This window comes from Alosa sapidissima, chromosome 12, assembly GCF_018492685.1.
Source record: "Alosa sapidissima isolate fAloSap1 chromosome 12, fAloSap1.pri, whole genome shotgun sequence".
In the NCBI taxonomy this organism is placed as follows: domain Eukaryota; kingdom Metazoa; phylum Chordata; class Actinopteri; order Clupeiformes; family Clupeidae; genus Alosa; species Alosa sapidissima.
This window is the reverse complement of record NC_055968.1, coordinates 24842875-24912559: the sequence shown is the minus strand read 5'-3', so window position 1 is coordinate 24912559 and position 69685 is coordinate 24842875. Positions and strand designations below refer to the sequence as shown.

The following is a 69685-nucleotide window of genomic DNA, read 5'->3' as shown; positions in this document are numbered from 1 at the left end:
CGTCACCATACCTAGAGATTGCCATGGTTTTATTTCAGTTAGCCTAATAGCTGGTTTGATTTGCATTGATCTTATGGAAAATACCCCATGCCAATAGTATCCTGGATCCATGAAATAACTGGCCTTTAAAAATAAAAATCTGCCTGCCTCTATGGGAATTTAACAAAGGGGGGGTGTATACTTATGCACCCTGTATTTTAATGAAGAACATTTATTTATTTATTTAGGATACATTATTCATTCACAAAGAAAATAGGTGTCCTTAAAGGTTGGATTTTTCCTCATTTCTTCAATTAAGGTATTAAGATCAATTTACAAAAGGATTTTTTTTTTAGTCTTCTTTTTAGTCAACTTTAGCATGGGGGTGACTTATGCAACCCACTGTAGAATGACCTGGCTAAATTAATTAAAATGTTTATTCCATAATTTAATGAACTTTCAAGCAACATAAGCCAGGTTGTGGTTTCATGTGGTTTGAGTGATCAGACTCTTCAGATGAGCCGAGATCCCACAATGACAACAAAAGGCTGAACATTCAAATGAAATATTCCACAAGAACATTTTATTTGTGACCATGTGATGCTACACATTGGTTTAAAAAATATCTGCATAAGCTACTTAGAATGTTATCATGCAAAATACAATTGTCCAAAAGAAAAGCTGGTTGGCAACACATATAACTTGTTTAGTTGCACAAACTAAAATGCCTGATCAATGACAGACTGTCATAACAAAATAAATCCTGAGCCTCACTTTTCAGAGCCTGTTTTAAAGGAGAGAACAGCTAAGGAAATGTACAATGAATCAATCAATCATATAATGCTGCTAACAGAAAAGCTCACAAATCTTTTGACCTGCTGCATTTGGATGATTGATTACAAAAACAATGGAGTAGTTCAAATCAAATGACCAATCAAATCAAATGTTCAATCACCATTGTAAATAAATAAAGACCATTTTAATGAAATACACATTTTAAGAGGACAACTGAGCTCCACAGTCCATATCCAGGTACCAACTTGTTTATTTTGTCCAGCTGACTTTAGGAATGTCATAATGTTCAGTGAGAGTATCCAGGTGTCTGTTAAATTCCTGAAATTATAAATACACAGCATGTTTGTAATGAAGGACAAAGGAAATGGTAACACACACACACACACACACACACATCAAACACCTTTATCTTACACACAATTAAAGTTCTTAATTAATTAAACTGATTTACTGATTTCTTTATTAATCAACTCTGAGCGTTACTTACCTCAACTCTCCTTTTGTGTGTTTTAGATGCTTTATTCAGAATACGTTCCATTTGCTGTTGGGGGTACAGTACATAACATTAATTGAGAGAAACCGTTTATGTCTTGACCTTTTGACTGTGTAGCACTTGGTCAACTGGTGTTGTTTTTAAACTGATTTATAAACAAACCTGACTTGACTTGAGAACCCGTCAAGTCAAGGGATTGCAGATCAAAACTTGCTTGCTTGTACAATTCTGGTACATTTACATGGCTTATTTAAATTAACATTTTAGCTCTGTAGGCTACACTGACCCTATTAAATACATAAACATAAGGTTGTCACACAACTTCTTACCTAACACAAGGTTGTTTTATAAAAACAATATATAATCCCATAATAGCGGTCTTCACACGTGGTGATTGTTGCCTAAATTAACACCAATCATATGCCAAAGATATACTTACTCTTTTCTCTTGAATTTTATCGAAGGCCATTTGAGCTGGTGTCCTTTTGTCGACGTAAGTCTTCTTGTCTTCTTCCTCGGTGGTTTGAGATGTTCTTATTTGTTGTTCGTTGAGTTTCTTCTTTTCTTTGTCCTTCTTCTTTTTCCTACATAGAGACACACATGGCACTACTGTTAATATAACCGTTATATATAATTTTAGCCCCGAGAGACTAATGCAAATTGTATTTAACTAACCCCTCTAGCCTAACGCTGACGTGGAAAGATGTTTCTATGTTAATGTGTCAGAGGTCCAGTTTTAACAATCCAATATTCAGATTTTAACAAGTAGCCTAAAAAACGAATTATGTAGACCAGATATGGAGTTAATTTAAGAATACCCTACACTATATATTAGCAGTTACAGGGAAGTTGCTAACGCTAGCTATTCAAGGAATGCTATCATAGCTGATTTATGCCTCTATATTATCGAAGGGTCGACTAGAGAGACAACGATAACATCACCAATATCTTATATGTCTGTACATAGATAAATAACCTACTTTTTAGCAGACGACAGGTCCCCCAACCCTTTTAGTTTCAGAGCTCCTTTCTGAACTTCTCCGTATTCAGCCATGTTTGCTTGTGCGATGTTTACGAAGTTTCGCGTTTTCCTTTGTGTCCCCTCAACGTTTCCGCCTCATGGCGGAAGTACACTAAACATATTTCTATTGATGTGTGAATGTGTGTACTTTATATTATATATACTTTTAATTGTATAATGATTACTTGCAGGGTCATTGCCATAATTGAGTTATGATATATACGTATATCAGAGTGAGTGAAAAATAGTAGGAACTAATATCTTTCTGCAACCGGAAGGGTTTGTATGTCGGCTAAGTGACGACGTTGGACTATGTAATGCCGTTGAAATGGCTAGTAATGCATTGTGTTGTTTTGCAAAGAAATTGAATTTTCTAACTGTCGGGCTTCATGCAGAAAGGTGTGTGTGTAGTGTCTTGTCAGTTTCTCAAACACGTGGATATGCGAAAAAAGTTGGTAAGTATCGTGTGTCATGTTTATGCTTAGCGACCTTGATTACCTGACTGCTAACAAACGAATGATGGCTAACGTCACATTGCACACGCGTTCACGGAGACTGGCATCTTAATACTGTTAAAACTATATAACCCTTCGGAATATAAACTGGTAATTAATTTCATTGCTGTCAATTGTTTGAACCAGTCAGTGCTTGATAGTGGAATGTATGTCGTTTGCTGGTTACTCTTCAACATTTGTTTCAGCTGCAAAACTATTCTGTTTACTGTTTCTTTTAACGTTAGCTGCCAAAGGAAAGGGGAAAGGGATGGTTAAAGAAGTCCTGAAGGGTCCAGAGGTGTGCAAAGACCCAATTAAATTGACCACACATGCAGTGGGAGTGAATGTCTTTAAACAGGGCGAAGATCCTCCATTGAAGGCACGTGAAGAGTACCCAGAATGGTATGTGTCAGTTACATGTAACTCTTTAATGGATACTTATTGTTATATTGGTACATTGTTGCTACTGTGAACTGTTACCATATGATTGGCTGTAGATAGAAGGCAAACATTCTTATCATCTAGGGCAAGGTTCTCAACCTTTGTGGGTACACTAAAGGGCACACTAAAGATCAAACCAAAACGCTAAAGCACACGTGTACTGGCTTATAGGGGCAGCCGTGGCCCACTGGTTAGCGCTTCGGACTTGTTACCGGAGGGTTGCCGGTTCGAACCCTGACCAGTAGGCACGGCTGAAGTGTCCTTGAGCAAGGCACCTAACCCCTCACTGTTCCCCGAGCGCCGCTGTTGTTGCAGCCAGCTCACTGCGCCGGGATTAGTGTGTGCTTCACCTCACTGTGTGTTCACTGTGTCCTGAGTGTGTTTCACCAATTCACGGATTGGGATAAATGCAGAGACGGGATCAAAAGAGTATATATACTTCTACTTACTAATTGTGAAGTATGTTACACACATTATTATGTGTGTAACATACTCCAATAACAGGAGTGTTCATTCTCATACCCATATGTTTCTCTATACAGTGTGTTCATGAGCTGAGACCACAGGCATGCTCACATCGTCACATGATATTGATTGAGCTTTTTAATCAAGAAGCTGTGTCATTTATGAGTCTACAAATGTATTGGGTTCCTCAAAATTCCATGGCACACCTAATTATTTCTCACAGTACCGATTGAAAACCACTGATCTAGGGATATCCCTAGCGGGACTACAGAGGTGCAAGTATATCTTTATAGATGTTCATGTAACCTGCGTTGTGTTGAACCTGCGCGATTCAGCCCTGCACACGCGAACAGCAGCACCTCGGATCGGGAGGCGAGCACGCTAACAATTGAGCCAATAGCCCAGGCTACTGGCTTGCATGCCAGCAGCACTCTTGAGGCGTCGGGGAGTGAGGTTTACCAACGTTCCTCAAGCACAGCTAAGCTAGCTGGCATCCGTTACATTCATATAAGGCTGTTGAGATAAAATATGTGTATTTATACTTTGTCTGAAATTACCAACTTTATTCATGTTATGTGTCTGACAAACAATGCATCTAAAATGCAGGGATTCCACATGTGGTTCCGAATGTTCTTGTACTCAACTGCGGTTCGAATCCTGCATTGTAGGTTGTTCCAGCTCAACCTGGGCCCCCCGAAAAAGCTCCCAGAACTGGATCCAGACAGTCGTCAATACTGGAAGATATTGAGAAAAGAACACATGTGGCGCTTCAACAGATTACACAAAGGCAAAAAACTGTAGATTGTGGTCTTTTTGGCTAGAAATCAAAGAACTGATTTTGTTCTCCTTTTGATATCATCAAGTATGCTACTTCCAGATCTAAGGATCCACCCACACAAACTGCTTACTGTTGCGTTGTACTTTCACAGGATCCAACAGTAATTTAGCAATTTGTTGTTTAGCACACCTCTAAATCTACTTCTTTATGCATTAAATTTTCTGGATATTGCACAGATCAACAGTACCAATATTTTTATTCAGCATGTCTAGGCTAGGTCTGAGAAGAATGTACAGGATTTTTTTTTCAGAAATCTTTGCAGGGGTATTTTTAATTTTACTTGTTCTGTGTGGTAACTTGCATAGAAATACAAAAGGAGATGTATATATCTTGTGTGTTACTAATATATGAGTATGTAAAGCATTTTCTGTTTTTCATTCAAAATAAGAAATAAATGTGTTGTACACTAATAGTTGTTGAACCAGAAATTGTTGAATGATTACACATAGATATTTAACTGATTCTAATGTGTTATTATACATGCATTTGGTTTCACCTGTCGGGTTATTTGGTAGATGAAGCTTAATCAGTTGACAATGATATTCCATTTTCAACACCACAAAGACCTGGATTTTCCTCTTAGATGTTTTCAAGTTTGTTGCACCGCATCGACAGTGTTGCAAAAGTCATTTGTCAACGCTTGAGTCAACACTGCAATGTAAAATTTGGATTCAAGCATCTGTAAAATAACTTTAGCTGTCAGGTTGATGGGGATTTATAGTTGGATAGTGATGCATAGTTAATACAGAAGTTATTTGGTTACCGCTTTGAGTAAGTATAGAATAATCTCATTGTAGCCTTAACATGTTTTCCCTTTCGACGTCTTCTGAGGGTAGACGATGTAACGCATGTTTGACAATTAATTATAGGCTACTTTTGAGATAAGTAGGTCTACTTCAACAATGCGAGTGAGTAAGGGTGGTGACATGTCAGACGGAACGCCCTCATCTAGGTAGCTTGCGTGGTAGGAAGATGTATCGCTGTTGAGAGTGAAAGTAAACCAGTCATTTTTAAATGGGGAAATGGAGACGTGCATGCAAATGAAAGGGGTGAAGAGGAAACCACCACAAAAAGAACGACAGAATCATTTTTTTTTGACGCTCTGCTAGTTGTGGTAGCCTTTCTGAATTAGCCTACAATGAACAACTAATATAAATGCAAATCGGTTTGACTAATTGATGTTTTACTACATTGATGGACAGAATATTTTTCAAAAACTACAGTCTCACTGCTTTAAATGCCAGACAGGATTTGTGAGGGTGTTTGAACACTCGCGATTGTAAAGCAGTGGAGTAGGCTACATTTCCCGGAAGTTCGCCTGTGCGCAGGTAAGATTTCATGAGTTAGTGGAGCTCAATACTTTGATAATAGCCTAGTTGTCAGATTTTATAGGCCATGGAGAATTTGTCTTTTGTATCTGCTATAGATCATAATAGTAACTGCTGTTAATATTTGGGCATCTTAAAACAGTGAGGTTATATACGCTTTAATACATTTCCCAATCGAAACCAAGCAAACCATAGGTTGGGCTGCTACCCTAACTGGAAATGTTTTCTAAATTATTGTTTACTTAAGATATAGGACATAGGCTACCGGTAACAAGTTGACCAACATCTCTGCGGTGTCATAGAGGCATGCACAGAATGAATTCATAGCCTGTTTAAATGTAAATTTAATTAAAGATAGGTTTTTAGAAGAATTTAACATATGTAATAAGCTTTTGTAACAGGTATTCTTTTGTTATTGTCACAGTTTGAGATGGACTCATACCAGATGTTGTAATGCTTGATATTACATGGGCTATTGCAAAAACATCCACTCATAAAACCTGATCTTGGACTCAGATAAAGGTGGTTTATTGTAGGTCTTTAATCAATGCAATCACACAGAAGGTGTATTATAAAGCATTCTTAACTGAATAGGCTACTAAAAGGATGATTAATATGTAACGTAGTCATAGCCTACTGTGTAGCCTACCTTATATTAGGCTATTCATTTTACTTCCTTAATTTCAGGAATTTGACTATCTTGTATGCCTAATTTGATTAGACTATTTCATCTGTTAATTATTGCCACAATTCATGACATAAGTAAAACTTGAATGGTTTGTCCCTAGTTTACATTAGGCTATGTTTTGTAAATATTTGTAAATATTCACACAGTCTAGGAAAGACTGAAAAGTCAATGAGTGAGAGGCATGGCTGACTGGAACCGGGGTGTGGGGACACTGAATGAAACCGAACTCAATAGACTTGCTGTCCTGCTGGACAATGCCAAGTGTGGGTGGAAACAGCTGGCTAAAGCTGCCACGGATCAGCCACGCTTCCGCTGCAGGTACAGAAAGTTAAGATTGTGTTTGTATTAATTTCTACTGACTGTAGACTGCACTGACCACACATCATAATTACTGACCAGTGTATGTAGATTGTGTTTGTATTAATTTCTACTGACTGTAGACTGTACTGACCACACATCATAATTACTGACCAGTGTATGTAGATTGTGTTTGTATTAATTTCTACTGACTGTAGACTGCACTGACCACACATCATAATTACTGACCAGTGTATGTAGATTGTGTTTGTATTAATTTCTACTGACTGTAGACTGTACTAACCACACATCATTACTGACCAGTGTATGTAGATTGTGTTTGCATTAATTTCTACTGACTGTAGACTGTACTGACCACACATCATAATTACTGACCAGTGTATGTCACCATTTTCCATGAATATTGTCTTAAGCCTCTCTAAAGAACACAATTCCTACAACATGCATATATTTGTCAAATGTAGCCTTTGTCAAATGTAGCCTATGTATTATACCAGACCTCTTTCTATAAATGCATGTTTCTTTTGTCTGTCTGCTAACCCTTGTGCACACTATAATTAATGATATCTAATAAAACCTAAGGAGTAAAGAATGTTGATGATGACACAATGGCTTGCTTTCACTACAGCGAAAGTGAGCTGACCAATTGCTCGCTCCAGGTCTTGAACTGCACTGGCAGTTCAGGACGCTTTCTCCTTGGCATGCTGAAAGACCGTGGCTGCACCTTGGGCTTTCTCCTGCAGTGCCTCCGGAAGATGGAGCATCATGAGGCAGTGGAATATCTCACTGCTGCTGGTACTTCCACTACCACTCATTACTGTACGGTTAGATGATAAACATGAACTTCACTTTTATGGTTTAAGACAAACACGGATTTCCTGGCGTTTGCCATTCGCTGGTTTGTAGATGCCACCTCTATTTTGCTTGGGTAAGGTCATACTAAGTGTTGTGGTAGTGTAGCTCAGAGGAACTCCATGGCCTTTGAGAAGATCCAAAATAGTTCCCTGTTTCTATTGTGATTTGCTAGACAGCACATAGCACTTCCTGTAGAAGTTTGCACAGGAAGGTTCTGCTTTTTTCAGTTGTTGAAGCATCGTTTTTTTATCTCAGATGTCATCCTCAACTACTGGCTGATGATGCGATATAATCATGTGTCATTAGATAATAGTAATTTCCTGTAGCATAATATAAAGTGGGATTTAGTGAGTAAGTAATCTTAAGTGAGATTTAGGTTAAAGATAATTACCCTTATAGTAGTTTTGCTAGGCAACTCTGTTTGTGGTTGACAGTGGAGCAGATCCAGATTCAGATCACAGTGCAGCCCCAGACACAGCAGGCCCAAGAGGGGAGCAGTGTGGTGCTGAGCTGCAAGGCCTCCGGCCCACCTAGTCTTGGCTACCAGTGGTTCAGAGGCAAAGAGGAGGTGAGAAGCACATATAACAATCATATGAGCATCATTCTGTGTTCTGCTGCTCTGAAAAAAAAAACACTGTTAATGTTGTATAAAGAGGAAAGAGTTTGAGCTGAAGAAAACCAAAGGATAGCTGACTAAAATATTGCAGATGGAATCCTGAAATGACATTGAGGAATAGTTTTGTCTGTGTTCTACAGATCCCAGGCGGATGTGACCCTGATCTAGTTGTGCCTTTCCTCACGGTGACTCAGCAGGGCCACTATATCTGCCGTGTTAACCATGGGGAAAAGTTTATCTTCTCCAACTGGGCACATGTGCGTGTAGTCCGGTCAGGCAACTCCAGCTCAGGTAATTTGACAGAAAACCATTTAATTCAAATATGCCTCTTCAATGCCATTTACAAGTAAATATATATTAACATAAAAAGCTTCCATTTTTATTTCAGAGACTAGTAGTACAATGTTTCCTTCGACAAGTGGATTGCGAATCACTTGTCAGCCAAGGCAGCAGACACTATCTGAAGGAGATGGCCTCCTCCTTCAGTGTTTAGCCGAGGGAAATCCTCCTCCTCAATTCCAGTGGTACCGTAACAGAACAGCTCTAGAAAACGCAATGAAACCCAATCTGAAGGTGAGTTATGTTTTATCATCTTTGTTGATTAAATGTTGTGTATAACCATATTATCCAATTTTCTGTAGGAATTCTGTAGTATGTCAATTTATGTTACTACTTTCCACATTGAAATCTAATTGGTGTTAGCTAAAGTAACTGTTGACTTTCACAGATACCATGTGTAACAACAGCAGACAGAGGAAGGTACTATTGTCGAGTCTTCAACTTTTACCATGAAATCAAGAGTGAAGAGGTCAACATAAACATTGGTAATCGCCATGATAATTCATATTTTGGTTCTTATTAATTAAGGAAGTTACTCATGCAAAGTGCCTGAAAGTTGATTGTTTTAATGATTCATGTGATGTTTTTCAGGACCAAGTGATACCCACTGGAAGTCAGATGATGAAGGCATGTCATTTTATTTTGGTGCAATCATGTGTCAGGCTCCCTCTGACAATTGTGTTTGAATTTGCATTGATATGACTTCATATCCTAACTTCAAGGACTAACTGCATGGTAGCAGAAAGCAGACAATAATGATTTCAGTTTAACAATTATGTATTTTTGTTGAATGCTTCCACTTCAGCAACGAATAAACAGTTCTGTTGTCTGTTTTTGCCCAAGGAGGAAAATATATGTTGAGAAATGCTGCCATTTAATTTAATTTTACAGTTGTGTTATTATACTGCCAAACACATCTCATGATCAAATGACATAGATAGGTTAAATGTACTTTCAAGCAGTATTTTTCATGCAAGGAATTATTTGTTTGTCATTTTACAGATATCTCCATAGGGCCAACTAGGCAGTCTAGCTGCTTCTATGGTAAGGTCTTCCCAATCATATTCTTAAAAACCACAACATAAGTCTTGTCATGGCTAAGGACTGAGCTACACCAGGCACTTAACTGAAGCATTCCGTTCGCGTTGCGTCTGCTGAAACAATTAGCTTCCACTATAATCGATGGAAGTAGCTACACCAGACGTGATATCGGCGCATATGGTCGAAAAAATTAGACCATTCATCTAAAATGGATTTTATGCGTTGTGAACAGAACTTCAGTTACGCACCTGGTGTAGCCTCTCTGTAAGCCACTGAGCATGGCTTTCTTCTTCATATAATGATCTCCATCCTGCCCCTCAGCCACAGACAAGGTTGCTCTCCTAATGGGCAACATGAACTACCTTCACCACCGCCAGCTTCGTGCACCTATGGCTGATGTGCATGAACTAACAAACCTGCTCCGCCAACTGGACTTCAAGGTTGTATCCTTGCTGGATCTGGACTGGCAGGAGATGCACAGTGCTGTGACGGAATTCCTCCTGCTGCTTGGTCATGGTGTCTATGGTGGGAGTTCTTTTCTCTTGTGCTCATATATTTTATGTAAAGTCCATAATACTGAAGGTCATTTGTTGTTTTGACATGTCTGTTATGCCTTTGTTCTGTGTTTGAGAGGTTATGTTTGTTTTACATTAATAATTCAGATTCATCAAAGTATTGCCATTTGTAATACATTTAATCATTTATTCATTGCATCTTAAATGTTTTCCCTGCATACTAAACATTAGATGTTAAACAAAGGCAACTCTTGCTTCCCCATCTCCCAGGGCTTCTCTACTTTGCTGGCCATGGTTATGAGAACTATGGTAATAGTTTCATGGTGCCCATTGATGCTCCAGCCTCCTACACCTCAAAGCACTGTTTGTGGGTTCAAGAGGTGCTACAGCGAATGCAGGCGCGGGATACTGGTCTTAATGTCTTTCTGTTGGACATGTGTCGCAAAAGGTAGAGAGCTTCCATTACTTTTTAAAGTAATTTAAAAACAAAAAGCATTACGACTTTACATGGTTTCATAATGATTGTATGCATTTTGTAGCACAAAAAGTATTCTGTCCATGAAATAAGGCATGTTACACTTGGCACCTCATAAACATCTTATGTGAAAATGCATGTGGTCTGTGTGCTTCAAGGAACTTAAATGATGAAACCATACCCCAACCTGATCCTCGTAAGGTGACCGCAAATATAGTGTTTGGTTATGCTACGTAAGTCTCTCTATATTATTTACGACCATTCTGTTTGTACTCAGAATAGGATAGGTCTATATGTCTATTATTTTAATACTAGCTCAATTGCAGGTGTGTGGATGCTGAGGCATATGAGGTGAATAAAGATGATCTGTCCAATGGCATTTTCATAAGCTATCTGAAGAAAAGACTTATGGAGGATGAGAAGGTCACTGTAATGCTGGACAGAGTGGCCGAGGGTAAGATGTCCTGTCCTCAAGAGGACATAACTCTTATAGACCTCTTATAGACCTCTTCATTTTAAGAATTATAGTTCTGGGTGTTTATCCTAGTAGCCTACATTAGTCAGATTTTCAAGAAAGTAAGGATGCATGTCCTTGGCATATATTTTGCAGGTAAGCCTACAAAATGTCCCTTTAAAAATGTATTGTGCTGCCTATTGTATTGTTTTTTATATGCAGCTTTGGGGTGGGGGGGCAGATTAGTGTCAAACACCCAGATTTGCTAGTCAATAAAATCTATCTAACAAGGAGTGAAAGAACCAATTAGTGAAAACTAGGCTGAATTTGTTGGTACCCTTACAGATTATTGAAAAAATGCTTTTTTTACATGGACTTTCTAAAATGGCCCAGACATATTAGTACATTAAAAAATATGATACATTATTGGATTATAGTGACATTTAAAATGAACTATTTCACCTTGATTAGTGTTACATGTGTATTTGAGCTTTCATTCAGTCATATAGCCTATTTAAACTGAGAAAAGTAATCACTCTGCAATTTGGTATCATTGCACCTTAATGAAGACTAGAGTAATCAAAGGAAAGAGTTACCTGCTGGGATCTGAAAGATGGTAAAGATAAAGGCATCAGAACATCTTCAGGCAGCTTGATGATCCGGTGGCTGCAGTTGCCCGTGTTATTAACAAGTTTAAGGTGCATGGGACTGTAGCCAACCCTAGATGTGGCTGCCAGAAGGAAATTGACCCCAGACTGAACAGAAGGATAGTGCAAATTGGAAGACAAAGAGCCAAAGATAACTTCTAAGGTGAACTCCAAGGTCAAGGTACATAAAATTCATATAGTCAAGTCACAAGCCTTCTGGGAGAATGTGTGTCTAAGAAAAGAACACAATATCTATTTTAATATTTAATGTTTTGGTGCTGCTTTGCTCTGTCTGGCCCAGTCTGCCTTGAATCTGTGCATGGTACGATGAAATCTCAAAACCTATGGACATCCTGGAGCGAAACATACAGCCTAGTGTCAGAAAACTCAGTCGCAGGTCATGGCTTTCATTCTAGAGGCGCGTTTCCCAAAACCATATTTGCTAACTAAGTAAGCAACTTTGTTGGTTGCAATGCAATTTCCCATTGCCAACCAACTAAGTTGCTAACAGGTTAGCAACTATGGTTTTGGGAAACGCACCCCAGATCTACAGAAAGCCTTTGTTGGAAGTTATTGCTTCTAAAGGTTGTGCAACTCACTATTAGGTGAAGTGTATTTTTGTCAATTCCATTTTCATTCGATTTATTATTTAAAATATTTTGTTAAAAAAAGTTAAAATCTAAGCCTAATTTGCATTTAAACATGGAATAAACAATGATGAATGACGGTTTTAAATTTGTTTTGTGGGAGGGTACCAACACTTTCAGGCACAACTGTAAAAGAGCTGGTTCGAGGGCTAGAAAAGAGGAAATACTTGATATATATAATACTTGATGATATGCATTGTGATAAAAACTGTACAACATTTTCTGCGTTTGTCCGAGCAGACATGGGCCAGTGTAGAATCACACGTGGTCGGCAGGCCCTGGAGCTACGAAGTAATTTGTCAGAACGCCGAGCGCTGACAGACAAAATCCAGAGCACTGACTGCCCTGTTACTTCAGCGCGCAACCTGCAATGGGCTATCGCTCATGGTGAGGCCTCAAGACTACACAATTCATGGGAAATAATGTTGTTATAGAGAATGTGTTGTTATAGTCAAGTTTGTCTGTTGCTTTGAGACTTTGAGATCTATGATGAAAAGTGCATTATAAATAAAATGTATTATTATTATTATTATTATTATTGTTTCTGGTACTGGTACTGGTCCAGAACAACTGATGTCGATATTAGAAATCTTGGTCTTAATAGGAGATAAATAAGGCTGTAAATGCCAACGTGAAGAATGACAGGTGTTTGTTTTTTTAAATATAAAATGTGGGCGTGGTGGAGCCCACTGTTGTGAGTTTGGATAAAAGCTAAATATCAGTCAACTTTAACTTTTAACTTTAAAGGGACACCAGGCAAGCCTGATGCTTTTTCTCTACGAAACTCCCCCTCGCTCGGTCTGAAGCTCTTTTCCTTTTCTTTGCATCTTCCGTCAAGAGTTTTCGCTGCTTCTTCGCCGGCTCTGCCATTATACACACGTTTGCAACAATCGCTAGCGTTTCGTTAGCCTGCCTCTGTGCTGTGGATGCAGGATGTAAACTGATCCTGCTTCGGTCAGCGGGTACGATACACTGAACTTGCAAGCGGGATATTCTTCCTATAGGCAGTAGGGGCAGGCGAAAGAGTCTTCATTCGCCCTGTAATGAGTCATTTAACCATATACCGACTTACGAAGATGAGTAATTAACACGAAAACGTTGCCTGGTGTCCCTTTAACAACTGAGATGAATTCTGTTTGGTCTTTGAAGGAAGTTTGATGCACTTGTTATCTCTTTTGGTTTACAATTTTGAGTTCATCTGAAATGCCCGTTTTAGAAAGTGTTGTATAAATGAAGCTGAATGAGATTGATTGATTGCCATTCCCCCAACAGTTCTGCCAGAGAGCCGGACATTAGAGTTTAAGTGTGGCGTGAAGGTGCAGCTGGGGTTTGCAGCTGAGTTCTCCAACATAATGATCATCTATACCCGGATATTAGACAAGCCCAAGGATATAGAACACTGTTCTGCCCAACTGTCTGACTTCTCTGAGGTGACATTGATAATATTATTGATGTATTGCAGCTTTTTATTTAGAGTTTTAAATCCATGGATTTTACACCAACCCAATGGGTAAAGCCATGTTCACCGACATAATTGTCTTTTTTTGTATCAGGACCTTGAGATAGACCTCAAACACACAAATCAAGAGACTTTGCAGGAAGCTGGGAGTTTATTATTTACAATAGATTGTCTGCCACAACCCGAAGTCCCAAAGCTATATACCCGTCTCAAAGCACTCCAGAGACTAAAGGTCATAAGCTATATTTGAATTTAAGATCAATTATTTTCTATGGTTTCACCATGTTTTGGCTTAAATTTGACATATCTGTGACATTTTCTCATTACAGAAAGAGCTGACATTTACAGTTTGTCTTCACTACCAATACTCAAACCTGGAGGAGGAGGAGGTTCAAGAAATACAAACTGTCTCCATTGGCAAACCTCTGGTATCCAAACTGAATCTCCATGAGCCACGTTTGGCCCATTGTTCCTCATCGTCCTCTTTTGATTTTCAGTCAACAAGCCTATTGGAGTCAGCCACGTTCCCCCAAGGCCTATGTGATCCCTCTGAGACCTCCAGTCAATCAGCTTCCACAAGCTGGTCCTACTACTCTAATGCAGGGGAGCCTTCAGAAGGGTCATCCTCAACTAAAGTGAATTTGCCAGAAGAGAATCTTGACACTGATGACTGCCCACCTTACACTGCAACCAAAAGCCTTCCCTACGCTCGTGTGGAGGACGTCACATACAGTTTTAGCAATATGCAGAATTTTCATTCCTTGTAGTGCTGATGGATGAAGACGATCTTAGTTTTTCTACATATAGCTGTGTAGTCATATATCTTTGTAAAATTGTTATTATTTGAAGAGGATAGACATTGGTGACTGACGACATTTGTGTGCTGATAAACCTTACTAAGAGTATATTTTGCTTTAGTTCAGGAAAAAACCGTCGACTGAATAAAAATTACATAACAAATGTGTAAGTCTTCATTTCTGTTTCTTTCATCCTGATAGTCCATCGGCCAGACCAGATGTCGGTAACAGTCAAGGTGGCCAAACTTGACTGGTGCCATTTCATTTGTTAGACCAGTAGTACAGTAGTAAAATAATACACGATAACCTCTCCAAAAGAGCGGCTGTTTCATTCTCTAGCAAAGAAAATATATTTTTTAAAGCAGTGTTTCTCAAACTTTTTCAGACCAAGGACCACTTAATCAATAAAAAAAAGCCTCACGGACCACCTAGCTAAAAAAAATAGAATAAATTAGACCTACTTCAATAGTAAATTACACAATAGGCCTACTCACTAACCACTTTGATTGTATTATTGTGTCAGAGAATTAATATGATTTAAACTGGCATGGCTTACATAGGCAGTGTTGCAGAAATGTTTGGATTTACATACAAGTTGGTTCAATATTGCAAACAACTCATCTATATTAAATTTTACCACGTCTGCTCGCGGACCACTTGGGATAGCTTGCGGACCACCAGTGGTCCCCGGACCACACTTTGAGAAACACTGTTTTAAAGGCTACAGGTGAATAGGGTAACATGTATAATTAATATATATCACCATAAAACTTACCCACTTGTTTACTCACATTAGAAGAAATAATTTTTGTGTTACATCAGAACTAAATCAGAAATAAGAACATTGAATTTCAAAATGAATGCGGCATATACAAAAGTGTTTACAAATGTGTTGGATATATCTTTTCATCATTCCATACATCAGAATATAAGTCATTGTTTAAGGGATGTCGTTTAAGGGATAAAATGTTAAATCATGAAAATATAAATAAAGGCTATAAATGGTATATATAAATGTCCCTCTGCAAATACCTTTAGAATATACAGTAGGAAGAGATACAACTGGGAAGTTTGGTGCAAATAGTATCAAAGAATAGTATTAAATAGTGTGTAACAAAATAAAGTGGGGAAAAAAAGTGTACTATATTTAGATACAGATATCCTCCAGCAGATTAACATCACGTTTGGCTCATCTTCACTGACCCAACTGAAGCAGCACATAACTTGGGTATCACAATTGACGGCTACATTTCTCTGAGCATGTAGTCTCAATCGCATTATGTTGGTTTGTCCTTTACAACATTAGGAGGATCAGACCTTATCTGACAGAATATGGCACACAACTGTGCAAGCCATGGTTATTTCCGAACTGGACTACTGAAATTCATTGTTAGCTGGCCTGCCTGCTAGTGTAGACACACATATAACTCCTCTCTTAGTTACTCTCCATTGGCTTAGCAGTCAGAATTAAATTCAAATCACTCACTCTGGCCTACAGTATAGGACACTTACTGCATCTGCTACCTGTTATTTGAATTCCATGATCCAACTCTACATCCCCAATCGCCCATTGCGGTCCTTTGATGAGCATCCGCTGTGTCAACCGGCCAGTAACATAAGGTCGCATTCAAGACTCTTTTCTTCAGTAGTTCCTCGTTGGTAGAATGAGTTGTCTAATGCTCTGTATTCTTATAGTTTTGGGACTTCCAAGAAGGGTTTAAAGACTCTTCTGTTCACTTTACATTTAATTAATTAATTGGACAAAAGTGTCTGCATACCATACCAAATACCATAACCATCCTGTATACCAGTAACCTATCAAGACCAAGTTGCTTATTAAGGATTTACTAAGAATAAATGGCCTATTGATTAAGAATAAGAAATCGTCAATAAAGACCTAATAAACCTGCAAGGATACTTAATACAGACCTTGTTAAGTACTAATACATATGCATATTAGTGATGTATTCATTAAAATGTGTTCCTATATGAGAAAAGTGATACTATGAGAATTTGACAAGATTGTGTTTTATATTTCAGCCCGTTTAGAAATTTCTTTGTTGCCCCCCCCCCCTTACCAAGTAACCCAAATGGCCACCAAAAGACGACTTCCTGGTAATAACCTCTTCAATAACCTCACAACCCATCACTAACAGTTCCATGTATGTAGTGTACCATTGTCAATATTGATTACAGTAGGCTATATAATACTCACATATCTGTGCACAGGATTATGGAAAAAATGTCAGCCAGATGTTAAGTAAACTTTTGTGGAGAGGTGTAGGATGAGCCAAAGAGGAACACATTACATCTTTGAGCTGATTTGACTTAATGGCTGACGGAACAAAGCTGTTGCAGGATATTGCAGGCCTTTATGGAGGCCTGTGATCTCCGATAGCCCTTATACTGTAGCTGTCCTACACTGTGTATTTAACCAAATGTAAAAAGACCAGATTGTGATCTAACCAGCCTTGGTTTTGGGAGCTCCTGAATAATAATACCCATTTTACTGTTCCAAATGCCTGCAAGGGTGTTTGGCTGGAGGGAGATTTTGCACACACAGCATTTTAATTTTAAAAATGTCTGTCCCCTGACTCTTTTGCTAAGTGTAATCCCTGAAAGGTTATATAATGTACAATTCATTTATTTATTGTACTTGAAAACAAGATCAGTCTTTTACTCCACAGCATGGACGGATTCTACCTCAGAAAGTTAGTATATTTACGTTTATTCATTTAGCAGACACTTTGCATCCTTCTATTACAAGGGACTACATTGTCCCCAGAGCAACTTGGGGTTAAGTGCCTTGCTCAAGGGCACAACGGTGGAAACCGGGAATTGTTTCCACAACTTTTCAGGCTACAGCATGCTAGCCCAGCTCCTTAACCACTATGCTACCACCACCCAAACTCAGTAATGCCAGGGAAGTTCTGAGGCATGCAAGAAATGTTTTTAAAGAAAATAACCCCTTAAATGAAGACTTCTGGCGAGTTTTGTGGAAAGAAATGGATGATTGAGACTTACAAATATGAAAAAAGATTTAAGGCATCTTGCTGTGAAAAAAGATGCCGATTGCAAAGCATGATTATCACACATAGTGTGATCTGTGGGGCCCTACTCAGATAGGAGTGGAGAACATATGTGCCTTCACACAGTTTGAGCTTGAGGGCCTTTTCAATAATCCATCAACCTGCCCGCACTCAGGGAGGTTTTAGCAAAGGAGAATTTTTTTTTTTACCAGCCACTGGAAATACGGTATGCAAATTTGATATCATGACCAAAAATGATCATGATTATTGCGATATGATTAAAATGTGCTGACTTTTTTAATAAACCTACCACCAATGTTGGACAGAACTCATAATTGACCGGTCATGCCCAATAGCAGCAAAGGTCACAGAACTACTTTTGTCATAAAAGTGGTGTGGCTCCTTAAAGACAATCCATCGGTGTGAGCACTTTATATAACTCTATACTAGCCTACATCATCTAATTTTAATATTTACAGATATCTAGCCCAGTGTTTTTCAACCACTGTGCCAGGACACACTAGTGTACCGTGAGAGATCATCAGGTGTGCAGCAGAAAATTACCCAAATATCACTCACTGGTCCAGAAAAGCAACTGTTGCATCAAAGAATTTATAACCGCATGCTCTCATTGATTGTATGATTGCACTATTTGTGGTATGCAGGCATTGTACAACGGGGGCCCCATATCCAGTATTCACAGAATCATCACATATCCAGTTCATAACAACAATTAAATTAGAGTCACCTACAAATGAAACAGAGGGCGCTTGTTTTATTGAGCAGGTCTTGCATAGAAGCCATAATAAGGCCATATCTGTGTATTTAAAATTTTAGGCTATGGTATGTTTATTTTTTCTTCACACAGGATGTTAGTGTGCCGTGGGACATTTTAAGTGTCAAAAGTGTGCCGTGGCACAAAAAAGGTTGAAAAACACTGATCTAGGCTATATTTAACATTCAACATTTATTTTCTATAGGCCTGTTATGAAATCATGCATTGACCAATAAGCACAGCTCAGTTTTAAGACATAAAATACATGCATGCTTAGCATTTTGTGAAAATATTTGTGAAATCATTATGGCTACACTGATAAACTCTTAGCACATAGCTCTGATTTTAATATTGACAGAAATAGGCCTATATGCGATTTAAGCACAGCTCAGTTTTAAGAAACGTAAAGCCCAAAGTTGGAGACCATGAAATGTGCTACAATTTCAAAACCAGATTTGGCCTACTCTGGAACGGTTTATTGTAGGCTACAGGGGAATGCAGGCTTCACCATTGTGCTCGGTAAGGTCTGATATTCTGATATACGGTTGATCATGAGTGAAGAGTCGGCTAGCCTAGTATGCAGAGTAGGCTAATAGGATTATTTCTTGAAAAGTAATTTTTCTCGCAAACCGTTTATCACAGCAAATAGCGTCGTTTACTTTAACAGATGAGAAAAAAGCTCTTTCGTGTGTTGTTTGTGTAATGATTAGGCTAGAATTCTTCGGAAGTAGAAGTCTCCCAAATAAAAAAAAAACATACAGGCTAAAGAAAAATATGTTGATGTTTCAATAGCCTATTCTGGTTTTATGTGTGCAGTGTTTTGCTGGAGAGACAAGAGACAGACAGCGCGTGTACGGCTTAACTAGATCTTGCGCAGCAATAATGAAAGTGTTTTAGCGGACAGAAGTATGTTGCAGTCTCCCAAATAAAAAAGCATGACTTAAAGAAAGTTTCATGATATAGGCCTACAGTAGCCTATATAAAAAAAAAACGATTGGAAGTGGGAGCGAGCATCATAATCAAAAACAGATACAGGTGGGTTAAAGAGTGATACTAGAGTGATAAGTAGACTATAATACAGTAAATAAACAAATAAATAATTAGGCTAAGTGAAATTTTCGGCGCGCGCTATGCGCGCATTATAACTCTATATCTACCACCAAGAAATAAAAACTACTTTCACCCCTGGATATAGTGCAACTGCTTTCCCAAAACAATTCCTCCATAACTGTGTATTTAATCGTTTGATATGTGGATAACTTTCAGTGGACTAAACAAAAGGTAAAGATTTTGTTATCACAAGCCTAGCTGGGTCGTTATATGGCGAAGCATATAGCCAACTTTGTTTGCAGCAGTGAAGCTGAGTTTGTTAACATTGTTGGTAACTGTCAGGGAATTTAACCCCAACATATAGATACAAGAACCACAACAAGTATGGCTTTGCCCACAAACTCTGGTACCAAGAGGAGAGCCTGCTAATGTAAGGAAGAATTCCTCACACCATCAGTTTCTGACTCTGCAGCCCAAAAGCTGTCTTTTATTGTACAGATACAGAAAATAGGAAGCAAGACATAGCGACTTCATTGTGACATACTCTTATCTCACCCCCACACACACACAGACAGGGTGCAGTTCCTGTCTGTCTGGGTGCACACTTAACTTGTTGGCTACTCTCTGTTCTTAGAACTCAGCACAACAACATTTAACTTGAACTCTCTGTTCTTAGAACTCAGCACAACAATATTTCTGCTTACACGAATGGTTACAATGATAATTTAAAACAGGGTTCTTAAGTCTCACGCAATGGGCGTGCACGCAATTCAACAAGTCCACACGCTCACACGCCACCTTTCTCACGCAGAAATATTACTAGGGATGCCAAGGTATCTGCATAATTAGTAGCCTAGAGGAGACGCATACAAAAGAATTTCTCGCAGGGTTCAGAACTAGCGCACCACTCACCAGACAAATCCAAAAATAAATAGCCACCGACATCCAATCAAAACATCGGCTATATTCGTTGTATCCGGGTAAAATTCCCGTCTCCCGTCTCGTCTCCCTACAACCACGTTATGCTTGTGTGGGGTTACACGTTTAAGATTTCAAAACTGTAGGCCCTACCAACATTCTTTTTATTCAGAAATTCAAATGTCTGTCATTTGGTAAACCATTATGGCACTTTACAGGGTGTGTAAATCAAGCATTTTCACGAGCGTTTGGCTGTCCTACTTTAAGGCAAAATTATTTCTTATCTATAAACTAAACTGTCGGTCATTAAGAAAACATAATGATTGTGTCATTATAGTTTTGTGTAACCCACACATCAGCAACGTTCATTTTACACGACCAATCACTCTCGTGGCTGCAACTCGCACTCGTTTGTGCTTTTTAGCGCCGTGTTCATCAGGTCCCGGAACACCCGTCTGAGCCTCCATGGACCATGTCAACAATGAATGAAAATTGGCTTATTATTAACGAGTGTTATCAATTTGAGCGAGTATGCTACACATACATTTTTTTCTAAAGCTACAGGACTGCTGCAGACAATGACCTGCCAACCACCATAGGCCTAATGTAGGCCTAATATTAGCAACCCAAGATAATGAACTTGCTGTCCTTATAAAAAAAAAATGGGCTCGGCATGCACATGCTTAGTCCAATGGTATTGTGACAATATAGGCTATTTAAGTGAATAAAGCAATTAGCCTAATAAATAAAATATTTTTCTCACTCAGTGCATATACATCTGGTAAATTGGTAAGCCACAGAATATCCCAGCGTCACGATTATTATATTTCAAGATTCCAATCTATCCCACATAAATATGAAACGTTATTTCTACTGACAGCTTCATGGTGACATAAAAACACAAATGGTTTCTCTTGATAAGGCTGACATAAGAGACATAGGCTATGCATTATACTTTGCCAGATGGGTAGGGCTACAAACCCCTGACCCTGATGTAGCCTATAGATTACAATGACAAATTCAAGGTCTCAAAGGGTTAATGCTTCTTTCCAATTTTTTTTTAAATTAGTGAGTGAGTGCCCCCCCCCCCCCCCCCAATCTCACTCCTCACTCCAAGCTGAGCTCAAAACTTGAGAACCCTGGATAATAATAATTTCCTTACAGTAACGTAGACGTTTCTTCAGTTAGGAGCAGTAGCCTACTGTTTTTTATTTTTATTTTTTATGTTGCATTCATTATCATTGGCAAAAGCTAGCCTAATATGCATGAGAACCTATAGATTTAAGGGAGCTGCAGCTGTTAGCATTAGCACCAGGCCCAGGGTGGGTAATCGGCAGAATCGGGAGAATTCCCGGTGGGCCGCTTCACTTTTGGGCCGGTCGAGGAAAAAAATTATTGACATTTGTCACATTAGTCTATCTTCTCTTAAAGTAGGCTATACACGTTCCGCATTCTGTGCATGACACCGTTGCCTCTGTATGGGTTGTAGCCTATGTGAGGGAGTTCTCCCCTCCCAAGAAGAGTTGGTTGGGTCCATATCGCCCGTCTTTTCCAAAAAGTTTTCTCAGATAGCCTACGGATAGCCGGGCCGGCCATTCATTCTGCACTTATTGGAACCAGAATTGGAACTGCAACCAGTTCAGAAACCGGAAGCTTCCCGAGAGTGGCGGTTCTCCCCTTATTAGACATTCCCTGATGCATTCTAATCCATTGTCAATCACTTCCGGGAACTTTTTGAAGTTTACATGAACCACGTGACCTTAACGAATTTTGAACACCCATTGTCGCAACTCTACCTTTATATGGTTCTGGTACTCCCAAAAGGTTTTATTTTAGATAGATTGTTGCAGGGCTGTATAGTACAGCCAAAGATGGTTGATTACGAAGATACTTCATGAGAGGCCATTTCCTGTCCCTGGAAATTTATGCAAATAGGGTAGCAGTACACGCCCCCGCACATTTATGCAGTGATCGGGCTCTCTTTTTAACATTGAGGTCTATGGCAGAATCCAAGAATTTCCCAGAATTTGTCGAAGTCTTATTTTTCTGAGCAATGGATGCACATTTCGGACACGGTATCATGATCTCCAAACCCTCCTCCCTATTTCAGTAGAATGTCGTGATAGTATGACCCTCCAGTCGAGAGAAAATCAACATTAATGAAGGTGTACACCAAGTTTATTTTGTACTCCGGCTTGTCTGGCGTGGAACCGAGGCGTTCAAACGTAAGTCATACGTCAGTGACACGCCCCTGTGCAGGCGGGAACTGAACCAGAGCCCGTCTCTGACTGAACTCCACTTTGCCCTCATAGACATGAACTAGGACGACACATCTTGCTACGCATTCATTATCTTTGGTACAGCGGCTAAATCGTTCAGTTTTTGCAGAAAGTGATGCAGAAGTTTGCGGAAACTTGGCACAGTTATACTACTACCCCTAGTGATCAAAAATTGAAATGGACCCCAACAGCGCCCCCTAGTGGCCGCCATCTTGAATTCAAATAAGCCTACCATTCTTAATAGAATTGTTGATACAACTTCAAAATTAAACAAGATAAAAAAGTCTTAAGTTCTAACACTCAATTTTTAGGGTCAAGGAAGCTATTGACATGATTTCCAAACAAACTTGATGTTGGCCATTTTGAAATCCAATATGGCGGATACCAAATGTGAAAATATAGACCAGGGATATTCAATTAATCTTCAGCGAGGTCCAGTTACGGAACATTTCCTCAAGAAAAGGTCCGGAGCATCATAATGTTTAACGTGCGTGTTTAGGCTATGTATGTGTGTGTGTGTGTGTGTGTGTGTGTGTGTGTGTATATATATATATATATATATATATATATATATATATAGATAGGATGGATGGATGGATAGAGCAGAGAGGGTTCTTCACGAAGTTTAGCGTTTGCAGCCATCTTGAATTTAGTCACGATAAGTCGAGCAAGGAGTAAGAATGAACAGGTATGATAAGGGATCAGATTCCAAAAATAATTCAGTGGAAATGCATGGATTCCAGTTGCTGCTACTGGAAGAATCAGACCCATAGTCAGCTAAACTTCGTGAAGATACTGTCTGTATAAATCGTCTTGTAAGTAAACTACCAGTGCTTTTTCAAAGTTCTCAATGTCTCATTTTAAATGTCAGGGCCCTCGGAAGTCTACCAATGAAGTGTGGAGATACATTGAGCCTCGTAAATGGGTGTAAAACAGTGATTTATTTGCATGGCTAGCCCGATGCCAAAGCACCACTATTGAAAAAGCTGTTGGTAGCATCTGCTAACTAGCGCCAGATTTTGGAGTGCAGGGGACAAGCCGAGATGGGCTGAGACATACGTTCACACTCGGTATCATGTTTCAATACACTTTAGGTCAATGTCACACCGGAATTCTCCTTTAATGTGAAATAAAATAAGTAGCCTAAAAGGCAACATTCGAAATGAGAAGAAATAAGGCAAGATAAGAGTAATTGGGGAGAAAAACTGAGGCTATTTTTAAGATCTTAACGTGAACTTAAAATAAAATTTGAGCTGAGACAAGGATGGATATTCCACAGCTGGTTCCTTGAACCCATTAATCAGCAAGTTTATTTATTTATTTTTTATTTAGGTTTTTTTTTTATGTTGACCCGAAATCCTGGAAACCCAGGAACATCACGTTCTTGGGCAGCAGTGCCCAAGAGTGTGGTGGATCAATCATATTGCCTTCTTAAATCGTCATGCGCGGATCTACGGGGTGGCAAAGGGTGGCAACTGCCACCCCTGGGACACAGTCTTGCCACCCCATTTATAAATCAGATAATATTTTTTTAAGTATATTTTATGTTCATACATGTTGGACTGTGAGAAGGTGTGAAACCCGCACCAAACTCCTCTCAAAAAGAAATCGCCGATTTAGAATCCCCCGCCCTCTCACAATGGTTTCACCCATCACCATCAGCGCAGTGACCCCCGCGAAATTTCACCATTGGCAGCAGATTGCACAGTGCATGCAACTATGTGTCAACTGTCTGTAGGCATACAACGAAGTGGTAAGTTTGACCACCAAGTCGAAAAAGTCCATAATCAGACCCATAGTCAGTCCATCAGTTAACCCGGCAACAACCTCACTGTTAGTATACGTCATTTACATCCGCAAGACTTTGTCTCATCGATTTTTTTGATGATGGTTAGGTCAGATAATAAGGGCATGATCATGCGTAGCTTAACGTTTAACGTTTAACGTTTAAAGTCTATTTGTGTGTGTCGCTAGTTTATAACATTTGATTGTAGCCTAAATACTGCTGTCAATGTCAACCCATACACGTGATAATTCAACACAGGTTCTCAAAATTGTCATGCATCCACTTTCCCAGCATCTATGACTATCCAAATTTGGTCGACATGTCAAATCAAACTAGAATATCTAATCGGTGTCAAACTGGTGCGGTTGCGTTTTTTACCATTTCTTTTCATATATAGTGTGAATCAATCTACACAAGTAAAAGTAGCCTACAGTTACATGACTGAAATTCTACTCAATCACAATAAGTAAAAGTAGCCTACTATTTTCAAACAAACCCTACTCAGAGTAGGCTACTAGACTAGAAAGCACATCACATATGAAGCGTTGTGCATGAGATGTAATTGCTTAGATTCCAGTTAAATCTTCCAGTTTCATTGGGTGATAGATTTCAATCATTTGCTGGTAGATGAACCAACAAGTTGAGGCCAGCACAGGAGTTTGTGTCCTCAAGAAATTAACATGTTGCTTGTTCACTCGTGTTTGAGGTCGTTTTAATAGGACATTTATAAAGGTATTTTAATACAGTATACATGTACTTCCTTATTCACCACTTTGTGAGTGAGTGAGTAGCCTAAATTGTGAATGGCAAAACGTAACATTTGGCACTAAAGATCAGGGACTGAGGGGGACTGATTTCCATTTAGGTTCGTTCTGAGCAAAAACATTATTTGATATCATAATATTATAATATCTATATAATATTAGGTCTTAAAAATAATAGCCTAACTTTACCCCTTCGCCACCCCAGGAAAAAATCTCCAGATCCACCCCTGGAAAGGGCCTATAGATATATCCATGAATGAAAGAGAGAGCAATGCAAGTTCACTGCAAACATGTTTGAGGCTAGAATAACAAAATCCCGGACGACTTTGAAATTCCGCACGATTCAATCGTCCCGACACGTCAGTATCTATTGCTTTCCATGTAAACAAGCATGCGATATGAATGTCTGGGATTGTGGAGAACACTAAATGGTCTACTGAATAAGCATTAAGTCAAACCTTTAAATGAACACTCATTGATAATCGAAAAAAATGTAAACGCTAATGAAGTTTACTTTTGCGCATCAAAACTCGTTTATCGCTAGTAACTCCGTGATAAAAATGACATGGCAAGATATTTGGCTGATAGAAGAGGTTAACATGCTCTATGTTTTGACCGAAGGACGTCGGTCTATCATTACATCGGAGAAAACTGGATTGTTTCATTCGTCCCGTGTTTCAATCGTCCCGTCCCCTATACTGTAAAAGTCATGATAGGCCTACAACTTAACTTCCACTATGCAGAGGTTAGCATATCAGTTCCCTCACACATGGAGAATTATAAAAATCACAACTAGACCTTGACTGTTGCCGTCACTAACAGTCACCAACAGTGTTTTTTTTTCCTTTTTGGTCAGGGCCCATGGATTTTACTGTGGTAGGTCAAGTGACCTGAGGATGGCGGTGTTGAGCATTTGTCATGCCTGAAGTTTGAAGTCTGCGCCGATTCTTAGTTAACGCATGCGTATTTAGCACAGTCTGCGTATTTGCAAGTGTGTTCGAACGCCATTTTAGAGCTCACCGTCTGGTTTCGTGTTCTAGTTTGACTAGAAGTGGCGTGAATAGTAGTCTACACTTTGCTGTCAGAGTAATTTTCAATCATGTCTGAAAATTCTGCGACAGTGGAGTCAGCGGTCGGCGAGATTCAGGAGGGCACCGGCATTCGCAAGCTCTCCGAGCTCAGAGTTATTGACTTGAAGGCAGAGCTGAAAAGGCGAAACCTGGACGTTAGCGGCAACAAGAGCGTGCTATCTGAACGACTGAAAAAGGTAATGTCTGAACTGATTTAAGCGAACAGAAACTGTGAAGACGAAATCACCATCTTACTCATGTGGCTGTAGACAAATTGAAGTGTGGAGGCGAGTAAATGCTGCTTGTAAGCTATCTTACAAAGTCAACAAGTCGTCTCGTTAGCAAACCAGCTAGCACATGTTGGGTTTATAGGGTAACGCTAGCTGGCTAGCTAGCGAGAATCGATGTTTAATTTATGCAGTGCTGCATACCGTTAAGGTGGTAATTTTCAGAAATCGACGTGGTGTATAATGATAAGCTTTACAGCGTGCCCATGGAAGATGCATTTTAGCACTTCAGGAGTCAAAACAGTATTCCATAACATTATGTAACAACAGCGTGCAGCCATTTCCCTAACGTTAACGGTATAGCGCTAGCTAGTGTCGAAACACAGATTACAGTGTGTTCTCAATCTCAGCCAATATTGAATATGAGGGCGGGAATATGGATTATTGTCAGCCCATTAGGAAATGTCCACATTGTCAGTTAAAATTTGTTTGTCAAGGTATTCAAGCTCAAAACACACTTTACATTATATTATCGCTACATTCTCTCTGCACATGCATTAGGCTATTGAAGAGGAGGGTGGAAATCCGGATGAGTTTGTCGTCCCACTTGAAGGGACGCAAAAGAAAACGCCAAAAAGGACGCCAAAAGGTAACGTTGGAGGAAAACAAAACTGGTTGGTGTAAATAGATGATGGTGATGGTGAATTGACGTCTTGCATTGGGGTTTTCTGCAGGTAAAACACAGGAGAACGATGAACCGGAAGAATGTGGTTTAGAAGAGGATTCAGGAGATGGGCAGGTGTGACTTCGATAAAATGTTGATAGAAGCTGATGCTATGATTATAACTAAGGATGTATCTTATTTGTAAGAGAAGGACTTTTATTCTTTTCAGGATGACACTGATGGGAATATGGACAGTCTACAGGAAATGGACCTTAGGGACATGAATGTACTGGATGAGGCAGACATAGACAATGGCATTACAGCAGGCGACCAGGATTGTGACATGAATGAAGAAAATGGCAATGAAGAGGAAGACCATGAAGACGATGAAATCCTTGCACCAACAAACGAAAATGACGAGGTGTGTTGAAGTATTGACCGTCAGTTGTTTTAGCCTCAGCCATTTCGTGTCTCCTGTTTTGAGTCATCATAATACAACTGTGCACTTTATGCCCTCAAAGGAGATGGAGCTCAAGGAGGAGGATATTGCTGAAGATGATGATGTTAAGTCTTTCAAACAGGCAAGTATTTATTTCTCCAACTCCTGAATTTAGTTATGGTGTTGTATTGCGAGAAGTATCATTAGTGCTTGTCGTCCCCCATTCATCTGTCATTCTTTTTCATAGGAGCAAGACGAGGAGCAGGAAGGCATTCAAGAAGAGATAGGTACTGTTTTCAAGGTTTTGGATATGTTTCATTGCAGGCTTTTCCTGCTTGCCATAAGTTCTAAGTTCAGCAGCTCCCTGAACATAGTATTATCATCTAGGACTTCTAAAGAAAGAGACTGGAAATCCAAAGTTAATTGCTGGTTTTGAGCATGACCGGATGGACAAGCAAAAATGATACGGTCTGACTTGTTAGTATGATTGGCATATTTTGGTGTCTGGTTGAGACACTCATTTCTGAAGGTCATGCACATGGCCAGCAATTGGTGGTCTAGTGAGTAACTTGGAGAGGTCAGCCGGTTGTTGCAGGTGAAGTGCAGTGTTTCTAGGTTCCCTTGAGAAGACAAGAAGATGTGGACGTCCATCAAGCGAAATGTACAATGGAAAAAAGATTGTCAAATCCTTATTCGGACTCTGTTTATGCATTCAAAACGATGCTAAAGGACTCCTTGGTTTTATACATCATGGAAAGACAGAAAAGACCTTCATGTGAAAAGACATTGCAAAGTTTCATCGCATCATGGACTCTCATGAAGTTTGAAACAAAATGAAGATGGACTCCACTCGTTCTACATGCTGCTGTCTTGTGGCTTTTCTGCAATCTCTTTCTTGGACCAGGTGAACTGCTTAGGGCGACCTTGTCAGAAATTTAGTTGATTATGCTGTTCCTTTGGTGTTTCCAGTCTCTTCATAAGGTGTGAAATTCATTGCATATTGATATCAGAGTCCAGGGTCACTACGTTTTCCAGCCTTGCCAGTTCCACGTTAACCATTGCTGTGTTTCAGAAGTAATTAAACTCTGTACCATTCTATTCCTGTTAAATCCGTAGAAAATGAGAAAGTAGCCGGGTCTTGTAAGTCAGAGCCCCTTAAAGAAGAGCGCCCATCTGAAGAGGAGCAAGCTTCCGTCGAGAACAGTCAGAACAACGTTCCTGAGGAAGACAATGCGTGCGACCTCGGTACCTCGGCCGATGAGGCCGTCGATACGGAGCGAGAAATGTCCACGGCGTCTCGCGATCTCGAACAGGACGTGGCCGAGTCTAACAAGGCCGAATCACAAGGCGAGAACGATCATGTCATCCACGAAGAAGACATGGACGCTCAAACAGAAACTGAAAGCACTCAGGCTAGTGCTGTTGAGAAAGGCTCAAATGACATTGAGGGCACTGTTGATTCAGAAACGGGCTGTAAAGCCGAGAGCAAGAATGAGAACGCGAAGACAGAAGAGTCTGCTGCAGAGGCTACGGCACTGAAAGAGTCCTCTTCTGTTGAGGGTGATGATCAGAAAAAGAGGTTTGTTGTTTTATGTCTACTAGAAAAAAACAAAATGGCTATGTCTGTTACATTGGTTCCTTTTGTTAACACGTTTTTTGGTGCTCTTGGGAGATGTAGTGGCCTGTGCATTCCGTCTCAAGCTCTCATTTTTGTTGTCACCCCCTCCCTCTACCCTACCCTACACCCCCTTCGTTAAGTAATGCATTGCAAATTTCCTTGACTGCCCCAAGCCTGTTTGGAGGCTTTTAAAAATCAATTTGCCTGTCCATCATTGTTAAATCCCACAAGTAACAGTAAAACTACAACATTGTTGACGTCATTGTCTGCAAAAGGTGGGTATGATTTGCCAGGTTGAAACGCTGTGTTAGACTTACCTCCTATTCATCAAGTGTGTTTTTCTGTCTTTAGTTCTGATGATGAAAAAACTAGCAAGCCTGAGTCTAAGGATGAAAAAGGTTTGCCTTTTTGTCCTCTTTTATATCTTAATTGTCAGTATGTCTACCTCACCCCAGTTTTTTCTATAACTTCTGTTACAGCATGAAGTATTAATTTCACTCCAATCATGCTGTGCGTGTGTGGTTAGCCCCAGCAGGTAGTGGAAGAAATCTGTGGGTTAGCGGCCTATCGTCTACCACAAGAGCAACAGATCTGAAGAACTTGTTCAGCAAATACGGCAAGGTTGGTTGACGTCTGTGTATGTATAAATTGATCACTGCAAAATTAACCATGGTTCTCAGTTAATCTTCAACCTGTTCATTTTGTTTGAGCATTAGCCTTGAACTCCAATGTTAAACATGGGCCAATCTACTGGCTAAAGGTTGTCATTTTAATCATTTTGTTGGGATTAAGTCAGTGTATGGAATAAAAGACCCCTCAAACTTCTATGCTATCCTTGGTAAAAGACTTAACGGAAAGATTTGGCCCATGTACCATACACGGGTGAAGCCTAGTAAAAAAGCTTTTATCAACGGTAGACTTTAATTGAAATGTACTCATAGATTAGGACTTGGTCTAATCCATGCATGGGTAAACTGGTTGCTTATATTTTTAACCATAGCAGGATATAGACAAGTCAAAACAATGCAATCTTATTTCTTCTTTTCTCATTGTGGTTAATCTCTCACCAGGTCGTTGGTGCTAAAGTGGTAACCAATGCCAAAAGCCCAGGCGCCCGCTGCTATGGCTTCGTCACCATGAGCTCCACAGACGAGGCCACCAAGTGCATCAGCCACCTACACAGGACCGAGTTGCACGGGAGAATGATCTCGGTGGAGAGGGTGAGTGAATCTGCCTACATTTGCAGTGCTTTAAGAAGGCCACCTGATCATTGGGATGTCCTGCTGCAGATGATTCATATTTCAGAGTTGAAATTGAAATTAAGAGGAATTAAAGTTATATCGCTGTTGGGCAAAATATCCACAAAATGGGAATGTCACTGTGAGCAATCTGTTTTTTTTTTTTGTTTGTTTGTTTTTTCCCAAGAAACGCTATGAAAAAGTATTTAAAAGCTCATTTTGATATTGTTTGTCTGTCAATGATGCCTAATGTCTCTTGCAGGCCAAGAATGAGCCTGCCGGTAAGAAACCAGCAGAGAAAAGCGAGGCCAAGAAATCTGGGAGCGACCGTCGTCATTCCACAGATTCCAAGTCTGAAAAGTGAGTTCTCTTCCATTGTTTTTGTTTTGTGTCTGTTTTGTGTTTTTTCTTTTCTCATATTTTTTCTGTTGCCTCTGAAGGACTGACAATAAGGATGAGAAGACCGAGGAGTCGGAGGAAGGCAAAGACGGAAAAGGTTAGTTTTATTCTGTTGTACACTGTGGTTCTCTCTCTGTCAAATCTTGACATTGCACTCATACTCAAAAGAAAAACATAGACAGACATGTGGAAGCACCTTAAGGTTACATGTAGTTTTTCTGGTCTTTGGTGTATACTTTAATAGTTCACAACTTTGCGATTATGTGATACATTTTGGGGGGGGGTTTTCCTCCTGATTTTTATTGATTTATTTTCCAGGACGGGATGAGAGGACAGTGGTTATGGACAAATCCAAAGGAGAGCCCGTCATCAGCGTGAAAACCAAGAGCAAAGAGAGGGTATGTGTCCTTTACGCGGAGTCAAACTATCCTACCGTGGGCCAGGTCTGCATTAGAAGACAGTCGTCATGAAATGTGGCCTTCTCTTTCAGAGCACTAAGAGCCGCGACCGCAAGTCCTCCAGCAAGGACCGGAAAGACATCCTGTCCTTTGACCAGATCAAAGAGCAGCGCGAGCGGGAACGGCAGAGGCAGCGCGAGAGGGAGATTCGGGAGGTGGAGAGACGCAGGCATTCTGGGTACAACAAACATCTCTCTCTTTGATAACAGGCAGATAGCTTTTAACTTGGGGCTTAAAGGGGAATAGTGCTCAAGGGAGTAGTATGTCCTCAGTCTTTAGAGATTTAATTTTGATGATTAAATATAATTGCCAATCACTGGTCTGTGGCTTTTTTTCTGCCATTTCTGCTATTGAGAGGATGTTTAATTGGGTCATAATTATGGGTAATTATTAAGATAATAATCTTGGCTGATCCCCCCCTCTCCCAGTGATCGTGAACGTCCCACCGACAGCCGAGCGGAGCGTGAGCGCATCCGGCTGTTCCGGGAGCGGGAGGAGCGTGAGCGACTGTTGCGGAAGCGCAACTGGCTGGAGGTGGAGAAGCAGCGGCTGGACGCTGACCGCATGGAGCGGGAGTTCCTGGAACGGGAGCGGCTTCGCGTGGAGTACGAGCGGCGGCGCGAACAGGAGCGCATCCACCGCGAGCGCGAGGAGCTCCGCAGGCAGCAGGAGCAGCTGCGCTTCGAGCAGGACCGCCGACCCCTCAAACGCCACTACGACATGGACGGCAGGTAAGCACCCGCCTTGTGGCAGCGATGTGGATGGCAGATTTGTTGTCTGCTTATTATGGGACAGAGGTTGAGTAGTTTTATCATTGACTCACAGTGGTTTGTTGGGATACTGTAGTCTGCATGATGTTGCCATCGCTGTGTAGAACGTTTACCACTTCCAGTTAAATCAATGGAATGAGTTTTGCCAGCTAAACCTACAGTATTTTATATGCTGAGTTCTATTTACCTCTGAATTCAGAATGTGGAGTTGGGAGTAATGTCACACCAAGTTGAGTGTTCCAGTTTAAAAGTCATAGAAACAACCATTGTTTGAGATACTAGTTTTTGACCAGTTGATGGCAATGCATTAATTAAGAGGTATTGCCATGCCATGCATGCAAACATTTTCGACTGATCAAGGTTGGACAATCGCGTTTATGTGAATTAAACGTGATCAGAGGATTACTTGGAGCATTGTTGATACTATGTTGCATTTTGAGGTTGGGGTTGGTGAGATTCATCCAATTTGAATTTCAGGGGTTGGCAGTAAAAAATTCCAACTTGGAACTCGAAATGACTGACTTCTGGAACACACTCCATTAAATTGCAATTTCTCATTTATGATGATATGATCCCTTGTTTCAAACCAATTGGCATTCCACAAACCACATGAAACAACAAATGACCTTGGCTCTCTATTTGAGCCTCTATATTGTGTACTGTATTGCATGGTGGTGGGTCACATATTCATTGCCGTTGTTGCTCTAATTAGGGTTCCTTCCAGGAAAGACGAATGGCCTGAAAAACGAATGGCCATGGACGATCGATACGGACGCTCAGATTTCAACAGACAGGATCGTTATCAGGACTTCGACCACAGGGAACGTGGCGGGCGCTACCAGGATGACGTGGTCATGGACAGGTATGAGAAATTAATAGCTTGCGCAGCTCTGGAATTTGAAGCCTTCACACTTTCTCCTCAGTACTAAGTGCCCTGGTTGCCTTTTATTAATGGTGGTATGTTTTTCTCTTTAGGAGGGACAGTACCCGAAACATAGTAGGCGACAGAGAAGGACAGGTATGAAGCACTAGCTGTTTACTAAATGTCTTTCTCTATTTACTTGTTTGCGAAATTAATAGGAAAATGAATGACTGTGTGACTGCTCTTATCTACAGCACTTCTCAGATCGTGACCGACATACCAGAGACTCCCGTGAGTCGTGGGGTGGTGGATATGAGAAGCGTGGTGGTGGTATAAACCCAAGGTGAACACTTCTTGCATACCAGCATTATATCCCTGACATTCATTGTGGTATTGAAAGATTGCGGACTTTCGATTACTGATAGATTATAGCGTTTACCTTTTCTTTGCAGCAGTAGCTTATTGTGACATTGAGACGGCATCAGTATAACTGTTTTAGTCGTATATGGATGGCCTGCTTAATAATTATTCTGCTATTAATTTCTCATGAAGATCTAAGTGACTACAAATGTATTATTAGATTCAACTTTATTGTCATTGTGCAGAGTACAAGTACTGAGACGAAATGCAGTATTATGATAGTTAATGTTGTCTTGTTGTTCTTGTCTCGTACCTCCAGAGATGGCCGAGATTGGGAGGCTGGACGCAAAATGGACGGCGACAGAGCCTGGCAAGGTGAGCCAAAAACAGGTATTCAGACGAAAACTGCATAAGTGGGTAAATATGTCTAGTAATGTTTTCTGGTTATGTATCCTCCTGTATTTGATCCCCAAGTTTTAAGTAACGCTGAATTAACTAATTAGAATGCTGTGTTAAAGAAAGTCTTTAATTAGTAGAACGATCTTAAGTACAGCCTCCAAAGCTGCCAAGAATTTCACTTTAGAGGGTGCTGGGTAATTTTATGCCTAAGGAGATCTCTAGCCTCTTGACTCCATGGGTTTGATCATTAGATTTAAGCTACTCTGAAATAGTCTCTCTTGTAGGGGTGTTCGATAAAAAAATAATATCTGTTGTGAGAAACCTGCATTCTTCAAAAATCTTTGTCAAAGTCTCATGTTGTACCATCTCACTCTTAATATGAATGGAAATTGCATATTTACTGAACTGAATTGAAGCATTCAAATAAAAGCAATAATAAACTATTGACATCGGCAATGCCAAGGGGCAGAGTGATGTAAAATCAGTAGTAGGTGTTTGCGGATCTGTGCAGACCTTCTCAAACGATATTTTTCCCTACAATTGTGAGAAATCTATGGATTGCATGACCAATGTTTTTCCAATGACTTCCCTGGTGTGGTTTAGGTGGAGACCGGGGCGTACCTGGTCAGACTCATATAGGCAGAGGAGGAATGGCCAGGTAAGGAACACTCATTTTTGTTAGATTCTTTAATTTTTCGAAGTCTCTTTGTCTTATTGTTAGTGCTTTTGTTTTCTTAGTCTTATTTTTCTTCCTAAAAATTTCTCCTTAAAATGATTTTCTCCTTTGTCTTAATCTGTATATATATTTTTTTCTCTATAGTCGTGGTGGATATATGCAAACAGGAACGTCGCAGTCGATCTCTGGAGCCTTAAATCGGCCAAATCAGATGATGCAAGGCAGTGGGATGCAAGGAGGAGCTTTTGGTCGTCGATATTAATTGTTCACTTCCGTAATTTCTTTGAGTATCGTGTTGCTTGGCAGCTTGTACATTGCGTACGCAGGCTTTGTAAATTTCAGATGACCCTTTTTTTAAAAATAAATTTTGTCTTTCTCTTAAGAGAGCCTCACAAACACGAATGTCTACTTGAGTTTTTAATATTGCTGTTTTCCTTTAATTGTATTTATTTTTGTTTTTTGGTGAACTTTCATTCCAATAGTCTTATTTTTCTTTTGTGTTCTGGGGTGACAAGTGTGATGTGAAAGTCAGGTGAGGCACTCAGGAATGGGCGAGAACCCTGTTGTCCGCATTATGGATTGTGTGTGTCACTTGTGTTATGGATGCATTTTAATAAATTCAGAAACCAACAAATGTGTTGTCCGTATTGTATATTTGCCAATAAAAGGACATCAGTTGAAAGTGAAAGAATTTGGCACAAGTTGCAGGTGTTTCGGAACCCAGCGGTGGAACTCCAGTGTTCTTTCAGAGCCCCTAAATACTTGGCTTGCGATCACCAAGAGCAACACGGTTGGGTCTTACGAAAGTGAAGTAGCTTATTTACCAAAGTGTTCTTTCACTCCGTATAAGCTGAAGAAAAAGAAAATACTCAGACAAAACTACGTAGTAAGTAATCTGACCAACAAGCTGGGATTACATGCTACTGTTAGATCACAGAAAATACCACATTTATTTGTTTAGCAGATGTATATTATCAGAATAAATATGAGTATTGCATAAACTAGTCTTAAAAGGAAAACGTTCAATAAGTAAAAACCTGTGTAATAAGCACTATAAATAACTGCAGAGCTGTGTTAGTTGTGCTTCCTCTTTTCCATCCATATAATGGATGACCTTCAAAAGAGCAGTTAAGAATCATTCAGCACCAATCGATGCTAACAACTTCCACTTTGTAGACAAGAAAATTAAGAAATAATAGTCTAATTAGAACCCAAGGCAAATATTGGTGCAGAATTGAACTTTCAATGTGACATCACTGTAGTCCACAGGCTTTACTTATTAGTGCAAATGTTAATTTTTCCTGTAACATTAGAAACTTCTACACTTTCACAGCACAGAATTGGAACGAAGGAAGTGGTGCAGTGAACTGATATCAAAGAGTGTCCAGGGTTTCTGCAAGGCTTTCAACAAGTTCAGTTTTGGTACCATTATGAATGAAATTGAAGACAAACTTCATGCCCTTACCAGAAATTAGGAGTCCCAGATTTAGGCAAAAAGAATAAATACAGGTTGTCCCATTTACATCAGTTATCTTTGCATGTTGATCTAGTTTGTGATGTGTCTGTACTGAGTAAAAGACACTGCACTTTGGCACTTTAATGCATGTCAAACGTTAAGGACTATAATTGATAATAATTACTTAATGGAATTCCAATAAGTTTATTATAATAAACTTTTTAAGACCCATGGAAACCCTGGTGTTAAGTAAAACTCAATCCCCCCACTCAATAGACTAGCACTTGCTTGCTCATGACTCTGATGGAAGTCTTTTTTTTTAGCATAGCCTATCTGTATGTGTATGTATTTAAAGACTAAGATGACCTGATCCTAATTAAGCAAATTCCATTTTCATTCCAACACATTTCAGTAGCCAGCAGAGGGCAGCAGCACATTGTGTGTTTTTAATGGTCTAGAAAATGGCCATGGCTGCCCATCAACACTTCAATAATGTTATATTTATGGCATGTGTATGTGTGGCATATTACTGCATCTTGTAAATGTCATTGTAAAAATAAGCTTTTCTACAGCTAACTTTGTTTTTGAACTTGATAAATGTGCTTAGTGATGTAAATCCTCATTAACCCGAATGTACAGTTAGGCTCGTAAGTTTTTGAACCCATGCTAAAGTTGACTAAGAAGAATATAAAATCATAGGCATTTATTTGGACAAGATTAATTGATTTGTTTGCTTGTTTGTTGATTGTTTATCTTTAATAACAGTAGTACCATAAGTTCTGCTATCTTTTTTCAAAAGAATGTGGTTAACGTGGTCTCACACAATAAACAAATACTGATGCACATTCAATTGAAAGTGATTGTTCCCAAAGATGCACCACATCCTGAAATATATGTTCATATTGTAGTTGGAAGCAAGTTTCCAGTGAGATGAAGGCTGTGGTGTTAGTAGTGAGTGGTATGATCAGTGACCTTCCTTTTTAATCAACAACTTCTTTTGCTTGTTAAAAGGCCGTTGTAAAAAGGGAACTTAGTGAGCCGTAAGGAAGGTACTGGACTATCCTAGAGTAACCCCTGCTCGGTGTGTGTGGCTCCTTGTGGGTGGGTTGATCTTGTGATGTCATAATTTCAGATCAGGCTGTTCTGCCTGAGCCAATCAACAGCCAGGGAGTGTGGTGGGCAGGGCTCATTGTTACATTCTCAGAAATGGGTTGATGGGGTAAACTGCCTCATCATCTGTCATATACTGACACGTGCCGGGGTCTTCACATACAGTAGTGTGTGAGGCTCCAGTGTGGTCTTTAACAATAATCCACCTCCCTCTTGTTTTGAGGTGCTCTATTCCGGTTCCTGGCTGGTAGTCCATGTGCTGGACTTGGCAGTGGTCCTTTTTTTAGGCGTGCCAGATCAAGTGAGCAACTGGGGGAGATGAGTAGGGAGAGGGGGGCTTATCTCAGTGTGCTCTGGCCTAGTGCATCTCTCCCCCGCAGGTCCAACTGCCCCCGCAGAGCTCAAATATGAAGGCGCCTGCTTTGAAAATGTTTGCCTTACTCCGGGCATTTAGTCCATGTTTAATCACATCAGCATGACTGGCCACAGCTCAGAATGCAATCACAGGCAAAGCTATAGTTTCAGGCCTGAAAGCAGATGCTGGAGATATGTTTTGTGAGCAATATTAATCGTACCCCTTATTCACAGATGTGGTCTGCTCCCTGCAACTCTGGCATGTCTGAATATGTCTGCTTCAGAGGTAGATTCGAGCCTGAGCAAGTAGCTAACATTCCTGTGTGGATGTTCCGGGTGCGACTCTAAGCGAAGACAAAAAGAAATCATGAGGATAGCATGGCTGGTGACGTTCTGAATATTATACACTCCTGGGTCCTTCTGTTGACATGCATCAGTGGACACAGTACAGGTAGAACTCTTTCCTCTATTGTCCTTTGGGGTCATGTCATGTCATGTTTGGGTGGGTCGTGTTGTGTATACTATGTAACCTTGAATGCTACCAGTGTAACCTTCAGAGTGATCGATCGATAGCCCACCCTCTGTATTAGCCCTTTTGATTGGACCTAAAACCTACATGTTCTTCTGATATTTACCCTGTTGAGAGTGGAGGGCACAGAAAAACACACGTCCCTGTCCTACTCCTTGGCACATTAGTTTTATGAGTCATACCAGAGTTTTGGACTCTCTGCTGTACTCCCACTTACTGCACTTGTCCAAGTCAGTGTAGTATTACCAGCATGAATACAGCGGTCACTTAAGGGAAATCATTCCACTGCTCTGTACCAATGAAAAACCACATGCTCTAGATTCAAGTGTGTTTAATTGAATAAGACAGTTATTTTTTTTTATTCTTTATTAAAATGAGGTAACATAGAGCATTTAGTATCCTATTGTTGCTTGTAGTGAAACACGTAATATTTTTTTTGTTCTCTCAGGAGCTTTAGGTACCATTGGTCAGTTCATAAAATACTATGAGGGGCTGACTTATGACCGCCAAGTTTTACATCAGAGTCACCAGCGAGTTAAGCGTGAAATAGTGTCTCACAAGCAGCAGCTACAACTGAACTTCAGCGCTTTCCAACGGTAACACCCTTCATTACACTCTCCTGGTCCCTGCACCTTTCAGAAAATAGTTCACTGGTTCCTGGAAAACATTTAGCTGGTTCTCCTCAGAATTCATTTGCCATTAACAATTCATCATGTGCTGGTCTTTCTCAGGGACTTTAACTTGGTCCTCAGACAAGACTCGGAGGGATTTGCAGATAACTTCAAGATTGACCTGGGCGACAGAGACACTGTTGTGGACCTCTCTCATGTTTTTTCCGGAAAGCTAGAAGGTATGTGAAAGGTGGTGATAAATCTTGTAATTGCCCAAGGCTCAATGTTAACTTTTAAAAGTGGTTGCCAGCTTGGCAATCAGGCATGAAGTTTTGGTTGCCAAAGCCAACCAAATCTGGTTGCCACTTGTAACAACTTGGTAGCCAAGGGCAACCGGGCAACCATTAATGTCAAGCCCTGTTATTGCCCCACTTTTCCTCACTCTACACCCAAGCAGCTAATTTCACTTGCTGGCCAGTTCTTAGGGAAGTTAATGTTCTGTTCATGCACTTCGTCCACATGTCTTTAAGGCTACATCCTCTGTATTCATCATTATTAAGTAACCTTGTCTTTGGAAGCTGAATTAGCTCTGCTTCCAGGTCTGATGGTTAGGAGACTAGCAGAAGGCAACCTACAAAATCAGGGCCGTAACACGTCCATGCTTTCTCCTTTTGTCTCCAGATGAGGACCAGTCCTCCTGCCACGGCTCGGTTCTCCAGGGCCTGTTCCAGGGCTTCATCACCACCGCCAATGGAACCTATCACGTGGAGCCACTCCATAGCTACACAACCAACGAGTCAGAGTTCCATTCCATTATCTATCATGAAGACGACATAGGCAAGTGAAGAGGGGACACATGGCAGCCTCCCAAACAAGCTCCAGGCTCCTCGTCGCCTTAAGCTCTCATTAGTCAACCCGTCACTGGCAGTTTAGGAGGAGGTTTGTCCGGACCGTTGCTATTGAGCCTGCCAGCCTGGGGCCAGCTGGTATTTTGCAGGGGCATTTCGGAGGTGCCAAGAGGGAAAGTGGCAGTAGGAGTGTGCCAGGGGTTGTATGGGAACAAAGGGCTTTTAAGGAAAACTTGATGCAACTCATTGTGGGGGAGATTCTTGAAAACTGCTTAACATATTGTTCTTGAAAAAAAACCTAAATGTGCATTTGTGTTTCCTTGGATTTGCTGAGAATTAGGGATCATTTGAGGGTGCTATAAGAAGGCCAAGACTGTTGACACAGTGGTGCTCCACAGAACTGCCCCGCCGAGGAAGAAATTTTAGCCCTTCTGATAGAATCCCGTCACAGAGTAGAAGTTTGGGAGGCAAGAGTGTTTAACAGAACTGCAGCCAAAGAAAAGAAACGGATGAAAGTAAAACAAAAAAACGGGTGCGTTTTAGAAAGAGTATCAGGTGACGGTGATCCCATTGTCGGGTTGAGCGGTGTGCTTAATATGAGGCTGGAGTCAGGACTGAGACACCCAACCAGCATATGCTCGTCAGTGACACTGATGTCAGTGTGACACTGGACTCAGGTCGTCTGTTTACAGAGGCTAGGTCAGCCAGCAAAGACTTGTGTTGGCAGCCTCTTCACTGCTCCTACGGTGCTTTTCAGACTAAAATGGAGCACTCGTACTCTAGTCCCCGTCGTCCCTGAAATTAGGCTTTGTTTACAAATGAGTGTTTAGACCTTTCATCAATATCACCAGGTGTGCTATGGAGAAATAACACAAAAGCAGAAGGATTTAGAGCCTATGAGTATTTGGCAAGTGCTTGCAGCTTTTAGGATGTAGAAAGAATGTAAATCTGTAATCTCATAAAGGGTCTGATTAAATAACATCTTAACTTGTAGAAAGACTCCAGACTGGCACCAACATTGTCATATTTGTGATATCCTTCTGTGTGTGTGTGTGTGTGTGTGTGTGTGTGTGTGTGTGTGTGTGTGTGTGTGTGTGTGTGTGTGTGTGACAGAGTATGTTGAAAGAGAAGGAAAGGCAATAATCTTGTAGCTATAGCCTAAGGTAAACAAACCCGGGAGTGCACTGTGGTTACCCTGGGTCATGTGATCTTGTAGTTGAAGTCAGACCACATGCATGAGGCTGAGAGGTTACTATAGGGCATTTCCCATACTCTTGGCGGCAATGGTCCCATTCAGTAGAGTAGCTAGATCTCTCTGTGAGATACAAACAACTACAAAGTCAACGATGCCTTTGCATGTAGACAAACTCATTGCTTTGAGCAAATGGCTAAACAAAGGATATTTATATCAGAGGGATAAAAGCACCGATTCCAAAAGAATGTCTGGTGATTTCATATTTATTTTCTTAGTGCAACAAAGATTTGGCTCGAGAAGAAGTTAGCTTTGCTGTTTGATTAGCTTGGCGTTGCCATCAACTAAAACAAAGGGAGATGGGCCTGTATATCAGACATCTTCTGAGACCCGTCCTACGCAGTGTAGGCTTGCTTTTACTTTAATTTCCTCTGCATGTTGTGTCTGTTTCCTCAAGAATTCTTTGGGACGGAAAGCTTGCTTTTGTCTTGGCATGGAACAATACTTAAAAGGGAACTAAGCTTTGAGAGAGAGTGAGAGAGAGAGAGAGAGAGAGAGAGAGAGAGAGAGAGAGCAGCCATGAGGTTTGTGAGCAGTCTGGAAATAATTCCGTCAATGGGTCAATGCCCACTGATTGCCCCAAATCCCCATCCCCACCCCCACTGACAGCCCTGTCGAACTGCCATTGGCTTACTTCCATTCAGCCAGATCGTCCGACCTAATCATGCTTTGTGTTTTCGAATGAGCAGTTGGAAAAGTGATAGCATGAGAGTCAGCTCTTGGCCAATGATCAATTCATTCAGTTGAGCTAATCTTATCTTGGTCACTGAAGGTCAAACCACCTGACTCGGTCCCATTCAATAGCTGAGCTTTCATTTTCACTAAGCCATTGTAATCTATTAAAATAATGTTTTGCACTTCCTTTATCAACTTGTGTAATAGTAGGGGGTGCAGACAGATAGGTGCTTAGAGTCTTGAAAACAATACAACAGTTAATTTTGTCTTGCTTAGTTCAGAAATTACAGACACTGAACCATTCCTGAAAAAATGCCTTAGACCTTTCTTGTGGCATTGTAACTACCAAATTTATAGCAACACTAACAGTTGTCTCAATTTGTAACGGTTACAGCATTTTCAATGAGATTTCCACAAAGGCAGCTTAGCCTTAATTAATGTTTTACAAACTTGTAACCCATCACTAATGAGTCATGAGCTATAGTCTCTAAATACACGTGGGGGGTGTTCAAGGGCAATGCATGAAGAATGAGGCCTTTGAGATTTACAGTTTAGTGCCAGTCTTCTTGAAATCTCCCTTGACTAGCCTATAATTGTGCAAGTATTTCAACAAGCAATGTGGGGTCATGGTCACTGCCATGAAACAAGTCCGGTGGTGGAACATAATGGACATTGGCGTTATTGTTAAGAATATTTATGTCAACACGTGCATTTATGAACCTTTAATACATAAATCAGATCAAAATCAAAATCAGATATTACTGAACTGTCATCACAGTGACTGTGTCATGGGTAAAAGCACTTGCACCTTTTAAAACGCAAAGACCACGTGTCCACGCATCAGTGCTCATTTCTGCTTCCCACTACCAGACTTTCACCCTGCACGTGCATTAGTGTATTCCAGAACAGTCCTTCGCACCCTTAAGCCTAAAGTATGGTCCCGCGTCTGCGTCCCGCGCACGCGGCACTGGTGAGCGCGTGACGAGATTTGCGTCATTTTTACAGCATGCGTCGCGTCTTTGAGTCGACCGAAATTTAAGACCGCGCGTCAAAGTGACGCGTAGACTGCGCATGTGTGAAACGGAACTGCTGTAAACACTCCCCTCCAGTAGGTGGACCACATAGAAGAACAACACTTAAACGTAGAAACAAACTTAGATTGAGTCAATATGGCAAGTCAACAATACTCAAAACCGCAATCTTTCAGCCCTAACTCCCAGCATACATTTCTGCTTGCAAGTAAGTACTCTGTGTTAATCTATGTGTGACGTACACACATTGTACAGGAAAAAGAGTGGAGAACACAGGAAGAGGGAGAATGCAAATTAGAACACCTGGACTGAATAAAGCATATAGACTCTCTTTCTTTACATTAGATATTATGCATGGCTCTGGGTCTGAAAAAGCTGTAGTCAGAGAATCGGTTCCAGACGGTTTATTGTCTCTACATTCAAGCCTATATTTACCCATTTAGCCTGCGCTGCACAACTAATTACCTTTTAAAGTGCTATTAACACAGTTGTTAACAAGTCTTTTTGCATGTGTGTGCTGTGCAAAATGCTTCCCTCTTAGTTTTTTTTTTCTTGCGCTCTCACTTTCTCTCTCTCTCTGTGTGTGTGTGTGTGTGTGTGTGTGTGCATTTACCTGAATGCCTATTCACATGTTGTAGTAGTTATGATGTTTATGTTTGTTATATTTGTGTAAGGTTTTGTGATTTTTGGGTGTGTGTATATGTGTGTGTCTTCACAGACATGTCCTCCCTAGGGAACAGAGTTAATGGGCTCTGTGGGTCGGACCTCTTGGCGCACCTTGCCAGAAGCCTCAGACTGGAGGAGGAAGGGCAGGTCAGACATGACATCACTCTTATACTCTTATTAGCACTTCGGCACACTTCCTGCACTACACTTACCCTATTTTCTTTCTCCAACGTTTTCCAGTGAGATTCCCATCCTCATTGTCACCCAAATTCACAAAAACTTTTCAGAAAGCCTCTCCTTTGCTCAGTTTTGCTGATGCCAGGGGAACAACAATTCTGAGACAAATGTTTGGACTTTATGTCCTGTACTTAGTGCCAGTGTTTCTGATTGTTTTCATAATCACAAATCGAGGTTAAAAGCCATGCGTGCTGAGGCCACATATCTACTCTATCTACACAACCTGTACTATTGTTTTAGAGAAATATTTGAAGATTTGCCAAATTGTAATCAGTCAACAATCAAGATAAACAAACAATTGGAGTAGCCTACAAGGAAGCACAGAATAGCAATACCTCATCGTAGTGTATACTGACAATAATTCTATTTTTAGACACACAACACTCCTTTGCCCGTAATCTGCAGATAAGGGTCCTAAATGAACTGCACACATGTTATCCTGGGCCTACCCAACATCCTCCTTTGCTTCCCACCTCTCTGTCGCCTTTAGAAGTGTGATAATCAGTGGTCTGGTGTGTTTCACAGGAAGAGTCACTGATGAGGTCGAGGAGAACAACGGATGATTCCAAAACCACCTGTCTGTTGCACCTGCAAGCGGACCACTTCTACTACCGGAAGTTTGGTAGCGTGGAGGCTGTCGTGGCACAGGTAATGCATACAATACGGTGCAGGCCAAATAAAAACTCTTATGATGATTCTACCTTTCCCCTGAGTCATTTAACAGACATACACTACCATTCAAAAGTTTTAGGTCACTTAGAAATGTCCTTGTTTTCATCAACGATGCTGTAAATGACTGTTGGAAACAAATGGCTGATCTTTAATGCAAGATCTACTTGACTACGCCAAGTATACAGATGCCCATAATCAGTAACCATTCATCCAAAGTTCCAAAAGCACATTCTGTTTACTAATCTGATATCATTTTAAAAGGCTACCTGAGAAAACATTGGAGAACCCTTTTGCAATTATGTAACCACAAAATGTAATCTGAAAACTGCATATGAAAATGAAACTAAATGAAAAAACAATGCAACTAATCTCAGCTGGTATTCTGTCTGTAATGGAGTGGAATGGAAGTTTCTAAGTGACCCCAAACTTTTGAACAGCAGTGTACAGCTGTGTAAAGTGGCACATGGTCAGAGAGAGATATGTACATACAATATGTACACATGACAAGAAAGTATACATGAAAAATGTAAACACATATGTAGATCTCATGTGGTATGGGTGTTCCCTGGGAATCATACCTTTGGCCTCAGTGTGTCTGGCGCCAAGGTGTTCCCCTTCAGCTGCAGGAAGCTACAGGAATGCCTTTTTTCGCCTTTTTTGAGGGATCATGAGCCACAATGGTCCAGTAATGTACTTTTTCATTGTTGAAAAAAGTGGTGCAAAGTGTCTCCCTATTGTGGGGCCAGGGGAAGTGAGGTTATGTCCCCTGTATTTGCAGATGGGGGTGGATGAACTGTTGGGGGAAAGTTTGGACATTTTCCAAATTCTACGTTTTGCCAAGTTTCATGACCTTGAGAACATACAGTCTATTTGAACCATGTAAAATCGAAATGTTACGTAATGTTTGTATATTGAAAAGAAGGGGGCAGGATTTCCGTCACTTGTAGTTTTTTGCCCCAGAATGTTATGTTCTGTACAATATAAACCCATTGCCCATCCCAGAGATCAATTCATGTGACTTCATCCTTTTTTTTTGTTATTGTTTTTATTCCATTGTCATTGTTGATGTCATACACTCATCTAGTCAATGTACCATATATCATGCCATACCAACAATCATATTTTACAGCTTTTTACAGATGTGAATCTTGGAAACACAGTTTCTATTGTTCTATTATCCTATTGGTTTGAAGTATTTTGTTACTAGATGGATAGTTACATTAGAATAGAATATTTTGCTTTATTATCTATACAGATTTATCCAAGGCTCCTAGACTCACTCCTCAGGTAAAATGATTATTTACAGTGTTAAACAAAATAAGTTACCAAGGAATGAGAATACTTAGTCACCTTTACAGAGAAAAGAAAACATATGTGGCTCCCTAATGTTGTGAGAAGGAGTAGATACAGACCAAAGATACATATTGAGCTGACTTGTCCCTTTAAGAGCTTGAATCTCTCCTTGGACGTCATATTTATCTAATCTGGACTTTTGTTTTTACGGAGGGGAGTTATACTATGCCCTTCTGGTTAGCGCTTCAGACTTGTAACCGGAGGGTTGCCGGTTCGAACCCCGACCAGTAGGCACGGCTAAAGTGTCCTTGAGCAAGGCACCTAACCCCTCCCTGCTCCCCGAGCGCCGTGTTGTTGCAGGCAGCTCACTGCGCGCCGGGATTAGTGTGTGCTTCACCTCACTGTGTGTTCACTGTGTGCTGAGTGTGTTTCACTAATTCACGGATTGGGTTAAATACAGAGACCAAATTTCCCTCACGGGATCAAAAGAGTATATATACTTATACTTATACTTCAATGGAGCAGCTTATCAGTGAAGGACTATGGGGTGGCAGGACTACTGTACCTACAGCTGTGTGAATGAAGTGTGGGCGCGGGCCAGAGTCCGTGTGAGAGTTGGGGCCAGGTGCCCAGGCACTTTGCCACATGTGAATCCAACCCCGCAGCATGCCGCTCCCAGCTGGCACATTCAGCGTCCACTTCCAGGTCGCCATGTCTCTGGCAGCCTGCTCTGGTATGTGGTAACACGCTGCCCATGACCAGGCCCAATCAATCGTGCGCTCTGACAGTTGATCTGGCAGACCGTGCTCCGAGACTGTTCGGTCCCACTTAGACGCTCTACTGAGAATTGCCCTCTCTTGATTGCGTGGTGTCAGACTTGCAGTCTGCCACGTGCGGTGGGTACAAGACTGTTATGCAAGACTGATGAAATATCAAGTAACTCTCTGGGAGGTTACGATATAAGAGCCACAATTAATGTGTTTGTAAAGGATGGCTGGTAAATGTTGTCAGAATTGATCTCCTCTATGTTTATCAGTGGAGATCCCTGTACTCCCTACTGTGCTCTCATATAGTGACATTGGACCACACATGGGCTATTTCCTTTTCTAGGGTACCTGTTCTGTACCATCTATCATCCCAATGTATGTCACTGTGGTCATCATGATGGTCTGACAAGCACACTGAGGCAATTAGAAGTTACAAAATGTATTTTTTTTTACCCATTTCTCCTTCATAGGTAGCCTCCTATATGAGAGCTGTGAATGATGTTTATGACAAGGCAGACTTTGAAGGCATCAAGCTGATCAACTTTAAAGTGAAGTCCCTCAGTGTGAGTGCCATAACAGCATCACATGAAACATGTGATTTTTCTCTCATTTGAACTTACCAAAAATGTTGATTGCACTGTGCTGAGATGATATTGGTTTTAATGCATAGAATGCGTTCATATTCAGAATGTGTTGCTTAAAGGCTTATTGAATGAAATGACTTTTGCATGGGGCCAAAGAGGTGCAACAAGTGAATTTAAACAGAAACTATGGGGCAATATCTGCATAGGCAGTCTGAATGCAGATGTTAGCCTATGCAGTCTGTATGCAGATATGCAGCCTGTCATATTCAATTTCAATTTCAATTTAATTGTATTTATAGAGCGCCAGAACATTACACATGTCTCATGGCGCTCATATTCCTGTTCAACTTCTCTCAGGTGATGACAAAAGAGGAGCCAGGCAACCCCATGAATCGACCGTTCATTGGGCCAGAAAAACTGCTCAGTCTCTATTCAGAGACCAACTGGGGAAACTACTGCTTGTCTTACCTGCTGACTAACCGTGACTACAGTGGAGTGCTAGGCCTTGCGTGGGAGGGAAAGACAGGTAAAACAACAACAACACTGAAAAGAAAGACAAAAAGAAACAGAAAGCCTAAGCTGAAAAGCTGACGGTGGAAGTATTATCATTAACGATAACATAGCACACGTGAGAGACCCTTATGACTCAGGTCGTTAAGCGATAGACTTAAAGCTTGTTTGGTATCTGCCCTTTGTCCACTTCTGTCCTTGACACATTTCCAGGAGGGGCGCCAACACGCTTGTTCCTCATCTAATCCCAACCCCCCTCGTGCTCAAAGCCTGCACAGACACTTTCCACTTTCCACAAAATACTAAGAAAAACAGGATGTAGGAAATTTACTGGCAGGGCAGACAACAGAATGAATAGATTCACTTTGTTTTATTGCCTTTATTAATTTATGTGTGGGACTGATACTTTATATGTCTCATCTTAAAGTAATTAAGCGCCACATTCATTGTTTTTGTTCAATCATCAGGGATTTATATCCATTTTGGTTCTGCATCTCTTCCTAGAGATTTAATAATATGAAAAATTTGACTATGCCAACACATTTGCCATGATCCTGTGCAGTGGTCTTGTATTCAGATTTGCAAATAAAATAAGCATTTTTGAGACCACATCACATACATTCTGTAACATACCACATCACCTCCTGTAACATACACTGAATATAGTGAAAAGCTTGTATAGATTTAAGTCAAGAAGTGATACGTTCTCCAATTGATTTGTGCCACACAGTCACTACTGTCATAATGACCCTGCTGTAAAGTAAAAGATAGTAAAGGCTATCATTCTAGCTGTATGAAGACAAAACAAAACTAGAGTGCATATTTGAAAAAACTACATGTGGTAGAGGCTGTATGGCAGTTGGAAGAGGGTACGGTAGAAGTGGATAGGGTGGATTGCCCTAATGTGGGTAATTTTTTGCTTTTCGGACTTATGTTGTAGGCTAGATTAGGCAACAATGTGAAGGCAACAGCTTTGCTTTCCCATAGTTTCACTGGCATTCATTAGTTTGGGGAAGATCCACAGCCACTGGAGCTTAGGTGTCCCACATTAGGACAATTTAGCATAATCGTTAACAGAGGTTTCAATCAATGAAATCAGATGTCTGTTAAAGTGTGTCCATGGAGGTTGTAGGTTACAGTGATTTTAAAACAACTACAGGGCATAGTTGGGCATGAAGCAAAGCAAGGTCCTGAAATCTCAGTTTTTGAGGAGCAATTGCAACCTATGCTGTTGCGGGGCCTTTCATATACATTCCATAAAGTTAAAAGTAGTTTATATGTGTTTGAAAACGAATTTAATCAAAGTGTGGCGAGATACTGAGGGCCATGGTGAGTCCACAGCATGGGGGTCGCAGAAGAAGCCGAGGGTTACAGTTCACTGAGGACAAGGTTACAACTGTAGTAACAAATGATCTCCTCTTTTTAGCATCCATGCGGTTTCCACAAGCACAACAACATTTTCCTCGAGATCCTACAGTGACTGCAAATCAGTGGGCCACCATTTACCTTTCGGATGACATAGGTGGCATTGTGTGTTGAAATGTGCATACTATACTTATTGAACCTAGCTAATCTCATGTGAGATGTCTCCATGAAATATAAGTCCAATGTTTATTTGCTTTTTTGCTGTCAGGAAGTATTAGGAAGTAGTAGTGTCTGTCTACTGGCTGACATTTAGACAGTCTAACAAGATAATTTCAATTTGCAATTTGCTTACAGTACATTGTGCAGCATTTTAATCCACTTCCTGGACACTCAGTGAAACTGAGGTTCTCCTTGTACGACATAAAACTCATAGTGAAGTAGGTAAATCTATGACCCTAACAAGACTGTTTTGATTTAGAAATAAAATAAAACATTTAATAAAAATAAAATAAAAACATTTTATAGTATAGTATAGTATGTTATAGATTGCTACTGCACTATTGTGACAATTTTTTGTTTAGCTCCATAAGAATTGATTTTCAATGGAGATCAAGTGAACGAACATGTGCCACAGCAAACCACAATGCCAGCTCATTGGTACGCCGTGCACAGGACACTGGATGGGCCTTACCAGACAAACGCCCAAAGACACTGATATCATTTCCTGACCAGGGAACTTTCTGTTCTCTCCTACATCTGAAACTATAATTACATTTTATCAACATCCTTACATTCCAAAATGCCTAAACTCATGAAATTGACTTGCCAGGACAAAGAAAGTATTCACATTCCAGCACAGTCTGTGACTGGTAGCAAGGCTTTGAATATCACTGACATCCCACATGTCAAGTGACAAAGTAGGCTGTGTTGTTGTTGTGGGGGTGTGGAGGGTGGGGTTGGGGGCTGTGGAGGATAAGAAAAGTAGGCTGCACTCCGTGAATGTTGCCATCACATTGTCAGCTGTGTGGCTCTGGATTGGCTGTGCAGAGGGGCGTGAGGCCACCTAAATACAGTCATGTGACGAAAGAACTCTGCATCTTTTTTTCACCCCCAACCCCGCATGTTTCTCATCCACCACCGCCACCATGGATGCTGGCTGGGTAGTAGTGCTAGTGGCTACATTCCACAACTTGGATTTGTCTCCATGGAGACATCTCACATGAGATTAGCTAGGTTCAACAAGTATGCACATTTCAACACACAAAGCCACCTATGTCATCCGAAAGGTAAATGGTGGCCCACTGATTTGCAGTCACTGTAGGATCTCGAGGAAAATGTTGCTGTGCTTGTGGAAACCGCATCGATGCTAAAAAGAGATAATTTGTTGCTACAGTTGTAACCTTGTCCTCAGTGAACTGTAACCCACGGCTTCTTCTGGGACCCCCATGCTGTGGACTCCCCATGGCTCTCAGTATCTTGCCACACTTTGTTTATTAGTTTCCAAATATGCTTATTTGTTTTTGGGAGAAGAAAGGAAATATTCAACTTCAAAACATAGGAACTATCTCCATAGGGGGGGGGGGGGGGGGGGGGGGTAATATCACTTCTTAGAAGCTTAGAGACTTTTCTCTCCTAAGTCTCTGTACTGTATCCCTGAAGCGGTGAACTCGCCGGCCGTTATGGCTGACCTACTATTCAGAGTGAACCTGACTTTGTTGTGATCCTAAGCCTGCATCCCATTGTGGGGTAGTGTTGCCAGCCCCTGGCCTAAAGCTCTCCCGGTGACAAAAATGGCTTGGCCTGAGCTTGATGGAAAATTGGCCTAATATAGCTCCTGAAGTGGGTGGAGACTCTATGGCAAGTTGTTGAAAGGCAAAACCACAACTTAAACATGAGCTCTTTGGCTGTAAAGGACGGCCACTGGACAAGGATGATTCCATTTCTTGTTGGGTCTTTGCAGCTGCAGTCCCCTTGGTGATTTCCAGGGATGGCTGAGTTGATCAAACATGTACCAGTCATAGCTTCCGTAGAAGACGTTTTCACAGTAGCTACTACTAGCTAGCATGCCTGAACTCATGTATCCTCTTTGCCCACTGACACACTGATTAATGTGAATGTTTACGTGTCTCTTCTCTCACTCTGAGTGTTTTAATGACTGAGGTGAGTCACTGAATTAAATTTAATTGTGTAACCCTTATTAGATAAGACCAGCATTCTTGACAGCCCACTGCCATGGCCTGGAGCCTAGTACATGAGTCAAAAGGAGAGTTGAGGTTTGAAGAAGTCAGTGCATATCTCCACTATGACCACTACAAGAACTTGTAAGAGCATGCCTCTTGCTGCTTTGTCACAGAGTTCACCAGGCCATAGAAACCCATGTCCCAGCTCCCCTGCATTCCTTTAGGGCAGGGGTCTCAAACACCCGGCCCGCGTCCTGCCCAATTCCGGCCCGCGACGTATGACAAAATAATAATGTAATCCGGCCCTTGAGGCTATTAATTGCGACAAACAACGATACTGATTAAAATAGACGATAGATCCAGGTACGGGGACAAATCTCATTTGTAGGCCTACTCTGCTCCACTATGTGCAAGACATCCAGAGCTTGATTCAAACCCAAAATCGCTGCGCAAAGTTTTCAGGAAATACTTGTATTACACGCGAGAAACACAAAGACGTGCATTTGTAATGACGCGGAAGCGATGCAGGCCATAGTGTTGCAGAAATTAAGCAGAAATAGCCAGGCCTACACCAAATGTTGAAAAACGTTCACGTGTGATGAAGTCTTAGGTAAGCTTATTCACCTATTCTAATTCTGAAGGAGAATATCCTTTTGGAGATTATGATCGATCGTCTATGACAGTGATAGTCACGGTGCGTCTGTGAATGGAGGTGCGTGTATACAACGGTGTCCACTAAGCATACCATGCTTGTTTCGACCCTCTGCCCAACATAGCTTGGAGGTTGCAGTGGTAATCGTGATGATAGTGTCCGTAATGGATGTGGTACAGACAGCAGGGCTAGTAGAAATAGGGCTCTAAAGAACTACAAAGTCACGCAATATGATGCGAACTTCTGGGTACTGCAGATTACCCGCGATAGGAACTGTTTGACCAGAATACTTTATTGTAGGCCTATATTGTAGTAATCTATTACTAAACCACAACATCTTAGGTGTTGGTATACATCTTAGGTGTTTTTCTGTTAATTTGTTATGTGGGTAATATGAAAAAAGGAAAGTAAACCTGCTTACATATGTTCATCCAGTATTTACTGAAAGGTGCATAATTTGAGGTGCTTGCCATTCAGTGACAAATTAGATGGGTAAATTTACCCCCTTCATAAACTTTTGTTTTACTCAAAGATTTTTACATTTACAGTATAACTTTATCTCTGACCACTTTCAAGCCATGGCCTTTTAAATTTTGATATAAAAATCCAATGGTGTTGTTTTCTTAACCCTGATGCCTAGTTTGCCAGGTTTAAAAAAGTTATGAGAGGAAATATTTTTATTTGGTGTGAAACACACACACATACCTGTTTTTTTATGTTTTTCCTTTATTTTATAATTTGTATTAATATTTATTTTATCATTATTTTATTTATAAGCTAAGGTTGCTAGCACAGGTGTCTAAAACTAGATAAAAACACTTGCACTTTCTGTTTGCAGTTTTGTGTGGTATTTGAAAAAAAGAACATTGCATTTTCAGAAATAGCCGGCCCTCCAATCAGATGACGTTGGCAGAATTGGCCCCCAGCTCATTTGAGTTTGAGACCCCTGCTTTAGGGTTTCTCCTTTCATATTACGAAAGAGGCAATGAATGCTTTGACCTTTCCAATTTACCCATGAAGCTCCTCAAAACCAATACTCTCTAAAGATAGCAGATATGCTATGTTATAATGACTGACTGACTATTATTGTGTTACATGCTTCAAATGTAAAGCACTTTGAGCTGCATTCTGTGTATGAAAGGTGCTATACAAATAAAGCTTTATTATTATTATTATTATTATTATGTAACAATAAATAAATAAAAATGGTAAATAATTAACACTGCTCACTTTGCACACTTGTTGTCATGTTTCGATGACATACAATTTCTTGAACAGGAATCTCATTAGTATACTTAGCCTATTGATAAGTATGGTAAGAGAATTCACAATAACAAAAATGATTAAAATATTTTGGTTATGTATGTACATTATCTCTGTGGTTTTTGTGGCTTTTTTTACATAAGGTTGAGTTCCAAGGATGACAATGCACTGTGCATTCCAGGCATTCTGCCCTGGAAATTTTGTCAACATATGGCAGTTAGTGTTGATAGGCTGACGGATTAACCAGAGCCACAGCCTCTCACACAGCAAGCCATTCTTCCCATCTGAGAGCCCTTTGGGCCAGAGGACTTAAAGGCAGCAGTGTTCACGTGTGAAAAAGCCCAGCTGTTTGTAATCCAGCAAACCTAACCATTATGTAAGTTTGGGGGACGTGTTTCGCTGAAACTGGAGAGTGGCGTTTTTTAGGTGATGTTTGCTCATGAGAAAAGGGACAGAAGTCTCAGGGTTGTTACGTCAGATGTACAAAACAGGGAGATGGGAGAATAACAGGACACACGCCTACAATGTACTGACAGAGGTTTATTGGAAATGGTTGTCAATGGGTGAGTTGAAAAACATCACATGACTGCTTTTTCCCCCCACTTTCTTGGTCTTCCAGGTAACTGGGGAGGGATATGCTCTAAGCACACCACTCTGAGGGACGGCCGCAACTCTAGCCTCAACACGGGCCTGATCACTGTGCAGAACTACGGCCAGTATCTACCCCCCAGGCAGATCCAGCTCACTTTTGCCCATGAACTGGGCCACAGTTTGGGATCTCCGGTGAGTCTCATGCCTCTCTTACTGCATGTAGGACATTAAGTCCTACACTCTGTAGAACAGTTCAGTTGGTGACAATGCGTCCTGATCTCGGAAAGGGGGGGGTGGGGTCCTGGGTGTTGCCCAAAAAAGAAAAGTCTGCAGTCAGAACAGTGCTTGCCCTGTGGCCTCGTTCTCAATCCATGTGGGCCCAACACTGTGCTTTATTGGCATTCATATCGGAGCAATCCATGCATCCACCCGACAGAATCCCTTTGCTTTGCCTTGTAGAACCACCGTGAAAATGACTTCATGAAAAGGGCAGACAGGCTTGCATGCCCCCTCCACGGGACCTGTCACCCATTCTAAAACCCATTCCACCTCCAGCACTGCCCACCACAAACCAGCTCGCTCCACTTACAGCTGACCCCTCACCCACTGACACCACAGCCAGTTACCTCGCCTCATGAATGATGGTTACCCCTCCACAGGCTCGCTTGGAGACTTGCTCCGCGTTCCTGAGTCAATTAGTTCCGCTGTCTGCTCTCTCTCTCTCTCTCTCTCTCTCTCGCTCTCTCTCTCTCTTTCTCTCTCACTCACTCATTTTCTCTCTCTCTCTGCCTCTCTCTCCTTCTGTCTTTCTCTCTCTCTCTGCCCCCCCCCCACCCCGTCTTTATAAATTTAGTGAGTTGGCTGACTCGAGCAAAGCCTGAATGACCTGACATACATGTTTTCAGTGTTTCCAACACCTTGCCTTCAGTGTTTTTATGACCATGCAGAGATCAGAGAGAGAGGCTTCACCTGAGATTTATGTGGGCTGTCCAGCCCTTAGCCTGCATCCCATTGGACTTTATGTTCTGAGGAGTTCCTTCGCAGTGCCCTAACTACCATGAGTCACCATGGGAGCAAACTTTTAATCTGGTTTTGTATTAACTGTTGGTTTATTGTTTTCAAAACAAACGTTAGGAGCATGTGACCCTGTACGCCCTAGATAAAAGACAAAGGCTGAAAGGCATCCGTGAAGATATGATGAATGAGTTGTTATCTATGCCCCTCTTGACATCTGTTAGTTATGGGATCATTTCATCCAAGGCCCAGGGACACTGTCACTGAAATCCATTCGAAAGTCATGTCTGATGTGATCTGAATTCCTGTAGTAAACATCTGTTTAAGCATATTTGTATCAGACATAACGGTCTATCAGTTGTTTTAACCCTTAAAGGAGTACCGTCACACTGGTGTGACGGGAATGTTGAGAAATGAACGTTGTAAAGAATATCTGGGTTCATTGAATTCAACATAGAATTTTAGAACCTTCAATTGTTGCGGAACTTAGAACGTTCAAAAACCTACACCTTTAAGGGTTAAATGTACAATAAATATGCAAAGTAAAACAAACGTGTGTACAACAGGAGGCGCTTACCAGGCCCCAGTGGTTTGTTGTGTCTTTCTTAGGCTTGTCAGAGGTCAAACTCTCAGTAGTTAGCCCTGTAATGACCTTAGGGTGTAAATCACGTAGAAGAACTGCCCTTGAGGATACCTTGCCCCTGCTGAATTGCCCTTTTCATAAGTTGAAAGAGACACAGATTAGTCTTGCTGTTGGACAAGAGGGTATATTTAATGAACATCTTTTTTTCTAAGCAAGCCCCAAAGAGTGTTTTCATTCAAATAAAAACACCTCACCCTAATATGCACTCTCCTCTGTCTGGGTCCCAGCATGATGAAGGCCCAGCATGTGGGAGCCTTGGCTCGGAGGGAGGCAAAGGCAGATACCTGATGTTCCCTCACGCCAGCAACGAGGTGCAAGAGAACAATGACAAATTCTCCCCCTGCAGCCTCCAGCGCATCGGCCAAACGTTGCGGACAAAGAAGGACGACTGCTTTGTCGGTGAGAGCGAGGAGACGATTCACCTTCTGGGCGGATTTGCTGTTTTATTTCGTGGCTTATCTGTCTGAGATCTTTAAGCGCCTTGAGGCTATGTTATGTCGGAGCTTGTCTTTTTTTCCTCTCACGACTCATCCTTGTTCAACCCTTAAGAGGCGTCTGTGTGCATGCTCTGTCTTGCTGTAGTTAGCGATCAGCCCATCTGTGGAAACCAGATCGTGGAAGACGGAGAAGAGTGTGACGTGGGCCACAACGACTCGGACTCGTGCTGTTACAGCTCTAAGGAGTCGCTGGCAGTACAGTGTCGACTGAAACCAAATAAGCTTTGCAGGTATTATCATACGACTCCTTCTGAGAACTTGTGTGCTAATTAAATTTTCCTCTTTTGTGCTTTTAGTGTCATTGGTGTTATTATTATGACCGCCGCGCAGCGAAGCGGCGGTCATATAGGTTTAGTCAGATTTTTTTTTTTTTTTTTCACATGGCCAATTTTCCGTCAAGGATTTCCGGGACACTGAAAGACCGGGGTACACAAAAGTTGGTGGGCATGTAGCCCCACATGGATAGCATGGAACCATCGTTTTTCATTTTGATCTGTAGCCCCCCTGCTGGACTGGACCCCCCGAAAGGAGGGTAGGGCAGACACAGTTTTCTGTGAATATCTCGAGAACCGAGTTTAGGAGGACCACCTTTTTTTTGTATGTTGATCTTATGGGGCCATGTCAACCCATTCCATAACCACTCATTTCATTTATAGCGCCACCTAGTTAAAAACAAAAAAGTAAAAATGAGGTGTTGTAATCGCAGGTATCTGTGACCTAACATGATCAAAACTGCACGAAATTGGAAGTGTAGGATCATTATGACACCCTCTGAATGCACGCCAAGTTTCGTGGAATTCCGTTCATGGGGTGCCACACAATAAATTAATCTATGTTACTGTACACCAACTGGCCTGTAGGTGGCTTGGTCTTAAGGGGCCATGTCAACCCATCCCATTACCACTTATTTAATGTATAGCGCCACCTAGTTAAAAATTAAAAAGCAAAAACTTAGATGTTTTAATCACAATATCTCTGGCTGACATGGTCAAAACTGCACGAAATTGAAAGTGTAGGATCATTATGACACCCTCAGAATGCATGCCAAGTTTTGTGGACTTTCGTTCTTGGGGGGCCGTACAATAAATTAATTTATGTGTACATTTAGTGACCGTACACTAACAGAGTTTTCTGTGAATATCTTGAGAACCGTAGGGCCTAGGATGACCAATGTTTTGCGTATGTTTGCCTCCAGGGATCATGTTAACCTATTCCATATGCACACATGTGCATAAACAAGTACACACGCACACACATACATTCACAGTAATCATACGTATGACACATACTCACACAGTAGACATATAGATAGATAGATAGATACTTTATTGATATGTACGCATGCATGCACATGCACACACAAAGGCACATACACAGACACACACACAAGCACATGCACGCACACACACACACACACACACACACACACACACACACACACACACACACACACACATAAACACACATACTAAACTAATCATGTTTTGGTACTTTATGTCTAGCAGATACCAGTGAGAATTGAGTGTGCATAGTGCAATTCAGTGAGACCGTTATAATCATATGCCTTTCAGCGTGACTTATTTTTGTGGAAAAAATGTGCTGGACTGGGTGGCGGTCATATTTTGTACCGCTCTGCGGTACATCTAGTTTCCCTTCAGGTTAACTGAGGTTTGGAAAGTGATTTTGCAGTTCAGTTGTTTATCCCACTAGCTGAGCAGGGAAAAACATGGCACAAGAGATGTTGGGGTCAAGGGGTCAAGTCTTTCACAGTCCAAGTACTGATAAAGATGCATGCTTTCACAATACTGTAAGTCACTTTGGATTAAAGTGTCTGAAATGAAACTGACAACTTTGGCAGTGCTTTATGGTAATGGCAAACGGTGGTGTTGTGCATGCCGTTACTAATCCTTCTAAAGTTTCCTGCCAAACCCTTTTGCTTAAAAAACTGCAGTCCCAGCCAAGGCCTCTGCTGCAGCCCAAGTTGTGACTTCAAAGCCCGAGGCACGCCATGTGAGGATGAGTCCGAGTGCGAGATGAAGAGCGAGTGCTCTGGGGCCTCTCCACACTGCCCTGCTCCTCGTCCCAAAGCCAACATGACCGTCTGCAGTCTGGGCACACGCATCTGTCTACAAGGGGTACGTCAGAATGTGATGAAGGTCAATGCCGATGCTCGCAGTGAGCCAGCTACATAGCCACAATAATGAACATTAAAGTTTCATTAAGTGGATTCAAGAGAGTCAAACATGCTAAACTGATTCAAGATAGTCTGGCTTTCACCAGACCAAGCTCAATCTTTTAAGATTAAACATTGGTCTGGGGAGTCCGCTATGTATTTTCTACTGCACAAAAGGGGTGATCAATGGGCATAATTTAAATGACTCTGTACACAATTGGATAGTCATTCACCAATCTGACCAACGAACCGGGTGAAGTTTGCAGAGCAACGCGTATTAAATCTGACAATAGCGCGCCAGGTGGATAAGCCAGCTTGTGATTGGGCCCGGGCAAAATTCTAATGAAAGCAGCAGAAAAAGATGCACAGGTTTCCAGCCTGAGCTGCAGGGCGAAAAAGAAATCGCCGGCAGATCAGGCTGGGTTCACCCAGCCTAGATTCAAGAGTCAAACATGCTCAACTGAGAAAAGGCTATGTAAGAATGTTTGATTACTAATTAGAAACACAGTTCACACACTGTGTTTGAAATGCTATGCCGTTTTCAAAGGGAAGCCCTTACAAACAGAGAGTGAGTGTTCACAGTATATAGCCGCATGTGTTTTTAGTTGAATTCTGTTCATTGTATCACCCACCGAGATGACGAATGAGGGACTTGGCGAACAACGTTGGTGTGAGAGAGAGGAAAAAAGTTCTCAGAAACCACACTGTACTGTACATTTCTCATATATCACCCTCTGGAGAATCACAGGCATGCCTTCCTGTGTGCAACACTCAAAAAGAAAAAAGCCATGCGAGGAAATTCTGTAACCTGGCAGCATTTCCAGCCACATTCTTCTGTATTTCCTGAACGAAAGGCTGTAAGAGAGCTGCACCCCCCACAGAGCTACCTAAATCATCCTTTCTATTTGTCTCAGGAGTGCTCTCTGTCTCTCTGTGCAAAGTATGGCCTGGGGCAGTGTGACTGTCCAGGAGAGTCCATGAGAGAGAAATGCCACATGTGTTGTCAGCAAATTAGTAAGTGTGTGTTTTCTTTTTTTATTATGTCGACTGAATATGTTTATTCAGCGGGAACAATCCAACAGAATAACAATTCAAGAAAAACACCAGACTACTTCAAGAAAAGCATTAAGAAAGTGAAAAAAATATATTTTCTTTTCCATCTTTTTTCACTGCCAGACGAACCCAAAACATGTGCGAGCACTACCTCCTCTGTCCTAGCCAAACATTTTCGGGGAAAGCGTGTGGCCTTGGTGGCTGGGGCTCCCTGTTCAGGGAACCAGGGCTACTGCGACAAGTTCCAAATCTGCCGACTGCTGGATGCAGATGGGCCAATAGCAAGGCTCAAGAATGCCTTTCTTCATCTGGATGATTTTGATGACCTGGGTGACTGGATGGTGGTATGTTCATGTCTGAATATAAACAGATAGATGTATTACCACATTTACATTTCATCCTGTTTCGATTGAACCATTATCAGTTTTTGATAAACACATAACAACTAAATTACTCAACACACTGTTTTTTCTCCCAATTGTCACCATGAAACACTAGTATTTGTCCTTCCAGCATGCATTTCACATTTTTTGTCTTGCACAGTTGTAAGAATTTTACAGAAGTACTTATATTTCTCCCTAGGCACACTGGTGGGCTATTCTTTTGGCCATCCTCACGCTCTCTGCCGTTATGGCTGGCACTGTGCTTGTGTTTGGACGTCCCTTGGAGATAGATGACACTGAGTAACCAGACAGCCTCCCTTCCTGCCTTGCCACCACTGTCACGGGTGGACAGCCCAGTGCAGCCGTTTTGTCAATCCACGGCCCTGCGAAAAGCAAACTTGACTGTACTCTCTGCATCATTTCTACTGATTCAGAGCACTGTGAATTAATCCCCAAACCCTTTGCAGAAAAGTTTTGAGGATGGAAAAACATCTCCCAGCTTGTTATTGTCTTTATACTGTTGGTGAGCTGGCTGGGCTAAATGAAGGTGATCCCAGGTTGAGTCCCATCTGTCCAAACATGCTTCGACACTGTTTGAACTCTTCTGTGCACAGGCTTCCAAGCATCTCCAGCCTCCCATCAGGCTGTCCTTGCAGAGCTATTTGAACTTGATGTCTAATTTGAGTCTTGACTGTGATCCAGGTTTCCACAGTGTACTGCCCCCAAGAGCCTTCGACAGAATTCTATTCAGTGTCTCCATAGATATGTATGACAGCCAACCAGAGAAAGATGTTTGTGCACTTTTCCACCTGCACCCATACATTAGGGGTTCATTTGTGGCAGTTAGTAAATCAAGCTGTTTGATAGCAAATACCTGATTACTGCTGAGAATCAAACATGTTGAGCAAACATCTCAATTTAGTTGTACATTTCTAGAGATGCCAGAGGCAGTTGTTTTCAGGGGGATAACTTTATGGACCCTTTCAACAAGGTAAACAAAAACAATGCTTGAACATTCTATTTGGGCCCCAATCTACTTCCTCTGCATTAAGATAACATATGGAATGTTAAAAAGGAAGCCTTGTGGGGCCAACTATGATGCTGATAATGGAACTCTCTTGAAAGGGTCTATATAAGGATACAATGGAAAGTTAAAGTAATGCATCAGTTGGATTCCTTGCAGGTAGCTGTCATCTTAACCCAACAGTTAAACAGTTGTCAAAAACATAATCAGAATATGATACCCAACCCTTATCCTCACCTCAAACTCCAGCTCATCATTCTAACACTAACTTCTGACTTTAAATGTAACCTTATTTGTGTTATTTTTTTGTCCAATTGTTTGAGAAAAACACAGGTAGTACAATAAACATTGCTGACCCCTGAAAGTATTTGAAATGTTGTTTACAATAACATTACTCTCGTAGTCAAATAAAGTAAACATAAATATTAAAGTCAAACATTAATTCAATGTATGTATTTCAATGTGAAATTCTGCATGCATATCTCAAGCACAAACATACCCATAACACACGTTTAGATTTAGATACAGAAAAGTTAGTTTATTAGAGTATCTCTATTTACATTATGTATATGTCCATCAACATGGTTAATATCTTCATATGTTTATGAATACCAACAATAAAACAATAAAAAACACATAAATATGCATTCATATTCTGTACCATGTAAACCAGTTACCAGCAGGTCATTGACCCTCTTTACAAAAAAATACATCTATTCGTTCTATCGTACACCTAAGTTTTAAAGTGCAATGCATGTTCTGCTTGTATCATTGATTGAGTGGAACTAAGAATATAAGGGTTACAATACTGAAACACCTTATCGAAGCATTCAAAATTATATTATTAAAACATTTATGTAAATTGTTATGAATACTGCATAACAATTAATATGACATGAGACTACAACAGTTTACAGTGATCAGACATGTATACAGACATCACACTTTATGGATAATGACATCTCAAAATGCAGACACTTAATTTATCTGCCAAGTGTATTACTGTCATATTACATGTGTTGCAATATGACGATAATACACGGTAATTGACCAAACTGTCCTATGATTTGCTTTCTGAGAATGGGTTCAAAATAATTTCCTGGGCAGACAAGTTAAGTTCTTACAGAGAAATTAAACAAACTGAATATTTGATGAAATTTGCATATTATATTTGGCAACGCACAGTTTAACATTTGTTCACAGGCTTAAAAAATACAGCACCTGCAGAAGTGCTTTGGAATAAATGTGTGCTGTAGTTGACAAGTACAAAAAAATTCACACATCCATATATTTGGTGATATATAAATTGGTGCATACTTATTTTATACATTTATATAAACTAACCAGAGATTTGGACTAAAAAAATAGAATTAAAGCAATATATCATGTGTTCATTGTACCTGGCCGTCTGTCACAAAGGCAATGCTTGCAGCGCACTTTGACTTTTTTTTAAATAGTAGCAATTGCTGTACTTTGTATACACAAAACAATGAGATTAGGATGTAATACAGTATGCATTTGCTTTTGCTTTGCAGAATAAAAATAAATAAATAACAGCATCATAAATAATTGTATGTCTATTAAGGGTGCAGTCCGCGATTATCGTTCCATAAACGTTTAGTCAAATTCTGTGAATTGTTCCTCACAGTCCCCTCGCAGGTCCGTTCAGTTGTTGTGCAAAATCAAATAACTCCGGTACTGCTCCTGTAAATGGGAATCAAACATAGTGGCTCGAACCGAGCCGTAAATAATCCCAGCCAATCAAAATGGTGCTCAAGGAGTACAGGAGGGAGTGGTGTAATCTGATTGGTTGTTGAGCTCTAATATCAAAATCCTTTCAGGAAGCTCAAACCAAATCGCAGACTGCATCTTTAATAAGAGAAGAGTCTCTCTAGTAACACTTGAATCCTCATTTCGGGAACTGTCAGTGGCTCTTTAGATTCTTCCTGAAATCATACAAAGATGAAATCAGAACACGATTAAAAATAGCTAGAAAGGCGATTTTGAATTATAACAATCTTTTATAAAAACTACCTACCTTCGAGATGGGCCTCTCCACTCATCTTTGCATTTGACAAATGTAACTTCTTGGGCCATGCTTACTGCTTTGGGATCTTTTACACAAAGGACAATCCTAGAAAAAAACAGCAAGTTAGGGATAAAGGAAAATAAATACTTCAACCAGCTTTGACATAGTTTTGTTTCCAGCCATTGTGTTGTTGGAATTGCTCAATGCATCATGATGCATCAACCACATCAAAGCGTACTTTTTTTGTGTCTCTCCGACTCTGACTCGAATCTTGTGGACATCTACGCTGGGGGTGGCTGAGACACCGGACCACCAAGATGACACCATCTGGAGGAGTGAGGATGCAGACCAGCTGGTGGACTCCTCCCAGCTGAACTTGAGCATCAGAAGGTCCCCAATGTCCTTCTCGGTCACCAGAAGAAAAGATTGTGACTTATTGGCAGCAATCTTCTCCATCCTGTGCGAGGAAAAGATCTTGTGTGATTTTCACAGTCCAACAAAGCTGTCTGACTAACATCCTGTCATTATCATGTCTAATTATTTAACTCCAAACAAAGTGTTGCCTCTGCAAAGTGAATGACTATTCACAGAGAAGATCAGTAGAGTCTGATCTAAATATATGTGCAGCAAGCATGTAGTTCAAAATGACCATTTTACACATTCAGAAAACGGTAGAATAATGTTTTCTTGCTGATTTATGCTTTGCTTTTGTTTGGGTGACATTTGAAGGGGAAACCAAAAAAACTCCTCACACATTAAGGGGAAGGTTCTCAGCTTCTCCTTTAGTACCATAGAGGGAAACGGAGAGGGAAGGGTCCAACTTGGTTTGGTTGATCTTACTTGAGAAATGAATTTTCAGTTGATAGTGATACACTGAAAAAGAGACATGACTTCACATGAATAACAGCTGACCACTCTTATTACAGTGTGTTGCAACCAGAGCCGGACAGTAACGGAGTACATTTACTTGAGTACAGTACTTGAGTAAAATTTTGAGGGATCTGTACTTTACTCGAGTATCATTTTTGGGGAGTACTCATGACTTTACTCAAGTACATTTGAAAGGAAAATATTGTACTCTTTACTACACTACATTTCTATCCATAACCGTGAGTACCCGTTACTTCTTCTAAAAAGAAAGGAAAAAAGAAAAATCTCAGAAACCTTCAATTTGTTGTTTCCCTCTCAAACGTGATTGGATAGTGCAGGCGCCACTGATTGGGACAACCTATCAGCAATCACCTTCAGCTTTCCGCTAAAGTCAACTCCATGGTCAGATTTAGATAAGAGACGAAACCATAGACTAAACAATGGATGAAGACGCAGCAGGTTCATCCCGGGAATGTGCCAACCTGTGGCCCCACCTCGCCAGACTATTTCAATTTTCTGAACAAGTTAATGATAGTTTTCACTTCAAGTGTTACAAAATAGTATTTTGTATTTGAAACATGTATTTTATATACATGTATTAGAAATACTGCCCATCCCTGGCAACATGGTAAAAAGATGAAAATGACTTGATTTTACTTCAATTTACGATCAATTCCTTTTACATTCTCCAAGGTATTAACATTAACATTTTTCATAACTCCATGTAGGACTGTGGCAGTAGTAATGCACTATTTAGAAAATGTAGGCTACTCTTGTACTCTTAATACTCAAGTAATTTTAAAAACAAGTACTTCAGTACTTTTACTTAAGTAGACATCTGACTGTTGTACTTTTACTTGTACTTGAGTAAAATTTAGCAAAGGGTATCTGTACTTTTACTCAAGTAATGAAGCTGTGTACTCTGTCCGCCTCTGGTTGCAACAGCACCAGAAGTTTGTTAAGTAATGTGCTAGGTGAAGTATGTTCAAAATTCCAGTTTCGTAAGATGTACTGTACCTCTAAAAGGCATGGAGGAACGAGTCTTTGTGAACATTTTGACACTGCGGGCTTTGCGGACTTTGGTAGCATCATAGCCAATGGTGTTACAACTATTTTTATGACACTTGAGGCACATCCCACGGTCAAACATCTCGCTGCTTCCACAGCTATATGCTGTGCTGGCCTCTTGTTCGTTCAGAAGGGAGTCAATGAAGAGATGGATGGACCGCTCATGTTCACATTTTATGGCATCGTTTATGGCTTGGAGAAAAAAAAAGGAAGATTCTATTAGCGAAAAGTATTTCACTGTATGAACTTGAAGTGAATGGTCAAAATAGTCTAGGTGTTTGTATAATAACTTGTCATTGTCATGTCTTTCTCACCAAGTATGCCAAAGTTGGCTATTTTCTCCAGGGCACCCCTCAGGTTGCAGCCAGGCTGAAAGGCTCCCCCATTGGGGTAAATGTCAACATGGCCCACAGGCTGCTCGATGCCAATGCTCAGGCCGAGCGAGCCACGAGTAAAAGTGTGGAGAACATCAACAAAATGGGCATCGTCGGGTGAGAGACGTCTGTGGGCATGAACTCCTTCAAAGTCTGGCCCTGCGGGGTCAAGACCTGCAGAGAAATGTTTTGCATTTCAAGATTCTTTGTTATGTCAATGTTCAAAACAAAACAATCGTATCTGCAGCGAACATAGTGTGTCCGGTGACTAATGTTTAGATAAGAAAGTCATACTCACCAGTGATTCGTCCAACCTTGTTGGAGGTATGACTTCCAGCGAATCCTGCGACATGAGCACCAAGACTGTAGCCAATAAGGTGAACATTCTCCAGTGGAATATTTGTTGTCTCCTAAGATTTCCACAAAAAAAGTACAACAAAACTGAGTTACTGGTATTTTTAAAAAAAGCTAATATCAGGTATCCTTGACTACTGATTCATCAAAATCACACACATACCTCCATCCAGTCAATGAAATGAGCAATGCCTTTTCCAACACTCTTGGTGTTTTGTGCAGCGATGACATAGTGATTTTGGGCTGTGCTGAGCCAGTCCACGACTATGACATTAGCACTCTGCTCCCTATCATAAAGTGCAGCCACCAACTTCGCCACCCAGCTCTCAAACAGTCCACTCACCTGAGGATACAGAGATGCCAGGGGTGCTGTCAGTACCACAAAACTGGACAGTGCATGAATAGACATTGATTGTACATATAATGGAAATACATCAGACATGCAGCGGCTATTTACCGTCCATCCATGAATCACCAAGAAGGTTTTGGCAGTTGAATTAAAAGTGCAATCAGACAAGGACTCTGGCTTGCCAGGGATAATGTAGCAGATATCATCATCTGGCTGGTTTGGTTTGCGCAGAGAAAATTTGACTTGTGGACCATTAGCATCTTTCAAAGTAAACAAATTCTTGGAATTCAAAGGTTCCAAAAAGTTATCTGCAAAGGGATAAAATAAATTACACATATTGTATTTTCCATTCAGCAGCATTCATTTTAACAACATTCTTCTAACAATAGTTTCTATTGATCTGTAACAGGGACAGATTTTGAAGGGCATTTCCGCAGCATTTACCATGACTTTCCCATGACCGTTTGACCCTGTGGCAGATTGTAGTTCACAATATTGTAACCTTATCTACCCACTTCTGTCAACAGGAAGCTTAGCTAATATTGCAAAACGTGACATAGTGTTGACCTTTTGATCAGAAGTAAACTGAGTTGTAAATGAGCTACCCATCTGATTAAGCCCTCCCCTTTGGGCAGGTGAAGGATAGCGCGTTGTAGCGAGCCATATTAATAAGGCTACGTCATTATTCACAGACACGACAGAGATGTTAAGACTCATGTGAGAACATTACACTTCACTATTTCCCAAATGGATACTTTCGGGAAAGGTAAATGTACTTCAAACGCAATTACGCAAAGACATGTCAGAGATATACACCAATACGACAGAAATAGACTAGGTTACGCAGACAAGTTGTCAATTCAAACACAGTAGAATAATCTCACTACTGTGGTAAAACGTATGTTATCTGATAAGGTACGGCATTTACACACTTACCAAAGTTTGACTGAGAAAGTACGTCCTCCAAAGAAGTAACGTCAAGAACAGTGCAACTGAGAACGAGCCAGAAAAGACATTGGTGGAACCGCAATTTCATGTCTTTGAAACTAATTTCTGAACTGTTCACCCTTGAGTTTATCAAACGACTTTGTTGACTAGGCCTAGCAATTCAACAAACTGTGTGTGTTGGAGTAGTCCTCTGACCAGCAAACTCCCGTGAACAGTATTGATATCTGACACTCAGTGCAGAAATTCGGTTCCTAAATAGTACCTCTCGCCACCAATCCAATATCCCATTGGTCGTTGCCTGCGGGCGGGGTATCATTGCAGCGTGCGTTCAAGATGTGGACTCCTGAGTAGAATTGTAAGTTCTTCAAGAGGTTATTCTGTGAATATAGGTACGTCTAATATCGAAACCCATTTCATGTTTGTTTGTTTTTCGTTAAGAAGAATATTGTGGTTTTGTGTCAGTTTAAATAGTAATTTAATTAATTTAATGTATTATGGATGTGTAGGTTATTTGGGGGAAGAGGGGAAGAGGGCCCAGAAACGTCTGGAGTATATTTTATTTTTCCTGAATGTTTTCTTTTCTAAATTAGATGCCATAATGAATGTAAAACGAAATGTGAAGCTAATTTGTGAAGTGTATTTGCTGAATATCTTGGTTGATTTACTGACTGAATTTTATATAAAAAAAATAATGAAGACAGTCTAAGGTCACACTCACCGCTTGCTAAAGAGCAAAATGGTTTAGGCCGCCTGCAGGACTAGGTAGGCTATGCACTTTTTGCTAATGTCAAATTGATGAAGATGTTTGCTTGTGTTTTGTCTATTTGCTAGTGTTTTTTTTTTCGATTCGCATGTGTTGTCACAAATTGCAAGTCCTGTGCACCCGTCGGCCACCATATTGAGTTGCTCTGATGAGAATGGCCCTTGTAAGTCACTTTGGATAAAATGAATGAAATGTCTGCTATATGAAAAAAAAAATAACAGTGTGGAAAGATTTCAGTGAAATAGTCCAGCCTATTTCCATACAAATAGGAAGGCTGTGGTTTTGTCTATCTACTTTCATTTCAATTTGTGCATGCAGTCACATAGTCTGCATGTACACACAGCTGTAAGTTAGAAGTGTTTAATGATGAATACTAACAAGATACACAGTCTCTTTCACACACACACACAAACAGGAAGGCTGTGGTTCTATGACTGCTTTCATTTTGTGCATACTCTCACATAGTCTGTGCATGTAGTCACATAGCTCTGACAGCTATTTGGGTGTTTTTAGCTTTGGGTGTATTTTAATTTTTCTACCATCAGTAAATGTCATGTTGAGGTGGGTTTAACAGGTGTCACCTTTACATTATTCAAAGCTGCTAGACTATAGTTGCTCAGGAGCTACTCTATTGATGTTGTCTATGTGAAGAGATCAAACTCCCGTAGACTTGTTTAAAATTGTGTTAGGAAAACAATTGTTGAATACCAGTGTTTTTATAGGCTGTATTGTAATATGCTATAATCAATGAATGTAATATATTTTAAGTATCAATTTATCAATTGTCCCCGAACCCCCTATCCTTTTGGGGGGCCCAGAGCTGTCTGTCATAGGCCCAGATTTTCTCTTTGACCCTCTTTTCCATATACAACCCAATTAAATTGCATTAAAATTAGGGCTGTCAATCGATTAAAAAATGTAATCGAATTAATTACATACTCTGTGATTAATTCATCTAAATTAATCGCATATATAATTTTTGCTGTGAAAGTATTTTAAATATTTAAAATCAAATAAATCATTAAATAATCACCATTAATGACATTAAAGTTAAAAAACTTTTTTATTATTATTTTCACTGTTCAAATAATGGCCATAATAATCTATGATATGACCTAATATGCTGAGGAAATAAATTCAAAAGTGCTTAGGGAAGAAGTTTTTTTTCACATACAAGGCATTTCAGACCACAGATATAACCTAGGCTAGGGGACACAATGAAAATAAATTAACACTCCCCTCAATGTCAACACTATTTCTTTGCATTGATGTGCGACTTTAGAGTTGACGAACTCCGGTTATATGCAAATTCCTGTAGACATCGCATAGGACTTTATTTTTATTAACACAATCAGGCCAATCAATGATCTAGGCAGCACATTTTCTTCTCTCTCCTTCATTTTACAGTCTAATGGTTACTGACTAGAACGGCTCAGGGTCAAAGGTCATACAGAATCGATTAATCTGCACTATTTTTTTTAATCAGTTATTTTTTCTCAGGTTAATTAATCAGTTATTTTGACAGCCCTAATTAAAATCCTACAAGATTTCTGCCGGTAGGACTTACCAGTAGCCATGTGCAACCATAGCTGTTGTTCAACAAGTTAAGGTGAAGTGACAGCTGTGTTTCCATCTTATGGGAAATACCTTTTGTTCTTTCATTCAGTGAACGCAGAACTGCTCAACTGACTAGTCAGCAAGTGAGCAGAATATGACCATAACAGTGGAAAGATCATCTAGCCACAAAAATGCAAAGACCTATTACCCATAGAGGGAGAAGAGATAGTTGTAAGCATTATAGTATGTAAGTACTATAGATTTCAGAGATCATATGCAACAAGCCCAAAACTCCCATAACAGATATTTTTGCACAATTCTTGAAATCTTTGAAGGGACACAATTCCATTCCAATATCTCTTGGCCTGGAAGCCAGCCGAACTTAGCCCCGCCCACAAATGTTGAGGTTGGGAAGTTCGGTCTGGAATTGTTCCGTTGAGTAGCAACTATGCCCGAACCAGAGTGGTTCGGACCAGAAGAACTCTTGCACGTTTTTGTTCAGAGCTGAAATGCAACTGTGTTTGACAGAGGACAGATGTAGATTGACAAAATATTAGCTTTCAGTATGGTACGTCTGTAAATGACGTTTAATTACAAAGTGTTTCATTCATACCGGTTCTCCCTTCACAAAAAACGCTGTTGCTAGAAGGTAGACATTTAGATTTCGACATCATGTCTGTTGTAGAAGATATTGACAGTGCAATAACTTTAAAAAATGACCAGAAAATTGTGGAGAAGGAGGATGGTTCGGGTGTTCCTACATAATTGTTCCTACAGAATTTACCCCTCTGTGTCTGTTGAAAAACACCCCATAATCACTTCCCAATGGAGCAGTATCAGACTCAAATTCTGACTAATATTGAGTATGGTGATGTCAGGCTATCTTTATAGTGCTTAAGGACATTTATTTTTGAAATAAGTACACTCCCAATCATGCTCTGAAGAAGAAGCCATTTTCATAGCATGTTGTTTTTTTCACAGCACCAATCTGATGTTTGGCTACATTGCCTTAACTGTCCAGAAAAAACCCCAATAATAAACACCTAGGAACAAAGTGAGTCTATTGCTTATCCAGGATCTGGACAAAAAGCAAGCTATATACGGTATGATTTTTTTTTCAGCAGGTGAAATAGTCATCTTACCATACCAATATTTTACCATTGTCTAGCATAAATGTATTTTCGACGCAATTATTTGAACTAACTTACAGTAGATACTTCATAGAGTTTGTTTGTTCAGTCCTGCAGTTTGTAGGAATACCTGGCAGGAAGAGTAGGCCTATTACACATCTGCTGAAGGCACCCACAACCAGCTGCTCTCTCTGTGTTTTCATTTCTCTCTTTCTCTCTCTCTCTCTCTCTCTCTCTCTCTCTCTCTGTCTCTCTCTCTCTCTCTCTGTCCATTACTGTGTGTTTATCACGGAGGGAGAGAGAAGAAAAGAAGAAAAACAACAG

At 40.6% G+C, this 69685-nt stretch overlaps 6 protein-coding genes across 14 annotated transcripts; 4 read left to right on the top strand and 2 right to left on the bottom strand.

Moving 5' to 3' along the window:
* Positions 1 to 540: 540 nt before the first annotated feature.
* Positions 541 to 2402, bottom strand: fam32a (family with sequence similarity 32 member A). Its single transcript, XM_042057535.1, has 4 exons — positions 2248 to 2402; positions 1707 to 1851; positions 1262 to 1315; positions 541 to 1092 (listed from the first exon to the last, which is right to left on the bottom strand). Exons 1-4 carry the CDS (start codon positions 2319 to 2321, stop codon positions 1024 to 1026), a joined length of 342 nt encoding a protein of 113 aa, XP_041913469.1. The 5' UTR covers positions 2322 to 2402; the 3' UTR covers positions 541 to 1023.
* A 140-nt stretch (positions 2403 to 2542) lies between these two features.
* mrpl54 (mitochondrial ribosomal protein L54) lies at positions 2543 to 4936 on the top strand. Its single transcript, XM_042057534.1, has 3 exons — positions 2543 to 2743; positions 3028 to 3184; positions 4357 to 4936. Exons 1-3 carry the CDS (start codon positions 2617 to 2619, stop codon positions 4487 to 4489), a joined length of 417 nt encoding a protein of 138 aa, XP_041913468.1. The 5' UTR covers positions 2543 to 2616; the 3' UTR covers positions 4490 to 4936.
* A 593-nt stretch (positions 4937 to 5529) lies between these two features.
* Positions 5530 to 14870, top strand: malt2 (MALT paracaspase 2). 2 transcript variants are annotated; one of them, XM_042057461.1, is made up of 18 exons: positions 5530 to 5854; positions 6279 to 6376; positions 6689 to 6860; positions 7489 to 7655; positions 8150 to 8283; positions 8472 to 8622; positions 8720 to 8904; positions 9059 to 9155; positions 9262 to 9297; positions 9673 to 9714; positions 10033 to 10236; positions 10497 to 10674; positions 10860 to 10934; positions 11028 to 11155; positions 12690 to 12836; positions 13722 to 13879; positions 14003 to 14140; positions 14238 to 14870. In XM_042057461.1, exons 3-18 carry the CDS (start codon positions 6724 to 6726, stop codon positions 14673 to 14675), a joined length of 2415 nt encoding a protein of 804 aa, XP_041913395.1. In that variant the 5' UTR covers positions 5530 to 5854; positions 6279 to 6376; positions 6689 to 6723; the 3' UTR covers positions 14676 to 14870. The 2 variants fall into 2 exon arrangements, with proteins under 2 accessions (XP_041913395.1, XP_041913394.1); XM_042057460.1 differs by lacking the exon at positions 6279 to 6376.
* Positions 14871 to 26280: 11410 nt separating this feature from the next.
* On the top strand, positions 26281 to 35120 carry safb (scaffold attachment factor B). Of its 8 annotated transcripts, none has more exons than XR_006021095.1 (21): positions 26281 to 26573; positions 27165 to 27252; positions 27338 to 27402; positions 27479 to 27688; positions 27789 to 27848; positions 27954 to 27993; positions 28823 to 29285; positions 29676 to 29722; positions 29851 to 29945; positions 30395 to 30544; positions 30825 to 30922; positions 31003 to 31058; positions 31280 to 31359; positions 31452 to 31597; positions 31848 to 32150; positions 32902 to 33051; positions 33165 to 33207; positions 33306 to 33394; positions 33731 to 33828; positions 34414 to 34468; positions 34631 to 34683. XR_006021095.1 is itself a non-coding variant. In XM_042056848.1 (21 exons), the coding sequence occupies exons 1-21, from the start codon at positions 26406 to 26408 to the stop codon at positions 34746 to 34748; spliced, it is 2577 nt and encodes an 858-aa protein (XP_041912782.1). In that variant the 5' UTR covers positions 26281 to 26405; the 3' UTR covers positions 34749 to 35120. The 8 variants fall into 8 exon arrangements, 7 of the variants coding, with proteins under 7 accessions (XP_041912782.1, XP_041912779.1, XP_041912783.1 ...); XM_042056848.1 differs by having other exon boundaries at positions 27497 to 27688; positions 33731 to 33801; positions 34631 to 35120; XM_042056845.1 differs by having other exon boundaries at positions 29860 to 29945; positions 33731 to 33801; positions 34631 to 35120.
* A 2352-nt stretch (positions 35121 to 37472) lies between these two features.
* si:ch1073-396h14.1 (disintegrin and metalloproteinase domain-containing protein 10) lies at positions 37473 to 59952 on the top strand. Its single transcript, XM_042056851.1, has 15 exons — positions 37473 to 37857; positions 38384 to 38531; positions 38667 to 38785; positions 39228 to 39383; positions 43071 to 43165; positions 43781 to 43903; positions 46458 to 46550; positions 46929 to 47097; positions 53161 to 53324; positions 55017 to 55188; positions 55372 to 55516; positions 57238 to 57421; positions 58374 to 58473; positions 58636 to 58856; positions 59095 to 59952. The coding sequence occupies exons 1-15, from the start codon at positions 37785 to 37787 to the stop codon at positions 59197 to 59199; spliced, it is 2067 nt and encodes a 688-aa protein (XP_041912785.1). The 5' UTR covers positions 37473 to 37784; the 3' UTR covers positions 59200 to 59952.
* A 478-nt stretch (positions 59953 to 60430) lies between these two features.
* On the bottom strand, positions 60431 to 66127 carry LOC121677823 (lipoprotein lipase). Its single transcript, XM_042056856.1, has 10 exons — positions 65900 to 66127; positions 65072 to 65271; positions 64778 to 64957; positions 64559 to 64670; positions 64201 to 64434; positions 63836 to 64078; positions 62701 to 62821; positions 62187 to 62405; positions 61958 to 62053; positions 60431 to 61865 (listed from the first exon to the last, which is right to left on the bottom strand). The coding sequence occupies exons 1-10, from the start codon at positions 65997 to 65999 to the stop codon at positions 61844 to 61846; spliced, it is 1527 nt and encodes a 508-aa protein (XP_041912790.1). The 5' UTR covers positions 66000 to 66127; the 3' UTR covers positions 60431 to 61843.
* Between the last annotated feature and the right edge of the window lie 3558 nt (positions 66128 to 69685).

Bases quoted from the DNA above. Each gene is read 5' to 3' on its own strand.
- mrpl54 (XM_042057534.1), top strand. From the start codon at position 2,617: ATGGCTAGTAATGCATTGTGTTGTTTTGCAAAGAAATTGAATTTTCTA. The intron at 2,744-3,027 runs GTAAGTATCGTG...TTTTAACGTTAG, and splicing joins TGGATATGCGAAAAAAGTTG to CTGCCAAAGGAAAGGGGAAA. The intron at 3,185-4,356 runs GTATGTGTCAGT...CCTGCATTGTAG, and splicing joins CGTGAAGAGTACCCAGAATG to GTTGTTCCAGCTCAACCTGG.
- si:ch1073-396h14.1 (XM_042056851.1), top strand. From the start codon at position 37,785: ATGGCTGGTGACGTTCTGAATATTATACACTCCTGGGTCCTTCTGTTG. The intron at 38,532-38,666 runs GTAACACCCTTC...GGTCTTTCTCAG, and splicing joins AACTTCAGCGCTTTCCAACG to GGACTTTAACTTGGTCCTCA. The intron at 57,422-58,373 runs GTACGTCAGAAT...TATTTGTCTCAG, and splicing joins CACGCATCTGTCTACAAGGG to GAGTGCTCTCTGTCTCTCTG.
- LOC121677823 (XM_042056856.1), bottom strand. From the start codon at position 65,999: ATGAAATTGCGGTTCCACCAATGTCTTTTCTGGCTCGTTCTCAGTTGC. The intron at 65,272-65,899 runs GTAAGTGTGTAA...ATCCCTTTGCAG, and splicing joins ACTTTCTCAGTCAAACTTTG to ATAACTTTTTGGAACCTTTG. The intron at 62,822-63,835 runs GTACAGTACATC...TCTCTTTTTCAG, and splicing joins TTCCTCCATGCCTTTTAGAG to TGTATCACTATCAACTGAAA.
- malt2 (XM_042057460.1), top strand. From the start codon at position 6,724: ATGGCTGACTGGAACCGGGGTGTGGGGACACTGAATGAAACCGAACTC. The intron at 10,935-11,027 runs GTAAGTCTCTCT...GCTCAATTGCAG, and splicing joins ATAGTGTTTGGTTATGCTAC to GTGTGTGGATGCTGAGGCAT. The intron at 12,837-13,721 runs GTGAGGCCTCAA...TTCCCCCAACAG, and splicing joins GCAATGGGCTATCGCTCATG to TTCTGCCAGAGAGCCGGACA.
- safb (XM_042056844.1), top strand. From the start codon at position 26,406: ATGTCTGAAAATTCTGCGACAGTGGAGTCAGCGGTCGGCGAGATTCAG. The intron at 29,286-29,675 runs GTTTGTTGTTTT...TTCTGTCTTTAG, and splicing joins GGTGATGATCAGAAAAAGAG to TTCTGATGATGAAAAAACTA. The intron at 30,923-31,002 runs GTGAGTTCTCTT...TTGCCTCTGAAG, and splicing joins ACAGATTCCAAGTCTGAAAA to GACTGACAATAAGGATGAGA.
- fam32a (XM_042057535.1), bottom strand. From the start codon at position 2,321: ATGGCTGAATACGGAGAAGTTCAGAAAGGAGCTCTGAAACTAAAAGGG. The intron at 1,852-2,247 runs GTAGGTTATTTA...GTCTCTATGTAG, and splicing joins GACCTGTCGTCTGCTAAAAA to GAAAAAGAAGAAGGACAAAG. The intron at 1,316-1,706 runs GTAAGTATATCT...TACCCCCAACAG, and splicing joins ATAAAATTCAAGAGAAAAGA to CAAATGGAACGTATTCTGAA.